This window comes from Thalia democratica, chromosome 4 (assembly GCF_965202585.1).
Source record: "Thalia democratica chromosome 4, ktThaDemo2.hap1.1, whole genome shotgun sequence".
In the NCBI taxonomy this organism is placed as follows: domain Eukaryota; kingdom Metazoa; phylum Chordata; class Thaliacea; order Salpida; family Salpidae; genus Thalia; species Thalia democratica.
Window position 1 is genome coordinate 47,222,078 of NC_139168.1, and position 72,089 is coordinate 47,294,166.

Consider the following 72,089-nt stretch of genomic DNA (forward strand, 5'->3'; position numbering starts at 1 on the left):
CTAAATCAAATGAATACTGTAGAATAATTTCCAAATATAAAAACCTTATATTTTTCAAAAACAGTTAGTTTATTGTATTATTAACTTGGTTCTTTATATTCGAGAAAGCACAATTTATATGTACCGTAAAAAATTAAACTAATTACAAGCGATAAACAGAATAAAAATGTTTTAACTTTAATTTGTAAATGTAGGTTAAATTGATTGATTAAATTGCTTTCTTAGAAAAAGTTAAATTAGATGTTTTACTTTTTCTCTAAGTAATTAAATATCAATTTGGACCTGGTTATAATTTTAATTTCAGAAAAATTTGCTCATTTTTCTTCAAATAAATCGAAAAATTTTTAAAGTTGCAATTGTCTGCACATTGATTTTTCTGCAATTTAGTAAATTTTTAGAAACATAAGTCTTAGGTAAGTTAAAGCTTAGAATAAGGTGTACAAAACTTGATACCAGTTATAACTTGCTGGAGTTTCATTGTGGATTCAAAATAACTTTTATCGAAAAAACCACTAATATTTAAAGTAATCTTCTCTTCTAAAACATAACATTTAAACTTATTTTCAGATAGTACCAAAAGTTAAGCATAAAATTAAGTACATAGATACAAATTGAAATTATTTAAATTTAGTAAAATAAATCTGATATATAAAGTGCTATACTGAGTAAATTTAGAACTGTTTGAGTCTGTAATTTGTGTTTCATCTGGATGATGCTTAATTTTGTTTGGTTGATATTTTTCAGGTGTTTATAGTAGGTTTATATCTTTTATTTCCTACTAATATATGTTTAGATAGTTTTGGTTTGTTGATAAAAAAATCTAACATATGTGGATATATTTGTTTCTGTACGTTTATATTTTCTGGTTATCTAATTAGTTGAACTTTATTTATTCCTTTTTTTGGAATAATTAACTAAAAAAGGTTTTTAAATACTTTTGACTTTTTAGATTATATCCTAATTTAACTAAAAAAGATTTAGAAGTTTCAATTTTTGTAAGTATTTTTTGCATTTTTTTAGTGTTTCACAGTAAAGTAGTTGTATAAATATTTTTCGTTAAGATATTATTTAAAAGTGAAAGTATTTATCATGGTGATAGTTTAATGTGCTTTGTTAACAACTGGTTGTGGATTTATCTTGGTGGCACTGATCACAAGCTTGGATTTTTGTTGGGTTTTTTTCTGTGTGGGTATTTGAGCTGCATGATTTACCACAATTTGTGGTTTTTATTGTTTTAGACTTGATTTCCAAATGGTGTGTCACTAAGATTTTTTTAAAGACAGTTTTTATTTTTATGTTTTTGGTTATTTAAAAATTAAATATTAATGGGGCAGAAAATTTACACATGGTGTAACACACTTGCTTTTCCCGAAATCATTTATCCTTGTAAGGAGTAGAGTTTGAGACTGATGTTTTTTTATCATGAAAAATAGTATAAAATGATTTCTATAAAATCAACTTATGTAAAACCGACAATTTTTAAGGTTGATGTCTTTTTATGCAGGAAAAGTTTAGGAGATTTTGTTACAAGTAACAAGAAAAGTGATATAGACCTCTGCTGTTTTATCTGCTGCTAAAGTTAATGTTGAATCCTATTGGCCTGGTCTTTTGCCAAGGCTGTCAATGGCATTTATGTAATAGCCATTATTGAAACATTGTTGTTGGCTACAGAAGTGCCCTAAAAGCAGGTGAAGCAGATAGTTGTTTTTTCTTATACAACATTAGACTAGACAAAATCAGACAAAGTACTCAAATATAAACAATTATTTACAAAAACAGTTCATATTTTTCTAGGTCATGTTGATAAAATTTACAGTCATGAACCCATTGGTTTTTCTAATGAATTTATTAAGCATTTCAGTACCGTTTGAACTTAACATTAAAAAACACCTGTATTTGTCCAGTTTGATTTTGTCTATTAAAAAAAAACTACTGGTGGAGAAGCAGCTGAAAAAGCTAAATAAGAATCAGATGACAACATTGGATTTGGTTTTTTCAGTTAGTTTTTCTCAAACTTCTCAAGGTTTTAGCAAGACCAATGTCCATTTCAACTTATAATTTTTATTGTGTACTAATAAAGTATTTGTTTTTTTTTTAAGTTTGAAATAAATAATAAGGGAAATAGAGCTAGCTTAAAAGGGGATTCTAATAAATTTTTTTTTACAAATTTTGATTTGAATTGCTTTACATAGATCACTTACAGTTGTTTTGTAAGTCAAGTCTGAATATATACATTTTTTTGCAACCTTTTTATAGTTTTGTACGTATTAATGCTTTGTTTTTAGTTACTTAAAAGACTAAAATATCTAAGCAAAATAGTTAAACAAGCTATTGAAACTGTATTAAATGTAATTTTTTATGATTATTTGTTTGTAAACTAGCAGTTTTTTAAACTGTTTACAGTTCAAGGCAATATTTTAGTCTGTCTTATCAGGATTTCCCAAACTTCTTTTTCATTAATGACCATTTCATAGAATTAAAAATAAAATTTCTCCTCTTTCTAAATATTTCTTCTTTACTACTATTTCAATTATGACACCTATAACCCATTTTGTTTTTTGGGCCATGTTTTATTTCTCCCAGGAACAGTATTACCTACTTTGAGAAACCCTAGTGTAGATATAATGAAAATACATTATATAAAACCAAAACATATTATATAATGAAAATACTATGAAAATAGAAATGCATAAATTGCTTATAAAAAGTGTAATCTTTGAGTTTTCAGCTCAAAACTGTTTTAAATGTGACAGTCTTAAAACACCCTGGGCAAAATTTAAGGTATTTAAGAAAAAAATGCTAGCACTTTTTGGTTTTGTGGAACAACCTCAATGCAAACTGTATGAAACTCAAAAAGTTTGACCTTTAAGTTTTTAACTGGAAATTTTTTTACATGTGGCAGTTATCACAAAAACACATTTTGCATTAAAAAATAAAAAGAATATGTTTTTTTGGTCACATACTGTTTGCATTGTGGTTGTTTTCATTAAATCAAAAAGTACAAGCATAAAAGTTTTTTAAAATCAGCTTAAATTTTGTACAAGGTGTTTTTGTAATAGTTTACAGGGTCTGCCTCACACTCAGGACACTCACAAGACATATTTTGTTTTCGTGTTTTTATTAGATATAGTTGATTTAATTTCAATATTTTGTTATTTTTAACCAATTTTCTAGAAGAACTTGATTTTTGTTAATTTTGAATAGTTGAATTTTTTTTATAGATTAAAATAAACTCAAAATGACTCAGTACAGTTTTTTTGACAACAACAACAGAACAACAAAAGAGTGGCAACCCTGAGTGTAAAAAATAAGCTTAAAACTTAAAGGTTGCTTTTTCATAAGCACCCTAGTGCATAATGTAGAAAAATATATACTAAAAACAAGTGAAACTTTGCTCCCTTAGAATACTGTGAATGAGAGAGAATATTTTATCTCTTTTGGAAATTGAGACTAGTTTTTTTTGATAAAAATAACTATAACTTAAACAAATTCTAAACTAAGATTTTTAAAGGCTAGTGTTCAAAGTTTTGGATAAACTATGAGTTTATTAGAATTATATTATGAATTATAGATTCAGTGTAAAGCAGTTATTTTCAACTCAATAGTTAAAAAATGTTTATAGTTTTGATATGCAGCTAGTACTACCAACTTGTTTTGAGTTTGATGTTTGCAATTTTTTAGTGGTGCTAAGCGTTGCCATGCAACAGAGTATTTGAAGTTTGTGGGATTATTTATAGTGTTTTAATTTATTGGAATGCTCAGGATACATTTAAAAAATTTTTTCTCTGGCTAGTTTTTGTAAAAAACCTAGCAGGGTTGCCACAAGGTCAGGAAATCAGGAAAAGTCAGGAAAAACTAAAAAAAAAATGACAAAAGTCAGGAGAAAATGGGGGGTTTTTGAAAAAAAAGTCGGGAAAAGTCAGGAAATTTGACAAAGTTTAAAAAAAGTCAGATTTTGTCAGTTTAAATTTACAAAGTTCCTTAAATTCCAAAGCTTTCAAATGGTATAAATTTAATTAATAATCCTTTAAAGTCAGACTAAAATTGCAAAATTTTCCTAAAAAATTACAAAATTATTTAATTTCCAATGCCTTCATCTGGTATAAATTAATAAAATATACTTTTTTAAACTGCAAAACTTTTCTATTAACATATTGAACAACTGCCCTACTTGAACAAGCAGTTTTTATAAGTTTTTTAGTATTGATGATCTGTTGCAAGGACACTTCCATAGTGAAACTGTGATATATACACAAAAGTTTATCTAGCATAATTTTGGAATCAAAGTGTTTTTGTTTAAGTAAATAATTAAGTTCTTTATAATTAAGTAGTTAGTTTAGTGTTTTATGTCACAAGTTGATGTGTATACTTTACCTTAATATAGTTTTCTCTAAGTTGTTTAAATTTTTGAAATAAGTTAAATGAGAGAGGGGTCCAGATGAAGGAAACTATATGTTCATTAGATAAATAGCTTGAATTGCTAATTAACAAACAGAGAAAATTAATTTTAGTATATATGATAAAAAACAGTCTTTGAATAAGTTCTTTATTGTTTTAAGGTTTTAATTGTAAAAGTTTGTTATTCTTTTAAGATTTTAGTTGTAAAAGTTCGTTAAAATTTAAGGTTTTTACTGTAAAAGTTCTTTGTTGTTTTGTTTATTTAGTTACATTTATGTTAGGAAATGCTAAAAAAATTGTATCTTTTTTCAGACAAGCTGTGTTTATAAGACAATAATACAAGTATTTTGCTGATAGAGCTTTTTATTGCAAGTACATCAATTCTACACAGATGGTTTAAGTGATGTAATGGAAGTTTGATAATTGAATTCAGCAAAAAAAACTGTTGTTTTAGCCTGTATTTAGATTGTATTGGGAGCTTTCTATAGTTTCAAGTATGAGATTATGTATTTTAGAATAGGTTAAAATTAAGAGTTAGATTTAGAAAAGTCAAAAAAATTTTAGTAAAAAGTCAGAAAAAGTCAGGAAATTTTTCTCAGCTTTATCTTTGGCAACCATTACGTAGTCAATCTTCTCAAAACTTAAAAAAAATTGTGATCATATAGAATAGGGGTAGACAGCACTTAGGTGATTTTTGCTGTACACATGAACTGGTATGAATTTAATCTATTTCGGCTTAAAAATTAAAATTTTTCCAGAAAAAACTGCTGCCCAAAAAACTGATTTAATTTTTTTAATTAAACAGTAATAAAGTCACTTACATGTCTTTGACTTTTAGTTATTATCTTAAATAAATGCTTGTAATTTGAGGCCTACATTTAATGACATTTCAACTGCTTTTGATTTATTATAACTCCATAATCACACAAATCATGCACTTTTTGTCTGTAAAATGTCACTTTTAGAATAAAAGTGCATAGCTGGCTGTTTAATCTAGTTTATTTTTTTATAAAATGAAACTTTATAATTATATTTACATACCTTTAAAAATTAGGTGATGAGCTATGTAAATTAGTGGGATTATTGATGTGATAATTAATTTAGCTATAGATATAATCTTAAACAATCGTTCAATTTGCATTATAACAAAATAACAAAGTTTTAAAAAGTAATAATTTTTCTTGGCAAGTTTATACTGATTTGTATCAATTATTAAGTTAATGATTGCAAATTTAAAATAAATCTCAGCTATTAATACTAAGATTTTTAGTTTGTTTGACAATATATAGTGTTGGTCAGAATTACATGCTTGACTATTTTTACTTGCATCCAAAGCCTTTTCAGCGGTCTGCACACCTATAGCGTGCTTAGTCACTAGTTTTTAAAGGTTAAAGGCTGACAAAGGTATGAATTTCTTGCTGCTAGTGCTCACAGTAAGTACCTGAGATGAGAAGAACTGAACGAGTTAAATTAAGTATTTGACACTTAAATCTACTTTATTAAAACCTTACTACAACCTAGCCTACTAAATAAGTAATAGATATATCACTTATTAGATTAAGGGCATAGGGGAGTAAATCACTTTTTTCACAATTTGATTTTATTTTATATAGTTATTACTAAGCTACAAGATGCTTTTTACAGATTTTTAAAATTCAAAATTTTATTTAATTTTATAAAGTTTGATTTAATTAAAGCTGCATGTTTCTGTTCACATTTACAAATCAAGTTATGTAAACTAAGTTATTTAAATTTTAAAGTCTCTTAATTTAGTTAAGTCAGTTTTGTTATTATTGAAGTTTTATTGTATTTTTTTTAATTGGTTTTTATGCTTAAGTTGAAATAAGTAGTTTTGATTGTAATAAAGCTATAACAGTTCAGAGTAATTCATGTGTCATTGAAACTATTTAGTAAAGAAAGTTTTTGAAAAATGCAAAAAATGTTTATTTTCTTTTAGTAGAAGTTAAAATTGTATATATTAGTTGCAATAAACTGAGTATTTGAAATTTTATTATGCTATTTTTGTAGATGAGCAAATAAAAAATTGGCAAATATCTACCTGGACTTACATACGCCCTGAGACAAGCTCAACTTAACATTGAGGTTTGATCATCAGACCTCAAGCCTTTGGTAGACTGAAGTCTGGGTTTTGTTTTTTTGATAAATTTTAATAAAAACAAAACCTTGGTCTCAGTCTTGTGGTCTGATGATTGAAGTTGTATGACAAAAACTTTATTCTAATTTATGTTTGTAAAAAGATAAGTAAATAATTTAGTTTAAATTATGTATATGAAAAAGTAAGTTACTGTAATAACTTGAACTAGTTTGATGCTTCTTTTGTATTTGGTTAGATTACTATTTTAACATTATTCAAAGCAGCTTATGTTTAAATGTATTTTTATAATAGAATTAAACTGTTAATAAGCTTACCATTTTTGAGGTTAAAAATCTATAAGTTTTAGTAAATTTTAAAGCATCAATGTAGAAGAAAACTAATTGAGTATCTTAGCTTATTTAGAAGGGCATTGAGAATAAAACCTTGTATGCAGAATTCAGTTGCACTTTACTAATAAAATTATAAACTTATCCTGAGTCAATTTAACGCAAATCAACTTTTCTCTAAAATTTTTGACTGCTGTTGTTTAAAATCGATTAAATTTTTTTCACTCTTTTATTTGCAGCATTTTGTTCAAGCTTTCATGCACATTTTTTGAAATTTGATTTTACATTGGCAGTAAGTTAAAACTTTTAAAAATATATTTTTCCACGATTTAATACTTTAATAAGTATGTAAAAATTTTTTAACTTTACTTAATTTTAAATTGCCTTTGTGGTTTGTTTTTAATATTTATTTTTAGATAACTGCATATTTTGCTTATTAATAGTTTTATCAAATAACTGAAGTTTTATTACAGTGACAGCTTTTTACTAGCATTTGTTTTAAAACTTGATATCTAGTCTTTTGTTTTTGAAGTTGAGTTTTTTTAAACTTTATATTTTATGTCATAAGCATAAAAATATAGTTAGGTTTAAACTTAAAATTCTAACTTTTCACAGAAAGTTTATATAAAAAATAATTAATAATATTTGCCAATAAAAAGCGTGGTGAATTTTCTTATTGTTATTAGGGCCTGGTGAAAACAATGTTAACTGTTTATTATTTCTAAATAAGCAGCAGTGTAAGTCGATACTTACTTTAGTTATTGTTAAGCTTTCAATTATAATAATCTTTAACTTGTAAAGTAGTATTTGCTTGATTTTTATTTAAACTTATAGTTACTATTTTAGTCATAGTTTACTTAACTATATTTCAAAGTTTTATTTTAATCATGATCTGTTGTGAAATGTGTATATTACAGTAACATTAACAATTTAAATGGCGTAATTTAAGATTTATATATTATTAAAATTTAAAACTGCATGATCGTAGCACATTTTTTATAAAATAAAGTTTAGTTTTTTCAATTTGAAAGAGTTCTGTTATTTAGAAATCTGAATCATTTATGTTGTACAATATTATTTACGTCGTGGTCATTTGTAATTTAAAAAAGTTTTAATATTTAATTCAATTCCTCATACTTTACTTAATAATGATAATTAATTCATTTTAAATTGTATTAAATGATTATGGTAGTAAAATTGATTGGTCAAAGATAATGATTGGTGATGAATTTTATCTTATTATATATATAAAAATTAGTTTTATTTTAGGAATAAATACCAATCTAAACAAACTTAAGCAATCAAAAAATTAAAAACCCAACAAAGAACAAAGATTTTATTATTTATAAAAAAAAAGTTGAAGTGTATAATGATGTGTTAAGGTTAAAAATCTAGAGAAATTATTGGTTATTTTTAAACTTAGTACTTTTATTTTAAAAAAATAAAACATACTATCTTTTGAAAGCATTTAACGATCTTAATTTGATTTAATGATTATTTAAATGCATGTTATCTATATTCTTACAACTTTTAAACACTTTTGCATGTCAGATTAAATAATAATAAGGAAACTCTCAATAATTTTATAATTTACACACAACATATCTTTTTTATGTTAGTGTTGTTTCAAAATTTATTTAAAACTAAATAGTAGAATAAAAGTAGTATAAAAATGTTCGAAGCTGTTTTATATAAGACAATTAAAGTTAATTTTTGAAGTGCGTTTGTTTTAAGGAAATACTAGAATTGTTTTTGATATATGACATTAAGATCCTATTGATTGTGGTAAAAGTTTTGTAATCAACTTTATTTCCGATATGCATTGTATATCGGAAATAAACTGTATAAAAAAATTCCGGAGTGAAGTGAACCTAAGATATATTTTTTGATATTAACAATAACTTTTAGTGAGCATAAAACTACTGTAAACTAAAGAAAAATTCATAACACTATAATTTTAACTTTTTTTTCTTAACTTTTATTGGAATTAAACATTATTCAAATTTATTTTTTATATTAGGTCTAACTAGTTAAGCACAAAAAAAAAAAAAAAAAAAGTTATTTGTTATAACATAACTAAATAAAAAACTTTTGTTACGCTTCAGACTTAAATTTTTAAAGTTAATTTGAAAATCATAAAAGAGTATCGTATTTAGTTAAGTTAATTATTTTAGGTGCAGAAATATTAATAACTAAAAACTTTGAAATAGTTTAAGTCTGCTAAAAAGATTTATGGATACGATTTTTTTTATAAATGACAATAATATGAAACATTTTTTTTCTAATAAGATAAACTAAAAAAAAAACAATAGTTCTTGTAACAAAGTTATGTTCGATACAAATATTTAATTAAAAAAATATAACAAAACATATTTCTTTTTTTTGCTGAAATTGTTTGAGATATTTTGTAGTAAGTTTTATCAAAAATTGTACCTTACTAAATTAAACTTACTAAATTTGAACAAAGTTCTAAGCGTTAGGTTAGTTTTTACATTCTATTATTACGTCATTTAATGTTTTAAAACTTAAAACTTACAGTATAATCTTATTTCAATTCAGTTTATTTTAGTAAGATACAACTTTTGATAAGACTTACTACGAAAAATCTCAAATAAATTTGGAAAAAAAAATGAAATGTGTTTTGTTATATTTTAAAATAAGTTATGCACCGGAAAAAAGCTGTACAAAAATTTAAGAAATTTACAGGTATACGGCAAAATCAATGATGGATGATTTAAGCAGCTTTAGTGAAAACAACAAAACACATTTAAACAGTAAAACAAATGTTAGTTTTTTATAGCTCGTATACTTTTAAAAAATAAATTGAATTTTAATTTAAAGGTAGATGAGCACAACGAAGTTTTCAAACCAGTTTCAAGCATCAAAAAAATTGTGGAAATGGAAGGCAGTCTTAGCCGCAGAAGAAGCATTATAAAAGTAAATTTTACTTACTATATTTTTAGTATTAAACTATGCTTTGTTTTCTTATTTTATTAGTTTAGTGATTTTGTAGGTTATGAAATATTTTTATTAATTTAATTACAAGTTAAGTTAAACTACAATTAAGAACAATGTAAACATCTAGTTTATATAACAAAAAAACATGTTTTTATGAAGCTCCAATTTTAAATTATTCAAAGGAATTAATCACAAATTTATTTAAACTATTTTTTTAATAATGTGTTTTACATGATATTATTAGTGGTAGAATTACCTTTTTTGCTTGCTTTTAAGTTATTTTTGTTTACCTATATTTGAAAAAAGATTACAGTGATTATTAAGTTTTGAAATTGTTTTTGAGTTATAGTACCTTATAAATTTTAAATTTCAGTCACTGTTTGTTGCTAAACTTAGCCATTTTTGTTAAACCTTATTAAAATCATGTAATTAATTTCGCAGGACCTTTAAATTTATTAATTACATATGACTGTTCAAAATATAGTTTTAATTGTTTGCTAATAAAAGATCCTAGTAAAGTAACTTCACTGGAATATAAATAAAAACAAATTATACAGTAATCTTCCTCTATTCTACCAACATATGTTTCTGTGTTGATTCGTTGACACACAGAAACATATGTTGGTAGAATAGAGGAAGATTACTGTATAATTTGTTTTTATTAATTACATATGTTAAGATAGTTCAAGTGTTATGTGCATTCGGCCTTATATTTTGTTATTTGTGAATAATTTAAAAGTTTTTACATAATTTTTTTGTTGTTGTTTATTCACTGCTCAAAAGTTAAATTAGTTTCAATTTTTACAGTATACAAAAAAATATTACGTTGTTGCTATTTTAAAATTGTGTGTTTAAATTCAAAAACACCTTTTATACGTGTTTATAAAAAAAAGATTATAAACTAAAAGTTATATAAAAGCTAAAAGTTGTAACTTTCATATAATATAACTCGAATCGATGCAAAAAATTAAATCATACTAGACTGCAGAGGTTCAAATATAATGTTAAAAAATATAATTTTGCTGAGTTTGCACTGTCGATTGAGTTCGCACTTATAGGCTGAGTTAAAAGTGCCCAGCTATTAGACGTATATAAGTCTTGCTAGCTATAATGATTACAAATTTAGTTTTGAAAGGCAGGGCTGCTACAAAACGTGTAATCCTGGAAAAACCTGGAATTTTTGAACAAAAAAATTAAAAAACTTACAAATAACAATTTTTACATTTTAAGTAGTAAAATTTTGATATGACATGAAAAAATCTATAATATATATAAAAACTTTCATCATCATCAATTTTTTTTTTACTAAATGACACATTTAAAATAACTTTACAGTATCTTTTCTATGTTGTTATACTACTTAAGACATTTTTTAACTTTATACTTGACTTGAAATTAAAAATAGACCCAAAAATATGTAATTTCAAAAACCTGGAAAAAATTCAGAAAACCTAGAAGAAATTTCTCGAAATACAGTGGCAACCCTGTATATGCTACCCTGCAAAATTTGAAAAGATTTTTGAAAAATGTTCTTAGAGTGTGAACAAAAGCTTATAATTGTTGTCAGTAAGTTATAAACTTCTTTCCTTAAAAAGTTGTATTTATTCTCAATCAATATTGATAAAAAAAACTCTGCTATTTTCAAGCTAGATGCAATGCTTCTGTCTAAAAAAAGTTTTAAATAGTGTATTTGCAAACACGAATAAGCTATAAAGATATTTAAATATCCAGTTGTAGAAAGTTTTTGTCAATGATTTAGAATTAGTTTAAGCACTGTTTAAAACTAAGCCTTGAAAAATTATTCACAAGTTTTTAGTTTAAATTTAAGAGCTTTTAAACTTAGTAGCAACCCTTTATCAACGTTTTTTAGCAACGTAGTACATATCAATGGTATTTTTTTTGCTTAACATTGTTATAGTGTCTTGCCAGTTTATTTTTATTAGTTTTTTAGTGTGTACTATAAAGAAATTAAAACAACACAATTTTCAGTTTCAACCTCCTTGTTTTTAGTGATCTACCGGATCCGGATTTTTTTTAAATTTAATATCCGGTCGGAACCGGTTCTTATTTATAAACTGGGATCTAGCCAGATCTGGATCTATTTTTTCAAATTTAAATCTGACCGGATCCTGATCCTAAATATTTTAAGTTTTGTGTAGTTTCAATGGAGAACAAACTTATAAAACTTAGTTATTATAATACCATTAATTAGTAAAATTTGTTTAATACAAAAATTTTGTTAAAAAACACAATGTTATTGTCTAAATATTTTATTTGAACACCAGGAAAGAGAACGTTGTAAAAAAATCTACTTATTTGAAATCTCCGTTTAAATGTTATATTTCAAACTACTTATATGACTAAACTTAAACTTTGTACCTTGTATGAAGTAGAAGAAAATAAATTTAGTTTTACAATGCTTTAACAAATAACGAATTTTATTTTAAATTTTTTATGACAAGCTTTACATTATACTTTAATTTACAAAAGTTCGAACTATAAGATGAAGAATAATATCTTTAGCAACTGTTTACATATACAAAACTAAGTAATTTAGTAAATAAAATTTACTAATATCAACGCCATTAAGCTACAAAGAAACCATTTTTGTTTAAAGTTGTGATGAAGAAATAAAAGTTTTTCGCCGGCTTTTGGAAGCAATCTATTTTGCTTTGTTCGTACAAGTTACCAGTTTCTGAAAATAACCTTTCAGAATAAACAGAAGATGGTGGCGCCGAAAGGTACCTTTTTGCAAACCTGGCAAGATGTGTATTTTTTCTTGTTTGAGTTCCACCAAGACAAGACTTCAGCCTCTTTAACTTCTGTAGCAGATAAATTATTCAGCCAAAAAAACTTAATTTTTTTTCTAGATCTCTTGATCAATTGAATTTTGTTGCTCACTTTCGTGAGTGTTTGCTGTTTTTTTCCGATTTAAATGTAGAATAGAACAGCAAAATTTTTTTGGTAATATCACTTTTAGGTAGTTGAGCTTATGGTGTTTTAGGCGGTACTTTAGGAACTTGCCCACTTTGACCAGTCTCACGACAACTATGATTTTTTACTTCTGATTTCAGTAGCCTTACAACCTTCTTATTGAGATTAGCAAGGAAAAAGTCAAGCCGATACCGTGGATTAAGAGCTGTTTGAGTAAAAACAAGTCGTTATCATGAAAGTTTATTCGTGTGCTGTTATTAGTAGTTTAAAACGTTTTTTCGAATGACTTATCTATATTTTCTGCCAAGATTGTAGAACTACTTTAACGGTGGAATATTAGCTATTAGATTAAAAAACTTTTTTAGTACTGCTGCATGCAGGATTACACTTGTCTGTAATGCGTTGATTTTACTACACTGCTGCGTTACTATGTAAAAAGGTTCGAGCAGTTCATTAAGGAGGCTAAGAAGTTTCTATCATCAGCTGTAAGAATTTTTCGGGTAACTAAAAAAACTGATCGCGGAAAACTAAGTTTTTCCAAGCTAATTGGATCCAGATCTTAGATCTGGTAGGTCACAACTTGTTACTAAACAAATAATAGATAATTGAGTAACATTTTAAAGATCTTTTTAATAATAAAGTTAATTAAAAGTAAAAATAAGATTATTCTAAACATTCTAACCTTTTAAAAGTAAAAGTCTCATATACTTATGTTGTATTGGTTCATTTCAAAATAGCTGTGATATATTTATTTAGAATTTTTTAGGTAGTTTATATTTTAATATTTTTTCTATTAGTTTTTATACTTAATGAAGTTGAGTTTAAAAATAAAGTGATATATAAAAATAAATTGAAGTGTAAATTTTATTCGAAACTTATAAGTTTATAAAAGATGTACTATTTTTTATAAAATTAATATCTATATTTTTGCAAATTTTCAAATTAAAGTTTGGTTACGTCAGTTAAAGAATAAATTAATTTATTATTAACTATTTGTATATTATTTTCTTTGGTGGATCTTAAGAAAGTATATAAGTATAAGATATATCTTGCACATAAAATAAGAATAATTTAAAGTTTTTCAATATTTAACTGTAAATTTAATTGTACTGAAACTCATTTCATTACCAAAAAATCTTAGTTAGTAACTGTATGATCATTGTTTTATTGTCAAATGTATTGTAAAAGTTAAAAGAGTAAAAACAAAGGTTTTGAAATGCTCGTTAATGATGAATAAAAATAAAGTCTGTTAAACAACGGATTCAATAAACTATTTTAGAAATCAAATCCTGTTGCTGTATAAATAGCCTTACCTCAATTTTTATAATTAAGTTTAATGATAATTTTAAAATGAAATTTAATGCTCAAATTTTTTGCTATCGGAGTTTTTTTTATAGTATAGTTAGAGTTAAATTTTCATTCAATTTTATAGTTTTTATAAAGTATTATGATTTTTAATATTTTGTTCGAAAAAACTTAAATAAATTGTTAAAAAATTAATAACAAAGTTCTAAATGTACTTCCAGTTTGTTGACAATAAATTTTCTCATCTAAATTATATCAGTTTTAGTAATGGTATTAAAGTTTTTTTAATTTTACTATTACAAACAAAGTTGACTAATTTTTATAAAAACGTCGTTTGCTCATTGAAGTGCTTATCTAAAAATTTATCATCTAGCTAGTTTGTTTTGATTAAAAAAAACTATTTTCTGATTTCTGTATTAGCACAACCAGTGATATAGCTGTAAAAGTTTTCAAGTTCTGGTATATTTTTGGAAGTTCATGATTTTATTGTGTACTTTAAGTTTTAGGCATGTGTCTTAAAATGAATAATTATTACATTTTTCTCTGCGAAACGAAATTAAAACAAGTTTTATAAAAATGATAAGATGCTAAGTCTAGTTTATACTAAGGGTCGACAAGCATTTCGTGGTCACAGACCAAATTTAGAAAATGAAAGTAATAGATAATAATGAAAATGAAATGAATAAACAGTTAAACTTTAGTTTTTTTTTATATACAAAACTAAATTTTTTATCTATAAATTACTTTTGCTAAAAGTTTATAAAGGTCATTAATTAGGTACTACTAAACTATCTTGGAAGGATATTGGTAAAAAGTATGTTATATACTTTTTTGAATGTGAACTGGTTTTATTATTATTATTAAAGTTCTAAATTTTTTTGGAACATATTTTGAAATGTAAAATAGTTAGCACAAAATATGTGTATAAGTTATGCATATTTTATGAAATAACTGTTTAATAAATTTTTACCACATCTGTATTCCACTAACTTTTTTTAAGACTTTCTTCATCTATTACATAAATTAAACTTTTTATTTAATGTAAATGTTAAATTATAATTTCTTATTTAGTAGTTGTAAACCGACTAATATTAACTTAGACCCAATTTTATGGCTCTAAATTATAATAAACACAAACTTTATTACTACTTAATCTATGTAGATCTTTAAGTAATTTGAATGGTTATAATGTAATTCACCCACAAAAACAAAAATATACAATTTTTGACTTTTATTTTGGTTTTATAAGTATTTATGCTTAGATCTATTGTTCAAATATTTTCGAGTTCAAGAATTATAAACGTTTTTCTTGATGCGTAAGATCAATAAATTTAATGTAAATATAGATCATAATGATAGTCAAAGTTTAATAAGAACTAACTCTAAATTTGTAATTTTTATATCTTTTTTCTAGAAGTTTATAAATGTTATAAATTGTTTATATAAAAGCTATAAATATTTTTTTAAATATTATTAAACCTTAGATGGTTTTAGTATAAAAAATAAGGACAGTTTTTCTATTCAATTAAAGAAAAAATTATAATTAAGAGTTTTTTCTATTTACACTTTTAACTACTGCTGTATACAACTGTATTTATTTAAATATCGAAGTTAAGTTATATAACTCCACTCATGATTACTATTTAATATTGATTTAGTTAAAATGTATATATAATTTAAAACATGCATATCTTTTATTGTAAATTGCTGTAAAAATCATAAGTTTCTAGTTGTTTAGTTTTGGTTTTTAAAGTCTCGTTTACATTGTTTAATAAATTTCCTAACTATACTGTATTGATTCATAATTTATTTACTTATTTAAACTTGTTACTACGTATATCTATAAAATTTGTTAAATGTTACATAATTATAATTTAAGTTCTTTTGTATACAGTAGTGGTTGCTAAGCGTATACCGAAAAATTTCCTACTAAAATCAAATAAAAATGCAAATAAGACTCGTCGTTACTTTTTAACTTTAATTCTAAATGAAGTATTTTTGATTGGTTACTTTTTATCTTATTAATTGTTTTTTATCATTTTGTTTTATTATATGTTTCAAAACAATATATATATATATTCCAATTTGATAATACGAACTGCTATATACTTAATAGTTATAGCTTAAATCATTAGCTCAAAAGTCAAAACTATTTTGTTAAGAAATTTTAGAATAATGTTATCAAACGCAAACGGAAAACAATTACACTGTTTTACAAATGATTCAAATTATCAACAATTCTAGTTACACATTTATTACAACTGTAAGTTTATTAAGATTAGTTCTTTTAAAAACATGCAACTTTCTATCTGCTTTGCAAACATATTTATACTGTCAGTCTTGTACCAAGTAATTGTCGCTAATAAATTATTTATTAAAGACTTAATGCTTTACTAAGTAACGCCGATAGTGCAAATTTTTCTCGTTTTTTACAAACTCCGATTGCTTTTTTTGAGATTGGTTATTATATATTACTTACACAGTTGTTGCTAATAATGAACTATAAAACGGTTTTTAAGACTAATAAAGAATTTGTAAGAGTTGACTTTGTAATGTTTTAGAAACTTAAATTATATTTAATCAAACTTTTAATAGTTTAATTAGTTTTAAATAATTTTTAGTTACTATGCTTTGATCTCAGAAAAAATGACGCTAAAAATATGTAGAAATTGTTTTGATTTCAAATTTTTTTTAAAGTTACAAATCAAAAATTGAATATTAATGTATATCTGTATACCATATTTATAAGTATACTATTTGCTCTAAATTTTCTAAATGTTGACTGGTACTACTTTAAACAGTTCGTAATTTAAACATATGCACCAGAAATATAAACTAACTTAATTTTCATAGAATTTATAAAATACTTAGTTTTAGTAAAGTTACATGGTTTTTTAAACTTTAGTTATGTTTCAACGACCTTCATCGTTCGCATATCATGTTATAAAACATATAGATAACATTTTGAACAATCATAACTATTACATTAGTTTCATTTTTATTCACAATTTTGTAAAGATTATTAATGTTTGGTTTAAAGTGACTACTCTTTATCACTCTATAGCGTAGAAAAAAAAATCGAAATAATTAAACTCTTTGGTGTTTTTCAATCTGTTGTATTATAAGTAGTGATGTACCGGACTCACTATCCGGGTCCGGGTCCGGCCGGATATTGCCATTTTTGTCTGATATCCGGATCCGGCCGGATTCTAATATGAAAAAAAAGTCCGGATCCGGTTCCGGACGGATTCTAATTTGAAAAAAAAGTCCGGTTCCGGCCGGATTCTAATTTGAAAAAAAAGTCCGGATCCGGGTCCGGCCGGATCCTAACAGAGATCCGGCCGGACCTGGATCTAGTTAGTAAAAAAGAGCATACTGAAAAGTATTTTTTCAAAAACAAACCCTGTGTAAATTGTTAAGAGTCATTTGCGTCAGTTAAAATTAAACACCTACCGTGATTGGCTCATTTTGTACACGTTACTAATTTACATTTGTTTACATTTAAACTATGAAATAAACATTTCATGAAATGCAACTCTTTACGTATGTTGTAAAGTTGAAAACTTTGGAATGAATATTTGCATTATTTATTGTTTAAAGTTGAGCTCAGAGAATATTTAGAGTTAATACGGTTGAATGTACGAGCCAATGAGAATCATATGACGAAATAATTCAAACTAAATACTGATGCAACAAAACATCAGAACATGACAGGCAATTTATATGTAAGCAGTTAGTTAGTTTGGTGTGTAGCTTGAAGCAACAAAATATCTTGAACGTTTTTGTGATTGCTTATTGTAAGTAGTGTTTTGTTTTAAAAGTGAATATTTAAACTGGTTTTTAATTGTTTAAATATTTAAGCCAGGTTTTTAGTCTAATAGTTTATTAAAAACTTTACAGTTTCTTGTTTACTAAAAGTTTTATTTAATTTTTAGTTTTTTGTTTTAAGTCTTTTGATATAGATTTAAATAGCTTCCAGTTTTTAAAGTGTTACCAAAGTAATTAATAATTTTGTATATGCTAGTATTTCTTGTTGTGTTTTATATAAAAGGTTCATCACTCAAAACTGTCGTGTCTGATTATAGAAAGTACTCTCAGTTAGAATTGAGTATTTCTTAGATATTAATTAAATAAGGTAGGATTTAATTATGATGGGTAGTTCTAATAAGTTAAGTGCATCACAATCAGTCCACAACTTTACTACCAAATTGTTAACCTTTGCTAGCTGTTCTACTGATTATTAGATTAAAGTTTTTTTTTTCAGTTTTTAAAAACCTCATTCTGACTCAGGCTTGTTTATACTCACTCTAGCTAGTTTTATTGACTTAAACAGTGGCAACCCTGCTAGTTTGAAAATTTTTGGGAATTTTAGAAAATTTTGAACTGCCTCAGGCTAGTTTAGTTTTTTTTTAAAACTCATGCGAGTTTTCTTTTGGACTTTGAATGAGTTTGAGCTGATCCAATTTTTAATATTTTGTAATTTTCTAGTGTATTTTGCTCAAGAACTTGATTTCAGATTTTTAATTGTAAATAACACCTAAATTTGGAAACTTTGTGGCTAGCTGTTCTACTTATTATAAGATTAAAGTTTTTTTTTTTCAGATTTTAAAAACCTCATTCTGACTCAGGCTAGTTTATTCTAGTGATGTACCGGACTCACTATCCGGGTCCGGCCGGATATTGCCATTTTTGTCTAATATCCGGATCCGGCCGGATTCTAATTTGAAAAAAAAGTCCGAATCCGGTTCCGGCCGGACTCTAATTTGAAAAAAAAGTCCGGGTCCGGTTCCGGCCGGATTCTAATTTGAAAAAAAAGTCCGGATCCGGTTCCGGCCGGATTCTAATTTGAAAAATAAGTCCGGATCCGGGTCCGGCCGGACCCGAAATTGTGGGTCCGGTACATCACTAATTATAAGGAACTTAATGATATTGCTATAACCCGTTTAAAATATACAGCAATACATTGTATTTATTTTCTACAAGTTTAAAGTTGTATACACTTTATACTTATGTATCAAGATAACAAAAAAATTATAGTATTTTGAAGATTTTAAGTTTGCAATTATAAAAAAAGGGGTTTTATATTTTTTCACTTCCATTTAACACGTTTTATGGTAACATTTTATTGTATAGATTATTTGTAGAATAGGTTCTATAATACTTAATAAGTTAGCTTAATTGAAAATTCTAAACAGAACCGAGTTGATCTAGTTTTTCAGCGAATTATAGTGTTTTTTGTTCAAAACTATTAAGTTCATGTTATTTAGTTTCCATTTATCTATAGTCTTAAATTGATACTGTTTCTCAGTTAATGTTTTTAACTTACAAGAATAATTAAATTAAAACATATTTTCCTATTTTTACGTAATTAAAAAATCTTTGGTTCTTTTTTCTAACAATACGAAATATTTTTCTAAAGTAGTCGGTAAATATGCAAGTAAGACTATATAAGGGCATAGGGGTGATGAAACACTTTTTTTATTAGTCTTATCTAGACTGTGATAAAGTAAGTAATATTAGAACACTAATAATTAGTAGCTATAAAATGAAGAGCCTAATAGTAAGCTTATAACTCAAAAACTTCTCTTATTATTACTGTTTTTATAACGTGTATTTTGAGCTGAAAAGTACCTCGCGGGCTGCATATTTTTTTAGGGACGCAGTTTTGCGACCTCTGCTTTAAATGATAAGAATTTTTATTATCATATTTGAATTGTTTAAATTCTTTCCTGTTTAAGAGTACTATGCTGTATTGTTAAGTTTGTTATACGTTTCCTAGCCCTTTTGCAAACAATTTAATCTATTGAAAGTTAATTTCAACATTTTGTTTATTGTAAGAATTACATTGAAAACAGTCTGAGTTTAAACAATACAAAAAAATTATGAAAAAGTTAACAATATTTTGCTAATGGTAAAATTGTTGAAAAAGTCACTATTTTTATACGATCATTAATATTTTTTTCTATTATAATATAACATATTTGCGTCAAAATCTAAAGACTTAATTTATAAAAATTAACCGCTATCTATAATTCTACAAAAAAAAAAGTGCCATTAAACTCCTCAAAATACCTTAGGTTAGTTTTATATTTAAAAATACCGTTGATTTAGTTTCGCGTGAGCAACGTATATTAAACAGATATTTCTGGCCAGCGACGTGTTTTTAAAGGTTAAAAAATTCTTTTGCAAACATATTAAAATTGACATTTTTATAAACAAAATAAATTAAAGAGTGCTCCTAGTTTTATTGCTAGTTTAAGTAAAGTACTTTATAAATACTTAATCTATTGCAATTATAATTTAAAGAGTATTTTTCTAAAACTACCCTGCCCGCTAAAAGTTTTTAAGTAATTCTAGGCTGCAAAACACTTTTTAGATTAATTTTTCAGTCGTTGGGTCAAATTTATCAAAATCTATTTTAGTTTAACATTATGTTTTAATTACCTTCCTGAAAATGAATTATGTACTAGCATAATATTTTTATAACATTACACTAAACTTTTTTTATTATTTTTATGTAAATAAGCAAAAAGAACAAAGTTATATTACAGAAAAATTCTTAAATAATTTCGCTTAATACACTACTTTACTTTACTATAAGACATTTTTTGTATAACATTAGTTTAAGAGTTTTTTTTTTCAAATAATGAAAAGTTTAAATAGAAGTTTTTACACAAGAATACTAAATTAGTATTTTTTAGAGTTAATATTTGTTTAAAAACTAACCACTAGTTGGTGTAAAGTTATTTCTCTATTACTTTGAAAACTTAAAATAAACAGCATTTAAACTACAAATAGTTTATTTGTGTAGTAGTGTACAAGTAGAGTTAAAAGTTCTTTTTGGATTTGTTGATTAATTATAGATTAAAACTAATTAATTTTATTTTGATAAATTGTTTAACTACGATAAATGATAAACTTTAATATAATTCAAATAAGTTTGTGTGTTTGTTAGCAGTCTTAGTTGGATCACGATATACTCAAGTAGGAAATTATTATTTTTATTCAGGTCGAAAGTGTTTCTTATAGTTTTTAATCAATTATATTCAATAATTGTTTTTTTTTAAGTTATTCACACTAATTTCAAATAGTATATGCAAATATTGAAAAATTATTTAAAATATTAAAAAGTTACGGTAGAAAGAAAAATTCATATTTTCAAATTAATAAGTTCTACATATTTGACTAAATAAGTTTAAAATAATACAGATAGTTAATTAATAAAAAAACAGCAGTATCATTTAATTCGAAGTAGGTAACTAGCTTATATAGTAGAATAGTTATTAACCACCAAAACATTATCACAAACTTAGTATTTATATAAATGTATATGAAAACTAATTTTCATTGCAATATATTTATCCATAAATAAAACGACCACAAATTAAATAACATAAACTTTGCCTTTTTGCGACTTTTATTACCTTTTACACACGGTTAGCGTTATTTTCAATTAGTTTAATGCGCTACCGAATCAACAAAGCGTAACTGCCACGTGACTTTATATGTAATATTGGTTATTCTATCTTAAGTTTAACTCATAAAAAAAAAAAAAGAATTTGAATTGTCGGCTATTACTTTTGATTAATTTGCGAAGAGGACCTTTGTAGCTACAAACAATGTTATTGTTTACTTGGTAGTTACATCGTATTAAAAATAAGTTATTCTTTTGATGTACCTATGAAAAAAGCATACACTTTAAAGTGTTAAATGATATTAAAGTTTTTCTTATAATAAAATAAACCAACTGATAAAATATATCACACAGCTTATATTTTTGTTTATTAACTAACTTTAGTTAAATTAAGGTTTAACCTAGAAAAGTTTTTTATAATTTCAAGACGCTATTTCTAAATAACTTTTTAAAAGTACATTTTACTCTAAGAATGTTGAGCTTTTCGAGTAAAACATTGTTCTACAACAAATTAAGATAAAATATGCAGCCTTTTAATTACTAGCTATGATTTACAGCACGTAGTTGTTTTGTTTTATCAAACCAAAGAAACACTTGGAGTGTATGTTGCAAAAGAAATAAGTGTTTATTTTAAAATTGTATATAATTAGATAAAATTTTGAAGTTTTTGAATTAGTTGACTAAGCATTTTCGGTTATTTAACAGTTTATTTTTTCTTAACTCTAACTAAATTAGTTTTATTTAGTCTGTAGTTCAATCAAAGTTTAGCTACATACTCTCGAAATCGTTGTTACATACAAAAATCTCTGCTAGTGAAAGCCTAAAATTCTATTGATTTATTTTGTCTTGCATATCTTTGTACTTTAAGAAACCATGATGCGGATAAAAATACTAATACCAACGTTTTATTTCCATTTTATTCACTTTTTTTGATTTACCGGTAATTAAAACTAAAGCTCTTAAATCATAAAGTTGTGAATTTTGTCAATATTTATGGACCATAATTTTTATAATAATTTATTTTTAGCTAAACTTTGATTCTTTTGTGTTTTACTTTTAAACCAGTATAGAACATGCGACCGCCTTTTATTTTGCGTTGATTAGATATTAATTAAAAAATAGCAGTAAAAAGATAAAAATTGTTTATTAAATCAAGTATACTGACATATTAATACAATAATAGTCACCAGACGATATGACATAAAAAACTAGATTTAATTTTACTATAACTGGAGGAAAATACTTTAAATAAAGAGACTATAAAAATGGAAAATGATACAAATTTAGTTTTTGGTATAGTAAAAGTAAAGAAACAAGATAAAGATAGATATAAAACGAAAACAGACTGTGGTTTAGATTCTGCCAATGAAGGAACTAGAACTGATTATAGACTTATAGAAAGTAATGAACAGTTTAAAATGGATTTGAAACCTACAGTAGAACAAAATTATACTAACAAAAAAATAAATGAAAATAGTTCTGTTCAAGATGGCCAAGACAACCTGTCTAGTATCTCAACAAGTGCTAGGTCTAGCATAGATTGTGAAAGTAGTAAAACTGATATTGAAGCTCAAAACTATACTAAAACAGGAATTCATCTGTCGCCAAAACAAAAAAACAAACTAAATATTGATGTTATAACTGCAGTTGGAGAAAATCAATTGAATTACAAAACAAACACGTTGAGTTACAAACGTCGTTTGCCATCTGCTGGAACCCCTGCTATAATTAAAGCCACATCCAGGTTTAACTTTGAAGCTACAGAATCTGATGATTCAGATTGCGTTGAGAGCTACAGCAAAAAACGAGCTCACTCAGAGTTACTAGAAAAAAAAATCAAATCAAGTTGTACAGGTTTAGATGAAGAGAGCAAAGATGAAATTTCTGAGCTCCTTTCAAGAGTATCTAATAATCGGCGCGCTTCTGATGCCGCACTTAATACTAGATCTTGTAAACAATTGAATGAAGAAGATATTTGTTCTTACAAACCGGAAAAGAACAAATCAGTTTCATCTCAGCGTAAATCTATTCGTAGTTTCAGAAAAAGAATGTACAGCAGGAAAAACAGCTCCCAAAACGTTCAACAAGTTTGGGCATTGTCGGGCTGGGAATCTTTAGCAAGAGCCTTAGCTAGAGTTGGAGTTGAGGACTATTTAGGAAAAAGAGATTGTGACATGCAATGGAAATCAGATTTTTCTTCAATTTTGAAGCCACCTCCATCTCCCCAGGCCCTCATGCGCTTAGTTACTGAGGATGTTCAAGGCGTTCATACTCAAGAAGAAAAAGTTAGTAGGTTTCTTAGTAAACCTTTGTTTGATATTAACTTGAAAAATTTTTCACTTACAAGTATTATCAATTTTTTGATAGAATAAAATTATTACAGAGATTTGTAAATACAATTTTTTAATTTTTTTAACAAAAATATTTATCTGATGTATTTGTTAATATTTAAAAAACTTTCAGTCTTGATTTGTAACCCTGAAGTTTTTTATAATACATATGTCTTATTATTTTGTTTTATATTCACCAATAGTAACATGTTTTAGAAAGACTACAATTAAAAAACGTTTATTATCAGCTAAAACATTAATAGTTTTTAGTGGTAGTATTAAGAAAGATAGATTATCTACTTTGTTGTATTTAACTTCAAAAAAAGTTGTGTTGTAGTGTATGATTATTAGCTTATATTATATTTGAAATATTATAAGAGAAACAGGCAGTTAGATAAAGGATTTTACTTATTTGTAAAAAAGTTTACAAATTGATTTGAAGATTTTACTTTATTTTTAAATGATAAATATTTTTGTATATATATATTTTGTAATATTATTTTTTTCTTTTTATTCACATAATGCAACAGTAAAGTTTTGTTAACCATCTAACTAGAAAAATTTTAACTGTATATATTTCTGTTTTTATATTCAAAGATATGTTTTGTTAATAGTTGATTATAAAATAAAGCCGTTTAAAATTATTTTTATGGTTTTTTTTTAGTTAAGTTTGTTTCAAAAAATAGCGGGGCTCCCTCACACTCACGATAACTCGGGCCAGTTTGGTTTAAAAAAAAAAAACTCCGGATATTTTTAAGATTAAAAAAAATCAGTTAAGTTAGTTTTTTATTTAGATCTTGATTAGTTTTAGTTGTTCCAGTTTCAAGATTTTTTTTTAATAACTAATTTGTTCAAAAATTTGTTTTTATCGACTTTGATTTTTTAAAGTATTAAAAAAACTCATTATGAATCAGGATTGTTTTTGGTATGGGTGGGCAACGTACGGCCCGCAGGGTGAAAATAACCGGCCCCCGACCGTTTTTTTTAATTTAAATAGGATCCGGCCCGCGAGCAAATTTACAGGCCTGCAAAGGGTCAATATAACAATTTTTTTATAAAACTTTGTATCATATTTTTACAAAACAAAACTGTAAGAATTTGACTTTAAAAACATGCTATAAAATTACATCATAAATTAATGTGTACTAATAAATACACTATTTTGACCTAATATTTTGTTGTTGTTCTAACTTACATAAAATATTTATTTGTAAAATTACCCCAAGCAAAGTATTTTTTTAAGTACAATATTTTACCTACGTACTTTTGTCAATTACAATGTCAATTCTAATTATAAACATTATCTAAACATCTGACATGTCTTAATCTACATCTTAAGTTGTCAGACTTAAGAAAGTTTTTTGAATTTGAAGGGTTTAAAAAAGTGATCAACTATATGTAAATTAGGTTCCGGCAGGATCCGAAACTTTTATTTATATTAGAGTCCGTATCTTGACTGAAAATTAGTTTCCAGTCGGATTTGGATCTAAAAAGTCATTATTCGGCCGGATCCGGATACTAGATCCGGTAATTCACTAATTCGAAATGCTCCGGCCTGCAAAAGACTAATTTTTTCCGGATCCGGCCCGTTGATTGAAAAACGTTGCCCACCCCTAGTTTAAGGTCACTCAGAATAGTTTTTTTTTTGACTTAAAAACGGGCAACCCTGAAATTATCTTAAGTAAACAAAACGAACTTCTCAAATGCTTTTAGTCAAATTATTACTATAATTCACAACAGTTTAGCCGCTTATGTACACAATTATCCATTTTTAATCTGTTTGCAGTTTTCTAGTTTTGTTTTATTTGTTTAACGTTTTGAACACTAATTTAATAAAAATATGATAAGGCTTTTTTTATTTCATACAAAACACATTTTAAAATTTATAATTGTTATATTAATTATTTAACAGGAGCCACGCACATGTTCTGCGTCAAAGAAGTCCGTATCTTTTGGAGGACTACCTCAGGAATTGAGTGTTAAAAATTCTTCAGATTGCGTGCAGCTGATGCGCAGCGGACATTACTTGAACAAGATGAGAAGTAGCAGTCGTGTGTACAAACGTTACTACTGGTTCGACCAGCTTTCAAAGTTAGAATCTTCTGGTTAATTTATTTGGTTCTATAAAGCTTGATTAAAGTTTTGTATAGATACCAGTATTATCAAAAAACGTAAACCTAATTATTTTTTAACAATGGAGAAGTACAGGAATGAGAAACTTTTAAACTATATTAGTGTTATATTAGTGTATTCACATGAAAAAAAAAATATGTTGAAAATTCATTCGATTTGTAGATAGTTTTTATTTTCTTCAATGTATTTTTATTTTCAAATTAAAAAAGCTTCATTCTCAACTAAATCATATGTACAAATATTTTAATAATAACGCTTTTTGTATCTTTAACTATAAAAGTCTTTTTTTTCACATTGAAATAATTAAAGCTAACTGGTTTTTAAAATTTTCTACGTTTAACAAGTATTTAAATAATTCAAATATACAGTTTTATTCAAAGCATCATACTGCAATTATATCCGGTTATAAATTACGTCACTATACATTATGACATATGATAACATTGAAAATTGCACGAATTGATTTACTTTGCATAATATCTCAGTTAAAGAAAAACTAAGCTATAAATTTAAACATGCTTCACAAAAATTTTGGTAAAACTTTAAGTTTGAACATATAATGATGTCTTTATACTATTTTCAATACTATAAATTATTAAAATAACATTTAGAGCCAAATAATAAAGTATTAAAGTATAAAGATTTGTTATTTATTAAAAGGAAAATAAAGTAATTGTATAAAAATAACAAATAAAACTTGAATTTTAAAGATGATTAGTACTAAATTTTCTCGATCAATTTTAAAGCTGTGATTAAACCTAAAGTGTTTTATAATTGTCTGAGTTTAAAAACATAAAAATACTACTATGTGTTTTAAAGAAAGTTATTGGGTTTATGTGATATGGTAAGGTTGTTGCTTTAACGTAAAGTTAATTAAGTAGTACGTTTTTACTTCAGTCTATTTTTTTCTCGAACATTTACAAAACAATTTATAGATAGCTACAAAATTTTCTATAATGTATAGCATTCAAAAAACTTATAACTTAAATACATTAAGCTTAATTCAAAAGTTTTCAAAAAAAAGTCAAGTATTATCTGTATAATAAAAGCAGTTAAAAGTTTTTGATTAAGAAGTAAAATAATATATTTACTTTGCGTTTAAATATATTAGTTTACTAAAATAACTCTTTTCCAAACCTGTAGTTCCAATACTGTAAATCATATCTTAAAATTAATTTTATTGTAAGTTGAGTCAACAGATTAATCTTTTTTTAAATTGTTCAAGTTAGAGTTTAAAGTTAATTATTTAACAATATTTATTGATTGAAGAATTACTAGTTAATCATTTTAGATTACTATAACCAATTCTTTAGTCATAGATCTGATCAAATGCTCTGAAAATAGTTGAAACTATACCAAAAAAAAATTATCAAATGATTTCAAAGTATTGAATAAATTTTAAAAGCATATTAAAAAATATTAAATTAAATTCAGAATTAAAGAAGCGAATATATCTTTAATGATTTTTCTAAAACTTTGAAATCTCGAAATTCATACTAATGTTTAAGATTTTTTCTACAAAAAATTAACATCAATATTTTTATATATATTTTTTTGTTTATGACCTGTTTTGATTTGTGATACTGGCAAAGCTACTATAAATTCTATACTTATGATATTATTTTTAACACAGCTGCATTAGATGGCAACCATCGAAAAAGGACAACAACAAAGCAACTATTTCCATCACCAGTATCAGAGAAGTGCGATCGGGAAAGAATACCCGCATGTTTCATTCGAGCGAAATATCATCCATGTTCATTGATGATTGTTCGTTCAGCATAATACATTGCGGTGGATGTGATGAAGTAGAAGAGAGCCTTGACCTTATTGCTGGATCCCCTGATGAAGCTAATGTCTGGATTACAGGTTAACATTAAAGGAAATGAAATAATTTGTCCGTTTATCTAAGGCATTTTAATATATATGTTTTATCATTTTTGCAAGTATTCAGTTTTACTTAATTAAAAGTTTTCTTGAATCACTATTACAAAAACTTAAAGAAGATAGAAAATTTATTTAAGCACCATTTATGCAAGCTTAAAATTTAAAGTTTTCACATGCAGTCGTTTTTGACTTATACCTGCTTTAAGAAAATTAGATCTCAACATCTTACAGACATTTAAAAAAACATAAGTTGCTGCAAGCTTAAGCTAAAATAAATTCAAGTTAACTTTGTATTCTAGTTTATTATTATTTTCAATGTCTATAAGTATTTTATTTTTGTTTATATTCGCCTTTAATGATGTAGTAAGGGTTGCAGTTCGGATTAAAATTACATAAATTTTAAAACTTACATGAAAAGAAAAATTGACACAAGATAGTTATGTAAAATGTTAGGTGACTCAGTCTAATTTTTTTAGCATCAGAAAACCAAAGCTGTACATTTTATGAAGTTGAATGTTGAAAGAACTTTAAGTTTGTATCTGAAATAATAAGCTTGTTTTAAACACAGTTGTTTAGAAAAATACAAGATTGCAAGCTTTTCTTTTATTATAAACTTTTAAATTTCAATTTAATTTGATATAGAAACTTATTAAAATTAATAAATTTTCTATAAAAATTGAAGAAAAAGTTATAATCCAAATTATTGAAATGGTTGATCATGCCAATTCGATCATCAGACCACAAGTTTCGGTAGACTGTAACCGGTTTCGTCCTAATTAGGATTCATCAGTCAGTCACAACCGAAAAACTTGCAGTATAAACTAAATTATCGAGTATAAACTAATTATAACTAAGGTTTTAATTATTGTTTTTATAGCTTCAATAAATCGAATATTGAGTGTAAGTACTACAAAGAAAGGTTAGCCGGATTGAAGTAGATAAGTTTTAAAACAAATAGTAGTTTTGTTATAATAGTCAATATTTGAAGTTTTTTATAGGAATATTATAGTTTTAAGTATCTTAAATCTTCCCTTGGTTGTGTGTTGTTCTTAATGATTTTTTTGTTTTTATCAATATCGTTTTAAACAAAAAGTCTTTTTTATTTTACAAAAAAAAGATTATTTATTTTTTATTTCATTTAGTTTTTGCGAGTTTAAACTGGAGATACTGATAGGATTTACTATTTGAAAAACTTTTCAAATTTTCATAGCTAGGCATTTTTAAACAAAGTTTACTTTAAAACTTGATTTATAATTACGTCCTTATATACTTTTTTTAACTTTTTATATGCAAGAAAATTTTGAATTAATTCAGTTCTAATATAATTGCCTACTGAAGACGATACTTTAGGCAATGTAACGAGTACTTATAACTTTGTAGGTTTTTTTGTAAAATAAAAAAGACTTTTTATTTAAAACGAAGTTTTTTATAAGAATTAAATTATTTAATATATCGTTTTATTTCCAGAAATACTGTATACATGAAGTATAATGATAAGTTGGTAGATGTACGTACAGTTGGTAACAAAAATAATTGTATACTGTTTTTCAAGATAAAAATATTATAAAAAAATACCAATTTTGTTCACAACCCTACAGTTACTAACTTGCTAATACCAAACATTGAGGTTTAATAGTGTTAGGATAGATGAGCTAAACTTTTAAACTTTGTTAAATGTATTCTCAACTAAAACTTTATTTAAACTTTAGTTACTATCAGGGGCGTCGTGTGGGGTGGTACGCTGAAGTTGTTGCTCCACCTAGAAAAAAAAAACTAGAAAAATAAAGTGTACAAAAAGTTTCAGTTTTAGAGTTTAATCTTTTTAAAACGCAGCTTTAAATTGAGCCATGATTCAGTTATTCCACCCAAAACTAAGTTGAAAAACTTTATTTTAAAGCTAAGGAATTGAACTTAAAAAAAAAAAGTAATGTTAGTTTAAAAGTATGAAATCTATTTAGTTTATGAAGTTGTACAAAAGTACAGCCAAATGTATACGGACCGTTGTTAATTTTCTGTTAAATCAACAATTTCTTAATAATTATAACCACTTTTTATCAAATTTTTATATTTAATGTTCAAATTTTCGCAATATTCGAGTTGCAAGCTCAATCCATATCAGCTGCATCTTAAATGTATGCAATTTTTCAATAAAATATTCGTTGAATGGCTTAATTTTGGAGCTACATGAACTTTCAGCACAATGGGAATTTAAATTCAAGATCGTCGTAAGTTCACTAAAACGTGTGACCAAAAAGACAGGTAGTGATAAGTTGAGCTCGAAAAGGGGTATCTCGAGCAGAGGCAGCTCGAGAAAGACCAGTAAAGTTTTTATTTGATAAAAAGTAGTTATAATTATTAAGAAATTGTAATTTTTTGCCTTAAATAATTTTATAACAAAATTGATTTTTTTAACAAAAAAATATTTTGTTACATCAAAGAATTAATGTAGTTGCAATATATAAAAGTTTTGGGTTAGTTTAAAACATAAGTTTTAAGTTTAGAGATTTGTTTCTTCCCACCCCCTAACGAAAATTCCATGCGACTCCATTGATAGCTATTAACTTACATATAAATTTTATTAACACGATATGGTTCGAGAGTAGATTTTAAATACACATTTTTAGGGTATTTTCAAGTTATCTAAAAAAAAGCATTTATAAAACATCAAATTAGTAGTTCTCTATGTATTTAGATAATTTTTGATTTATAAAAATGTAATCTATTGGTTATACTTTTTTAGAAGTAATGTAATCTATATTATATTAAAAAATAATTGTCCTAAAAATAACAATAAAATGGTTATAAAAGTTACTAAATAAATAGTTTGTTTTTATAAATATAAATTACTCCAATCAGTTAAAAAAGTCAAAATTATTAAGAGTTAGTTATATTACGTCTCAGTCAATTTTGTTTGTAAATATACCAAGTTTTTATAAATATATCGTTGTTTAAAAGTTATGTCTTTATAGTGTTGTGGTGTTAGTATGATATTTGTTGTTATGATATATTATCTACATATATTAACTACACATGCTAACTGTCGAATTCAAAAATAAGAGCAAAAAAGTTTACATAAACTTAAAATAGTTAGTTAAATTAAATTTAAACTAGTTTTTAGAAAAAAAAGTATGTACAATTTTGTTTAAAATACCTATTGAAAAATCTTTTTAGTTTATATATTTAAAATTTAACAATTTGAAACATTTGAATGCGTCAAAGTTGTACTTTTCTCTATGTGTTAAAAGAAAAAAAGCATTAGCTTCGTAAATAATTTAAATATATTATTAGTAAAACTACTAGCGTTGAAAGGAAATATCTTTTATGTTTTTTTTTTTTAGTTTTATAAACCATAAAAAAATTCTACATTCTTTTCGGATGGTGAAAGACGTATATAGATGTTTGTTGAAAACAAAAGTTATTTTTGTTTTAATTATTGCTAATTTTGCAAAAACTGGTTGATACGTTAATCACAATAGTTTTCTACTAATGTTTCACTGTATTTAACCGACCATCAGGGTATATTTAAAAATTCGTCTGTTGAATGATGTTTGTGAATAATTATTTGCTCCCTTTTTTATAAGCACGATCACTTTAATTTTTGAGATAATTCTAACAGTATTTGACATGTTTAGTAGTGCAAAAATCAACAGTTGCTTAATTGATGACTATAAAACTAGTGTTTTAAATGTACTAAAATATTCAAGGAATAAGATTTTTGCTGACGCCTGGTTTGCAACTACCTCCCCATGACGTAGATGATGACCAGTTTCAGCCCACAAGTGACCCTCGAGACCAGTGGTTAGCACAGCTATTTGACCGGGCTGACCACAATCATGATGGTTATTTAGATGCTCAAGAATCTTTAGACCTAATTACTGTAAGTTGAATAATGTCTAATTATTGCAATAAAACTACATAAAAATGTGTACTGGCTACTTTGAATTAATACTTCTACTTACAAATATATAGTCTTTAAAAATGTTGTGTTAACATGAAGTTGTATATTTTTTATTATGATGTTAACACTCCCTTTTTAAATAAATTTTATTTAATTTATCTTATATTTAAGTCTGAAATAAGTTCCTTTATACAAATAAAAACATATATTTTACTTCAATTATGTTTATAGATAGCATAATAATACTATAATAGGTTAATTATTGCAAAATTATTTATAAAATTTTACAACTAATTAATTATTTACAGTACTTGTTTCTTTGTTTTTAAAGCATATTTTTATTTATGTTAAAGCTTGAATTTATATGATAAATTCTAAATACTTTTTAAATTTTTTTCTCCACAATCGTCAGAATTTTTTTTTATTTATTTTATTATAAAAGTTTATTATAAGAAAATATTTTTTTTCTTGTGAGGAATTTTTTTTTAAGTAATTTTTTTTTTGAATACAATTTTTTATGTTATTGTTAAAAATAAACCTTTTAGTAAAAATTTAGGAGTAGTTATATGTTTTGAAATGATATAAATTATGATTAACAGTATATTATCACAGTTAAATGTTTTTTGAATGATTAACTGTTTAGGTTTAAGAATAAGTGCACAAAGTTTTAAAAATCAAAAGAAAACAATATATAAAATCATAGTTTAAAAAAAAACTTATTTTGATTCATAATATATTGCCACCTTTAAGATGAAAATATGAGATTTAGGTCAGAATGCAGTAACCTCCTGCAATGGCAAATATCGACTACAATTAAATTACTGTCTTTGTGAGTTCCTTAATTCCTGATATAGAATTTATCTGTCGTACAAATCTCGCAGTGAACAAACAAAAAAATACTAAACAATTAAGCTACCTGAATTAATATAAAAGAAAAAATAGTTAGGTTTTTATTCGAAAAAAATTGTAGTAATCATCACACTTAATCACATTAATTTGCATATCCGTCTGTGGGGTCGCAATTTGATGCTTTAGAAAAAAAAAACAGGGCCACTAGTAATAAAACTACATGAGTAAAGAGACGGGGAGAAAGATTAAAAAATATTTAAAATTAGTGGAGGAAAATATTCTTAGTTACAAAGCAGAAAGAAAAAGTGTGATCAAAATATTCTGATAAGACTTTTTGATTTTTTTAATGTTTAAATTATGCAGTGTTTCCCAAAGTTTTAACAGTAGTAAATTGTTGTGCACTGTGAATAGTAAGTTTTGAGAATCACTGGGATTAGGCTTTATACACGAAAAGCTAATTCAAGTTTTGCCAATATTGGAATTTAAGAATTTCTAATAGAAATTTGAAAATCAGTTTTGTTTTGAGTAGATAATTAATTTGTCAGTTTATATCTAAATAAAAAAATGGTTTTTATAGTAAAAGTAAGTTTATTAAAATTAAGGCAATGTTTGCAAAATGTTAGAGTTATCAATACAAATGGTTGAAATATTCTGAGATTCTAAAAGAATCAAGTTTTTGAACCAAAAGAAAAAAAAAGTTATTGGACAAAAACATTGTTAAACTTAAAGAAATAGCTTTCTTATATGTTTTTGCTTTTTTATACTTAAACATAGGTCTTCTTTAAACTTTAAAACTTGCTTTAGTTAAATATATTTTAAAATAATTGAGATTGAGTGAGCTAGTTCTCTTAAAAGCAAAATGTTAAAAATGTATGTAGTGGCTACATGACAGTTTAAGTTCGCTAACTCAAATTTTATGATATTTTCAAGGTACAATTAAGTAATTTGAAATTATAAATAGAAAAAAAAAATCTAAAAAGTCCTGTTATTTATATGCTACGCTGTTGAATTACAACTAAATTAAAAGCTTTGTATTTAAGTTTTGTCTGGTCATAAGCTCAACTATGCGCCTCCCAACAAGCTTGGGAATCAGTCAGTATAAACCGAGGCATGTCAGCTAAAATTGTAAAGTTTTTTGTACAAACCCTGTAGAAAGTTTACTTAAATCTTATCTAGGTGAAATATTTATTTTGGTCTTTTAAGATAAACAGCATTCATGTTATATATATATATATATATATATATACTTACAATAATACCTTAAGCTATAATTTAAAAAAAAACAAGTATTTAAATTATCTGTTTTTAAATAAGTATTTAAATAACTATTTCTTGAGAACTTTAATTACTTTAAATTACTGTTTTATAATATAGACTATTCCTACTTACATATATATAAGTGTTATATTTCAAACAGTTAAAAACTTCTTTTTAAGATTTAGGATTAAGATACTTATTTTGACACTGTTTAGCTTTTTTTTTAAATAAACAAGTTTTATTTTAAATATCATAAATGTTTTTCTAAAGAAATGTGTTTTTTTTTTGCCGACAATGAATTTTTTTGTTTTATTGTGCATTGTAAATCTAAATGCTCTAAAAATTTTTCAAAGTTTTGCCAATTTTTACGTTAAAGATTTTTTTCGAAACTTCAGCGGCAACTATAGAGTAAGTATTTTAAAAAAGTAATGATTTTTTTTTACTTTTTATGATTTTTATAGTAGCAAGTATCTTGATTGCATGACAGTTCAAATTCTGACAATTAAAACTTTAAAAAAGTGTTTAAGAGGCCATGTCTCAAAAAGTAGTATATATTTGAGAAAAAAAAAATTAAATATATACTAGATCAAACTAATAAGATTATGATACTAAAAAAATGCAAAAAAATATTTGTTAAAAGAGAATTAAAAAGTTATTAAAATTTACTGTATTTTAAAACTTATTTTATCCATATCTCAAAAAATATTAAATACGATGTAAAAACAAAAGTGTTTGTTGGTAATTAATAGGGTTATAACCCCTTTTTTCAAATATGTATTACTTTTAGAGTTATGGTCTCGAAATCATAGAACTTTAATACTCCGAATTTAAATAGTGATGCTTTCAAGTAGTATATAATTGTGACTTGTAGCTTTTTTCAAAAGAATGTTGGATACATATCTAACATTGTTATTCAGAGTTAAATATAACTATCTTTACTATCTAGCTAATAAGCTTATCAACATTTAAAATTGAGCTTTAAAGAAGTTTAACTAATACTATAAAATTATTAAAAATACAGAATATACATCTACAAGTATTAAATAAAAACTTAAAAAGGTTTACTTAAAACCTCAACCTTTATATTAATGTTATTTAAGCTTTGCGCTAAAGTTTTAAGTATTTAGTCCTTAAAATTGTTTATTTTTATTTTTAATCTAAGTTATTGAAAACATTTTTTTTTACTATTTGTCTTTCTATAAGTATATTAAATTTAGTGAGACTATGTATTAAGATAAAGTGTTAAACATTATTTAGGAAGTTTCGGATGGTGTAAAAGAAAAGAGAGTGAAGCAAAAACTTTCTGAATACATGCAAATGAATGGTAAATCAAATCTTTCCCGTTTGCAGTTTGTCCAGTTATTCAAAGTTTGTTTTTTTATTTAAAAAACTTCTTTTATACTTGCAATAATACCTTAAGCTATAATTAAAAAAACAAGTATTTAAATTAGCTGTTTTAAAATAAGTATTTAAATAACTATCTATTGAGAATTTTAATTACTTTAAATTACTGTTTTATAATATATACTATTCGTAAAATTTTGATTAACTGAAATCTTTTTTGTACAGTAGTTTTTTTTGTTTTGTTTTTACTCAAAAATTGTTTATATTAATTTTCTTAATAATCAAATAGTATTTAGTTACTACTTTTAAGTAGATTAGTTGTTTTCTGTAGTACTTTTCATTCAAGTCTGTCAAAATGCATACACATAGATATTATACAAAGTTGCAATATGCACAGAATATTAGATGAGTAATTAAAATATTATACACAATGTTGATCTTGATTCAGCTGTATATGTTAGGTCTTTAAACAAATTATTGTTTTAAAATGTATATAAGAAACTAAATTATAATAATATTAATGTTTCTATTAGCTTTGATGAATAATCATAAATTATCTATACATATCTCCCAGTTTAAAGTCTCCTAGCGTTTTTAATTTTTTAAGAATAACTTGTTTACAGAAACTTCTTTAATCAAACTCTATTAATCCCTTATAAACAACTTAAAGAAAAACGTTAAAGAAATATTTCCTAGTAAATACTATCAAGCTTATTAATTTCTATTTTATTAATATCTATTTTAAATTTTTTTCCTGAAAATTTTGTGAAAGTTATTATGTTTTTAATCATTTTCTTGATATTTTTATAAAAAAAATTGTATTACCTGGTTAAAACTATTAAAAAACTGATTACATTATATCTATATTTTTATGCTTTTAATACTTATCAGATATTCTATTAAATAATCTTATTTATAATTTTTTTTTTATCAAATAAAATATTACGTAACTTAACTGTAATAGTACGCAATATCCGTTTGTTGTTTTACAATTATTTTACTACCAGGTAAATTTATATTACATATTTTAAGTGGTAAAATAATTAAATAAATTTCAAACTATTAGTTTTAAGAATATATATTTTCAATTTTAACTGTTTATTTAAATGCATTTGTTTGTCATTTTAGAAATTTATCTTAATTATTTTATATTAAACTACTTATTAAAACTAAATTACCTTTTTCATTTCATTTTAAGTTGCAGAAAAAGTTTAAATAGTTTTTATAATAGCTTGTTAAGGTTTAATGAAACGACTGTACTTTACAGATATTATTATACTTACTTGAAGACTTGAAATAAAGTATTTTAAACTTTACTAGTTTTTTTTAGTTTGTTGAGTAAATCTTATGTATTTTCCTTCATAATTCAAGGTGGTCACGAAATTTTCAAGTAGGAACATTTTATAGATAATGCCTTAATTTTTTTTAAATAAAAAGTTTTTAGTATTTTTCTGTTTTAAAGGACAAAAATTAGGTATTTTTATTGTAAGAGACTATAAAACGTTTTTTATTTGTTTATTTTGCACTCTGATTACTGCTGTTAAAAATAAGGTAGCTTAAAGATTTTGTATACTTTTTTATGTACATATTTAGATTTCAGCAGTTTATAATAAAGCATAGACTAATTAGCCGTTTTTTAAAACTATTAAGCTGCAATAAATAATCAAAATGACATCTAAGGTCGTACAAAGCAATAAAAGTTAATTTTTAATTGAATAATCCGTTTATTCTTAAGCTAATAGTCATTTTATAGTTTTTATATATTAATTAAGGGCGTAGGGGAGACCAATAACTTTTTTTACAAAAAAATAAAATTGGCGCTTATACAAAAGCTTAAAGTACAAACTACAAGCCAGTTTTTAAAGAACTTAAAAATATTATTTAAATTTTGAGATATTGTAATTTCTATAAAAATTTTCCGTTACAAACGTATGGACCGCAAATTTTTCTGGGTCCATTTTCTCGAGGATTTAAAAAATCACTTAAGATCTATCTTCTTCTTTATTTTTTGAGCTAGAGACCTTAAACTTTCAGGAAATGTTCCATTTAAAGTTTGAAAGACTTTTAATGTTGCGATTTTTTAAATATTAAAAAGTAAAAATTTTAGATAATAAAAAAGAAGAAAAAAGCGTTTTTTTTAGTAAAATTCTAATTTTTCAAAATTGAAAAACTGCTGCATTAAATCTATTTAAAATTTAAAAATGGACTTTATGTGAAAATTTGATGAAGATTGGTTAAAATATGAATGAGAAGATATATTTTTAATGTAATAAATAGTCTTATTTTGCATTTTTGGCTTGCGCCTTCCATAAGGATTCTATTGAGGTCATCGACTTAAATCGCTTATATTTCAAACGTTGCTTTGAATTTTTTAAGTGGTTAAAAATTTCTAATGGCTCAGATAAAAATCCATAAAATAAGATCAACTTGTAAATATCAAGGTAGGTCCCCTATACCTTTAAATGAATCGAATTAGTTTATACTTTTTCACAAGTTTTTGCTGTACACAGGGTTCATACGCGCTTTTAAGAAGAACTCTGAATATGTATGTATTAGTATCACAATTCAAGACTTAATTCTAATGATATCTTCCAGGTCACCTATCCAGTAAAAAAAAAGTTAAAATAAAACAATAGAAATTGTGCTAAAATGTCCTATCACTGATAGGCTTTGTCATTTGACAACTATTAGATTACGTTTCATCTGGTTATAATTAGGCACCAACAAATATGTTAGTTATGAAATGTTAGTCTAAGTCGGGTCATGACAGCCTAAAAAATTTTGTTGACGAAACCTGTGTAGAAATAATTATTCACTATAATTCTGAAATTTTAAAATTTGCTTACGAGTAATCTAAAATGTATAAATTAGTTAGTAGTGTTTATTTTTATTGAATTTTTCAGGATGTAACTACCCGACCAGAAATATATTTTCTTCTTGCACGATACTCCTCTGTCAGTTCCGACCAGCTTTCAATCAATGATCTCAAACTCTTTCTTGAAGCTGAGCAAGGTACTAGTTAACCCACTTTTTTCTTAGTACAGTAAATGTAGTAGTAACTTTAAAAGAGCTGTTGTTGTTTATAAAAAAATCAAGTAAATAGTTGCTGTCCTCTCCAACTAAAAAATATTACAAGAGACAAATGATAACTATAACTTAGTAGGTTGTGTAAAGTTATTTCACATAGATTTATTTTGATTTGACATTATATAATTAGCAAAACCATTTCAATATTGAAATATCGACATACTTCTGTTGAACAACAATATCTCAAAAATTTTGGTAAAAACATTATTGTTAAAAAAATCAATTGAGTTTTTTATCAATCATTGCATTAGCTAGTTTAGTAAGACTAAAATCAACATAGATATATGCATTTTACACAGTTGTTTACTTTATAACATAAACATTTAGCTCTTCAACAAAAGCTGCACAGAGAACTCTGAAAATAGTCAATACAAATTACAAGATATATATGCACTTACACAAATATATTATTATGTAAATCAATATACATAAGTTGACTGATTAATAAGTTTTTTTTACGTACAGTGTACAGCTTTAAAAAGCTTTAATTATTAAAATTTTTGAATTAAAAATTTATTGTTTTATATAACATAAAAAACTTCGAAGTTTTTACAACTTTATCAAAAATACGTAATTAACAAAAAAATACTATACAAATAAATGTTGAAATTAAATTTTAATATAGGGTTTTCTAAAAACTATTTTAAGTGTTTTTGGAAAATTTTGATTATTGTAATTTTTTATGAAAATTTTTGCCTAAAATTTACAGTACTATTTTGTAAACTTTTTTTAGTTATCCATAGTTTATTTTTACAGATAATACATGATTTTTGTTAACTAGACAATAAACTTCCGCACTATAAATAGAAAAATCGACTTTTTCAATTCCTTCAAAAAATTGTCAAACAGCTTTAAATATCATTAAGAAAATGCTTAAAATGAATAAAAATAATATTTCTTTATAGAACTAAAAAACTCAGGCTTTTAGTAACAGCTATTCAACACGTTTTTTATACATGCTAATGTCTGCAAAAACAGCTTTTAAAAAAGTTTTATATTTTAAAACTAATATCTAAAATGGATTTAAATTGAATATGAAACGATTTTGTCTTGTAAATTATTATAAATGCATAGTTTGTATTAAAAACATGTTATATTAAAAATGTATGTTTTTACTAAAAATACAATAAGGAAAAAAATGTATAGGGTTGTTTCGAAATTTTATTTAAATGTAAATTCGCAATGTTTATTGCTATAACTAAAAGTATTATTATAATGCGATAATGAACCAACGTTGTATAATAAGTTAAATGTTATATTAATACTGTAATTAAGATGCACAGGGTTCGTGCGCGTCAGGCTAAATCAGGCTAAGTCAGGCTAAATCAGTTTTTTTGAAAAAAGTTGAAAAACGTCAGGCTAAATCAGTTTTTTATTTAATAATTTGAGAATATCAGTTTTTCTCAGTTCAAGTGCTTGAAAAATTTTGATTAAAAAAAATTGAGAAATCTTTTTAAGATCAAATGAGATGTGAATTTATTTCTAAATAAAGATTTAGTTATTAAAGACAAAACCAGTTAGTATTTGTAAAAACAAAAGCTTAAAACATTTGTTGAATCTCTAAAAAATGTTTAAGAGTCTTCATAATTTTGTTTTGAGAAGATTATATACATCATAATTATGAAAATTTATTAAACTAATACAGTTTAAGCATTACAGTTTAGTTCAACAACTTAGCTGTTTGTTTGAATTTTAATACTCCTGTAAGCGTTTCATTTTGAATTTAAATAAAGCACGACATTTCACGTTGTTTTAATGTAAATCTTCTGGTTATAATGTTTTTACTTAGTGATTAATTAAATTAAACAATTGTATTTAGTACTATATATTAAATTTTTACACTAGTAATAGATTATATAAAACACTTATTTTAAAACTTATTACTGAATTTGTTATGTTAAGAGCATAGGGAGGGGTCAATCACCCTTTTCACAATTTAGTCGTATTTTATTGAGTTATAACTAAGCTATGAGTTGCTTTTTGAAGATTTTTTAAGCTCAAAATATGTTTGAGATTAAGCTTACTGAAGTCGGAGACTATAATAGTACTAATCAAGACCCCCCAATACCTAAAATTACTTTTAAAGGGGATTTTTTTACTTTGAAAAAATGTCAGGCTAAATTGGTCTCAGTCAGGCTAAATGAAAAAGATTTCGCGCACGAACCCTGGATGCAGGGTTGCCACAAAGGCAGGAAAATTTGAAAAAAATGACAAAAGTCAGAAAATTTTATATATACATGCGCTTAATAAAAAAGTCGATCATCACTAAAAACTGCATTTTGCTAATGTTATTTTTTTAAAAACTTTCTTAAAGCAAAATAACTGTTGTTTAACCTGTATAAAAATAAAATTTAAAACTTTACATAGCTTAAAGTATTTAGTTATGTATTTTTCAATCGATTTTTGTAAAGAATTTGTTTTAGAAAAATCTGAAATTTTTTTCAGCTCGATCTGTGGCAACCCAGAAAACGGCTAGAAACTTTTTGTTTTAACTCATATTTTTGTTTTTTATATAAAAAAAGAATTTAGTTCAAAAAATACAATTTATAAAAGTATATTTTTCCAGACTTTAACATGTTGAACTGTTGTTACTTAAAGTCTGGTAATTTAAACTGTAGAAAGTTTTTTATATATTTAAATCGAAGTATTTCTTGATGATATATTTAAGTCAGTTAAGAAATTTAATTTTAAAGAACTAAAACTAGTTAATACTGGTTCTTATTTCAAGTTCAAAGCTTAAGGGCTTAGGGGGATCCATTTAAAATTTTATAAGTTGATCTTATTTTATACAGTTTTATCTGAGCAAGCAGAAATTTTTAAGCGCTTAAAAATGTTAAGAGTAACTTTTGAGATATAAGCAATCAAAGTCGGTTTGCACAATAGGTTCCTAATGGAAGGCGCAAACTAAAAATACGAAAAAAATACTATTTCATTAAAAATCCATCTTCGCTTTCATTTTGTAACCCATCTTCAAGTTTTTACATTAAGTGTAATAGTAAAATTCAAATAGATTAAATGCAGGATTTTTCATTTAAAAAATTAAAATTTTATTAAAAAAACCACCTACTTTTTTTTAATCTTAAACTTTGATTTTTTTAATATCTTTAAAATCGCAAGGTTCAAAGTCTTTTAAACTGTAAAAGGAACTTTTCCTGAAAGTTTGAGGTCTCTAAGTCAAAAATGAAGGAGAACATAGATTATTAGTGACTTTCTAAAATTTCGAGAAAATTGAAAGCAAAAAATTTGCTATCCATACGTTTATATCAGAAACGTTTTAGAATAGTTATAATATCTCTAAAGTTAAGTAAGATTTTTAAATTCTATATAAACTGGCTCGAGTTAGTATTTAAACCTTTCTTATATATATTAGTATAAGAGTTAATATTTTTTTATAAAAATAAAATAATTTTGACCCCCTATGCCCTTAACCTAGTCCACTAAGTACCGTAAGCAATTTTTTAAGTATTTGCTAGTTGTTATAAGGGTTACATGACAATGAGATTTTTAAAAAATATTTAAGTAAACCATATCTCAAAAATTAATATGTATTTGAAAAAAATATATGTTTTATAATAGATCTTATTAATTTCTACAAGCCATTTTTTACTTTTTTCAAATTTTTAGTAGTTTTTGAGATATTTAAAATTTACTAAAAATTATAATACTTTAAAACTTTCTTTATTATAACTAATTTTAACATTAAGACATATTTAAAGTTTAGCAAAAACGAAAAAATGGCTTGTAAATATTTATAAAACCTACATACAATTTTTTTTCTTTTTTTCGAATATGTATTACTTTTTTGAGAAATGGTTTCTTAATTTTTTTTTGAGAATTTAAATTGTCCGAATTTGAATTGTCGTGTAACCCTTTTAACAACTAGCAAGTACTTAAAAAAGTACGTATTTTTTGTTTGTTTTATATTTACATGCATAAATTTTTGAGTTTGTGGCCCTTTAAAATTATTAAAAAGAATTCGGATAGTCGAAATTTGAATTGTCCGAATTCAAATAGTCAAATACCCGTTATAAGTTATTTTTAGTTTATGATTAGAAAATGATTAAGAACATTTTTCCAAATATTAAAGTTTTTTTTACAAACCTACTTTAAAGGGTATTGATTTATAAACAGAAGTTAAGGTGTCTCTTACTTTAGCATGAATTATTAATCCAGTTCTCACACCACAAAAAAGAATACCTCTCAATAAGTTATGGCACCATGTATAATTTTAGCTTATTTGTTTCGTTTTATTCCCGTGTTATGATCTTCTTTTTTTTTGTATACCAATTGAGCATGTGTTATTGTATACAATTTGATTTATTAAATGTCTTAAAGTTTTTGAAATTTTTATATTGCTTTATGTTCCCATTAAACATCTTTTAAATGCTATAAAACGGGTTACTCAAACTTTTTTATACTTTTTCCTAAACAGATATCGTTTATGATTTAAATAGCTTTAATTAAAGTTTTTCTGATTTAATCTTATCTAAACGAAACTGTTTATTAAAAACAATTATTGTGGCTAATAAATGTAGGGTTTAAAAACTTTATCAAGATTGATACATATTAAAAAGTCATGATAGATAGTAAATTCTACTTAAGTTTTAAAACTGATCTAGACTACATTTCCTAATAACTTTTTTTTTTTCTTAATTATTGCATCTTAATTTAAACTTAATCCCTTTTTTAAATTTTAAAGAAATGTAAAGTTTAAATTTTTTTATACATTTAATTTAAACTTTTTTAATCAACAAGTTAGAGTCTTTACTTTCATTACTTTATTAAGACCACATGAGGTCCAACATTTTATTTTACAAAAATTAAAGTTAGCCTTTATTTGAAAGCTTATAATATACACATAACAAAATACAATTTTAAGTTCATATAAAGTTGTGTTTTTTTTTATAAATATTAAGCAAAAAATTAACCATAGAAACTTATGCAGAAGAAATTATATTAAAGGTTTTCTCTGAAATTTGAAAATTACATTAAAAGTTTGTCTTCTTGATATTTTAATAAAGTTTATCTCAAATCGTATAAAATGATCCTTGTATTATTAGAAAAAAATTTTACGATTAAGTATATTTTTACTCGGTTTTTTTTAACGATTGCTTGTTTTTTAAATTAAGATATGTTTTTAATGAGATCAACATGCAAAAATGTTTCTTATCTCCATATAGCGTTAAATTATAGTTTGTTTAAAGCTGATTTCTAATTGAAATTTACAGTCATTACTCATTTACGACTTACATATGATTTACTGCTTTTTACAAACTTGTAACAAACTCTCTTTATGAATTTTTATACGTAAAATTTTCCACGCTATGTAGCAAAACTAACCTATGTCGATCTAATTTTCTGTGTAAGTGTTAAGATTTTTTGTTATTTAGTTAAATATATTTATTTTTACTTTACACCTCTACCAAGCTTTCAAAACGGTTTGTGATTGCTAAAAGTAGTACTGGCAGTATGTGTCTAAATTTCCTAATCATTTAAAATTTTAACCTAATAAAGTGCAACTCTAACTCTTTAGTTTTTCTAAGAATCAAATTACAAACTTTGAGCAAAATTGGTTTTTATCCTTGCATCTAAAATCTTAAAATAAGGATTACTTATCTTAGAAGATTGCACTTCGTGTAATTTCATATATACTTATTCATTAATATCACATGCACTATTTCATCAAAAATAATTTAAAAACTTCACAGGACACAGAGACATTACAGATAAGAAATGTATTGAAATAGTTGAAAAATTTGAACCTAGTAGCGAGGCTAGAGAAATTCCAGCATTAGGAATCGACGGATTTACCAAGTACCTTATGTCAGAGGAATGTGCTCTTACTGACCCAAAACACAAACAGGTAAGGTTTTTAGTTATAAATTTTTAACTGCGTTTAACCGTATTATAAAATTAAACATAAAAATAATAATTGCTTACAGAAAACCTGACTGTTATATACAAGAATTATTAGTTCTGCTTATAAATTTACCAAGAATGCCTCAAATACTTTAGTCTGTTAATTTGTATAGTTAACAAGTGTTAATATTTTCAAACTGGAAATATCTTGAAAAGTCATTTAACAGTCTAAAATTATTATTACACAAAACAGGACAGGTCGTTTTTTTTTTAAGTAAGGTTTTAGTTTATTAATAATTGAAGATTGATACTTTTTTTTAGTGTTGTTGGTTCATTGATTAAAAAACATTTTGTTTTTTTTAAACACTTTTATATGAAACTAAAAGTATTTATTGAATATGATTTATCATAAAAACAGCTGTTTAATTAATATATTTAAAACCAAGGTTACCAAGTATTAAATAATATATTCCAGAGTAAGTAGTGAGACTTGGTGAAAATCAAGCAAAATAAAGTTTAAAAACTTTTATTTTAAGCTCTGCAGTAAAACAGTAAAGTGCTTGTTATATTCAGTATTTTTTTTGAGAATTTCTGTTACCAATATTCAAGTTTATGTGAACGCGTTTTAAAATAACTTCAATAATCATTATTGACATTAACACATAAAGCTCGTGCAATTCCTATTTCAAAAAAATATATTAAGTAAAGATTAAACAGGTCGTTTTTAAAACAATTTAAAAGCTTAATCTATTGTCTAATAAGCTATAAAAATTATTATAACAAGAAGCAAAATAGATTTTATTACGTTTACTTTCAACCTATTTCTGGCATTTGAATTTTTAGATGTTTATTTTATGAATTTTAAAGCAGTTGTTTTAGTGTACGTCTATGTAAATTAACGACACATTTTATATAAGTTATTTATCTTGTTGAAATATGTTTTCAATTTTCGAATTAGATATTTCAAATAATTTACAACATTGTAGTGTTTGTTTCTGCAACTTTCTAAAATTTGCCTATATCATTATAACTTTGGTAAGACTTACTGTTTGCAATTAGGCACACAAATATTTTACGCTTAAAGCTGATTTCTAATTGCGTTATTTATATATAACATGAATTACTTTTAAATTGTTTACTAAAGTTTTTTTTTAATATATGTACTTATTGGTTATTGCTTTATATTTAGTTTGTATACTTCCTTTCAGAGCTGCCATAAAACCTGGAAAAACTTTGAATTGAAAAATTTAATAAAAAACCAGGAAAAACCTAGAGTTTTGTACGAAAATTATAGAAAAGCCTGGAATTTTTTTTTATATTATAAAAGTTTTGATACAAAAACGGCAAATTTTAGCAGTTTAAGACTTTAAAAAGAAGTATTTAGAGATATTTTTGTTTTTATAGCGTCAATAATATTTTAGCATTAACTTTTTGTTGATTATACGTGTGCGTAGAAAAGTACTGGAGGAAAACAAGAGAGTGATATTTTTTTACATTTTTGGTTTTGTAGTGTTCAGGGTTGCCAAAAAACCTGGAAATCGAGAAAAACCTGGAATTTGACAATTTATACTTAAAAACCTGGAAAAACCTAGAATTTTTAACAAATTTAACATGATCAGTCGTAAAATTTCGATTTAACACAAAAAATCTATCATAAAGATAAAAGAAAATTATTATCATCAAAATTTTTTTTTATTGAAAAACACATTCAAAGTAGCTATACAGTATCTTTTCAATGTTTTTATACTGTGTAACACAGTTTTTTACCTTAAACTTAACTTTAAACTAAAAGTAGACCCAAAAATGTGTACTTTTAAAAACCTGGAGAAAATTTGTCAAAATCATTTGGCAACTGAGTATTTTACCACTTTTTAAATAAAAAAATGAGAATATTTCAGATCACGCTTGGATAAATAACTACTTTTTTTTGTAATATTTAGTTTAAATAACTTATTACAAATTTAAAAATATTATTTACATAAATAGCTTGATAGTAATAATAAAAAAATCAAAAAATTAATCTAACAATAAATTTTAACTGCACTTATTTTTCATTTATGTTATATAAATATAAAGGCTTTTGAACAATCATTTGAGAAAAACCTAAAAGAATTTGATTTAAAATGTTATTACAGGTTGCAATACATAAAAAGAGAGATACCGAATTTTTTAGTTAATTTAAATATGTCGAAAAACACCTTTTTTAAGATAAAATTAAATTACTAATAGTAGTGGTCAAGAAAGATATACTTTTAAAAACTTGGAAGAAACTCAGAAAACCTAAAAAAAAATTATTAAACCTATGGCAGCTCTGTTTCTTTATATAAAAAAGCTAAAAGTTAACTGCAAAATAGTCTACATTTTAGAATTTTTTGTATAACATAAATTTTAACGTGAACTTCATACAAAATTAAATGAAGTATTAAACTCTAAAAGCTAAAATTAGTTTTTCAGAGTTCTTGCTTAGATTTCATTACCGATTAACATTTCTTCCTTCTTAAAGTCGGATATAGAAAGCTGCTTAAAAGCTGAATTTTCAGAAATTTTTGTTTTCTGTTTGCATTTTGTAGCTTACATAAATTTAGAACTAGATTAATATATTTGAAACGAAAAATGTTGCATTCTATCATTTTATAATTAGTACCAGACTTTGATTGTATAATGTATATATGTTTAATTTAGATAATTTACTAAAATTATTTTTTAGATTGTTTTTAATATTAAGCATAAGCTATTAATCCAGCATAGTGTTTATAAACTATTAAGAGAACAAAAACATTTTGTAGATGTAAACCATTTTATGCATATAAAACTTTACCGAAGGTATTAGTTTTTCTATAACTTTTATTTTCAAATGATATTATTAGAATGATAATAATTTTTATGCATTTACATATTTTAAAAATGTGTACTTAAAAATGAGTCATGATATACTTACATATTTATTGTACATGTATACTTACAATTCCATATCACAACATATGTTTGTAAGGTTTTTATAATATTTTTAAAGGCTTTAATATTATTTTTAAAGGCTTTTTTAATATTTTTAGAAGTATAGTTTTATCATGATACCTATTTTTAATATTAAAAAAATATTTAGCATTTAAGTTTAGTTTTTCCTTTTTCTTTATTATTGTAGTATTTTTCTACATAAAAATAATAACTAATGTTTGTTTATCTACTACTGAAACTGACAGGTTACAACAAATAACGAGTGAGCTAGTTAGTATTGTGTACATTTGTAATCGGATTTGTTCATTGTAGCATATTCTGTTGTCCCAAATGGTTTCAGTTCTTAACTGTGCATTTTTTTGTAGAAACCCTTTTTAGTAAATACTCTTTTTTGTATTTATTTAACTATTCAAACCAAAAGTGTTACATTTAAAATGAATAAACTATAGCATGGTCTTGCATTCATCTACATGAAATCTATAAAATAGTACTTATTTAAATTTTATGGTGACGTTCTCTACGTTTAATTGCCTGAGAAGTAATTTCTGTAATATATTTCACCGTATGTTACATTAGTTGTAAATTGCTATTGATTACCTTGAAAAATTATTAGTATTGAACACTTACACAGTTTTAAAAATACTTACTGGTATTTCTTGTTATGTTAGATTATTTTATTAAGTATATAAAGCTTCCTTATCTTTGCTTGGATATTTTTATATGAAATTTAAAATTGATTAGATTTTTGTTTATATGATTATTTTAGAATTATTTTTGAATCGTAGTTCTTTCCTAAACACAAAATGTTTGTTTAACAAAATTTTAAGTCTCTACAAACACGGTTAAAGTTTAATTTTATGAAATAATAATAAAAATTAAAAATTATCAGAAATTTAAACCTTTCATATTAATTGATATTCTTTATAGAGTGCTCAATTCAGAATTGAAGAGCAATAATATTATTTGTTTTATTAAAACCAAAACATATAATTTTATTGCTTTTCAATCCTGATTTGACCTTTCATATTAATTTAGACAGTTAATTCTGATGTCGTAAGCGTAACTTTGAAAAGTTCAACCTAAATTATTTTGTATTTATTTCTTCACAGTTATACTTTTATTAAGTTTTTTGAATCATTTAAAACCTGAAAAATGATTGTAAGCTTAATCACTAAGATTAAAACATTTTTTTTAAAACAACCATGGTTAAAAAATTTCTTGGTATTTTTTTTTGTTGTGTATAAAAATTAAAAAAAAACGACGAAGTAAATATTGATATACATGGTACAATTCACTACTTAAGGATAGCTAAATTTTTGTTTAATTGCTATAATTGTTAAAATAAATATACATTGTTTTGTGATTAACATGTGTTTGAAAATTTACAAATACAAACAAGTTTTATCCACGCTTCTATGTTATTGTACACAGCTTAAACTTATAACTACTTCTATTAAACATATGTTGTTTAATCTTAAAGAAGTATATAACATGTATTTTAGGATGTTTCTGCAAAATTTAAAACACTTAAACAGTTAAAAAAAATTTTTCAAAATTAAATTTTAAAATGTTTTTGAGAATTGTTAGAAACCGAAGAATTAAGATTATTTACAGAATATTAGATAAAGTGTGCACACTGACTGACCTTAATTGAAAATAATGCACATCAAAGTTCTTATTTAAAAGTACGTTAAAACTTTAAAATTATGTTTAATAAGTGTTATGAATTTAACATTAGTAAGCATTGTGCAAGTATTACTTTATTGTTTATAGTATTTATGAAGAAAGTATTACAATTAACTTGAGCTATACTTCCATGTTAGTTTAAAACTTATTGCATCTAAAACATCGTAAAAAATACCAACTTAATCTACCGCGTAACTTCGTACCAATACAACTTTGTACTTTTTAATAAATCTAGGTTTTAAAACTTAGTTTTATTTTAAAAATTCCTATTTTTTTCTTTATTTCAGTTACTAAAAAGATGTTTTTGGTCTAATAAGCTTTTTTATTTTTGTAACTTTATATGCTATTTTTGTTAAATGAGATGATTTTGTTTATTTACCAAAGCTTTTAATTTTATATCATAATTTTCTTAGATAAGGCTTTACATACAACAAATTATAAATAAGCTTACTAAACATAAATTTGAAGCACAAGCTTGAATTTACCACGTTATTTTGCATCTGTCATGTATTTTCGCATTTTTGACCTAGATATAATGAAAAGTTACGTGAGTTGCATAAAGGTTGTATTATCTTCACTTTGATAAAAACTTGTTTAGAGAAATAACCAGAGAAATAATGTTTAGAGTTCCAAAAAAAAGTATTGTTACCAAAAAAAAAATTTAGGTTTGTCAAGATATGTCGCAACCACTGTCTAGTTACTTCATATCCGCTTCTCATAATACATACTTAATGGAAGATCAAATGCGTGGTCCTTGTAGTCACAACGCTTATGTCAGAGCTTTACTCAGGTTTTTTTCAAACAAGTTTTTTTAACACTTAGAAAACTTACAAATGTAACAATTTTAAAACCTCTAAACGAGTTTATTCACTTAACATTTAGTTTGTATTTTCATTTATTATTTTAATTTGAATTAGTCTCAAAAATTGTATAAATTTTGTTAACATCGAAGATAATATTATAAAGAAATTGTTGATACTTTTTTAATTGTTTAGTTTACTTTTTTAACTACTAGACAAATATTTTAGTACTTTTATAGTTTAGTATTTCTATTTTTATGATTTTAACGAACCTAACTGGAATGCTGTTTGTTTTTACTTTTTTAACTAGTTAGCTTTACAAATTTTTGGAGCCTTGCAATGTGTGGTATATTGGCTAGACTTATTTTTTAAAAAGTTTAGTTATAGATAAATAGCAGATAAAAAATTTATAAGATTTCTGTTTTTTTTCAATTTGTGACTGTTAATTATTTTGTTCTTCGACTTATAAACTAATCGCATTTCTAGTATTTTATATATTAAAAGTTTAGAAAGTATATAAATATTTTAAACTGATTTTTTTTAATTGTAAATTACTGTATTTGTATGTCTATAAAGTTTTCTTTTAGCTGCAAATAGTATAGATATATGTTTTCAGTTTTTAAATTGATCACTATTGTTACAACACAGATGCTGTAGGTGCATAGAAGTAGATGTATGGGATGGATCGAACGGAGAACCTCAAGTTACTCACGGACACACTCAAACTAATTCGTCAGTTTATGTTTAAAACTGGTTATAATCGTTGTTTTTTATAAGAAATACCTGTTAACTGTATGCTATTTTTTATTTACTGCTTTAAATTTAATAATGAGCTATTTCTTTTTTGAGAAATAGTTTCACAACTTTAAATTTGTACAATTTAATACAGGACCTCATTATTTCAAGTTTTAGAAGCAATAGAAGCTGTTGCTTTTAGAAATTCAAAGTATCCTGTTATACTAAAAATTGAAAACCATTGTAGTGTAGAACAACAATTAAAAATGTGTGAGTACATCACGTCAGTTTTCAAAGACAAACTATTTTTAGTTGATGTAAGTTTATTTTTTTTAAACAGATTTTATTTTTCTGAACTTTAAAGTTATTGAAAAAGCTAGATTTTTAAACAGCTACAGTTATGCCATCATTTTAAAAAACCTACTTAATTATTACATAGCTAACTAAAGTTAGTTTTAAGTTTTTACTTAATCTTCTTTGTATACGTAAACTTGTTTTGTTGGTTGATTTCTATAACTAATTTTGCTTCATCAAAACTCAATTAACATTAAAAATTTTTCTTTTTATATCTCAACCTTGAAAATTTACTTAGCTTTATTTTACTAAAAAAGTGACAAGCTCTTTAAAATAAATAAAACTTAAGGCACGTGATACTCCTAAAATTTTTAATTTAAATTTTCACTACTTTTTAATTCATACAGGATATTGGTTCTGCATCAGATCTTCCTTCTCCTCAAGATCTCATACATAAAATTATAATCAGTTCTAAAAAGCTACCATTTACTACTTCAGAACCAGTAGAAGCTGATTACGTCATCGATGATGATGAAGGCGCAAACGTAAAGGTTTTTTTTTTAATTTGATTTTATAATTTTGTTTATGCAAATATTGCAGCATTAACTTTTATAATTACAGTTAATTGCAATGCAGCAAAAATCTGATGTTGTAATGCCATCACACATTGAAGACGCAAGTTCAGTTTCGTCTTTACTTAGCACGAGACGTCGTCATTTATTAACTAATGCTGCGTCAAAATTGGTGGTCGTTTGTAGGGATCAGCATTTGTACGAAGACAACAAAGTTACTGATTTCAGATTTCAGTCAAAACAGTGTGAAAGGTCAGTTTATTACTTATTATATAGATAAGTTTGAGATTAATACAACTAAGACGTTTCTAGTTTAAATAAAACATTTATTTTATATTTTAAGCTTTGTTTTTTAAATTTAAAGATCATATGCCTGGTGAATAATTAAATGACAAGAAAAAATATATAGTCAGAAGGTTAATGCAATTTGGATTCAAAAATATTTAAAGTTAATTGATTACAACATAATATTTTTTTTATGTTTATAAAAACTATTGCAACATAAATAATTTTTATTTTGATTTTAGTTCATATCAAAAAAAGAAGTTAACATGTACTAAACTTTACAACCGCATAGTTTTTTGCAGGTTTTTAAATTCACACAGCTATAGTGAACGTAAAGCAATTGTCCATTAAATTTTTTAACAATATTTGAAATAAAAGTATTAAAAGTTGTAAATTATTATAGTTATATCTTTTTGATAATTAATTTATAATTTTTTTTCGAAAACAAAATATTTTGTTTAAATTTATATATTTATAAGTTTTTGTTAGTATATGTAATAATAATTGTTTTAGTTTTTACTTTTGATCTGCTTAAAAGTATTTTTTAATTTATGTATATACACTTAAAAACTATTGCACACAATTTAAAAAAGTTTTGTATAATTTAGTTTATTAGAAAGTGTATTTTACACTTTAACAAAACTTTTTTTCTTTATGTTGAAAAGTAAAAAAAAATTGGCTAACAAAATATAAGTTCGATTATATATACCAGGATTGCCACAAGGTCAGGGAAAGTGAGAAAAAAATAATGAGGGTTTAAAAAAAAAGTCAGGAAATTTGACAAAATTTGAAAAAATGTCAGGTTCTGTCTATTTAAATTTACAAATTTCCTTATTTTCCAAAGCCTTCGAATGGTAAAAATTGATTAAAAATCCTCTAAAGTCGAACTGAAATTGCAAAATTTCCCTAGAAATTTACTTATTTTCTAATGCCTTCATCTGGTAAAAATTAGTAAAATATCCCTAATAAAACTGTCAAGTTTTTCTATTAATGTATTGAACACATACCCTACTTGAACAAACAGTTTTTGTTTGCTTTTTAGTACTGATTATCTGTGTCAGAGACACTCAGTATTCAGTAGTGAAATTTTGATGTATACACAAAAGTTTATCTTGCAGAATTTCGGAATCAAAGTGTTTTTTGATTAAGTAGATAATTAAGTTATTTATAATTAGGTACTGAGTATAGTATTTTATGTAACAAGTTTATGTGTATTATTACCTCTTTATAACTTTTTCAAAGTTGTTTAAATTTAATAAATAAGTTATAAAATAGTATATGCCATGGGTAATTTACTTATTTGTATTTTTTTGTAGAATAGATAAGTTTTTAAAATAAGTAATTTTTAAAATAGGGTTGGTGTGCATTTATCATGACCAAATCAGTTTAAAAAAAAAAATTGCGAAGCATCTGTTTTTTTTTTCAGTTTATTTGCTTAAAAGCTTTAGCATTTCAGTTTATGTCATTTCAAATGTTGAAACTTCTGAATTAAAAAAAATAGAGAATTTTTTTTTTCTTGAGTAAATCTTATTAAGGTGTGAATTTATTTCTAAATATAAATTTAATTTTAAAGGCAAAATCAGTCAGTATTTGTACAAACAAATGCTTAAAACCTTTTGTTGAATTTCTAAAAGAACTTTAAGAAAAAATTGTTTTGAGTCGATTATATACGTCGTAATTATGAAAACTCATAAAAAATACAGTTTATATCAACAACTTAGCTGTTTTTTTGAATTTGTTTACATCAGCTATGTTTTTCATAGATTAGTTGGTTTAACTGTTTTAATTTAGAGGCTTTATACCAAATACTTTTTAGATTAAAACTCATTTTTGTTTATTCTGTTTATTCATATATTTTACTGTGTGTTTATTTGAAGTTATTAAAGATTTTCACAAGGCTAAAACTTAGCTTTATGAAGGATATAAATTTCTATCGTATATGCGTGATGAATGGTAGATGCAACCAAGCCCCAAAATTTGATAAAGATAACAATTCATTGAAGTAGAAATTACAATTACCAGTTAAAAATATTCAATTTGTTGGGTAAGCGATTGATAGATGTTGAAAATAACTTTGTTAAGCTTTTTTTTTAGTAATTTTTGTTAATATTTTATTTTGTTAATTTACTAATTAAAACCCCATTGTTCCCTAAATGACTTCTATAGAGAATTTTCCTTACTTTGAAAAAATATCAGGCTAAACTAAAAGTATTTCGCGCACGAATTCTGTTGAAAGCCTTATATAAAAAGTTTGACTATGTATTTTATAATGAGTTTAAATTAAGAATTTGATTAAGAAAAGTCAGAAAAGTGTTAATAGAAATGTCAGGAAATTTTTTCTCAGCTTGATATGTGGCAACCCTGATGTACAATTTTTCAAAAATATTTTATTCTTTTTTTTCTTTTTGCTTTTATAAAAATTTTATGTATAATGTTTGTATAAAAATATTAATCTTATATCATGATTTTTATATTGTTTTTTTAACAGCTCTACTGACATATATTCTATCCAAGAAGACTCTGCCTTCAACTTGATAGAAAAGTGTCCAATGCAGTTATGTGATTTCACACGGAAGTTTGTTTTTGTTCTTTGTAACTTACATTTGTAATTAATTAAAAAGTCGGAATATGCACGTTTATGCAATGCTCAAAAAAGTGATTCATATTAATCTTAAATCATATGAAATTAAATGGGAATAGATGTGTTTCAAGTTTCGCGTAATTATACTAAAACTCGATTATGAAATTTTTACCACATAATTTTTCTAAACTTTTTTGTATGTGTGACATTAGCTTCACATCAGTTTCATTACATAAAAATTTAAACTATAGTTTATTGCTTTTACCTTTTAGCATCATTTTAAAGTTTTATTTCTGTTAATAAATACATGCTTCTTAGTAGTTGGTTGTCAAAGTTTCTACGCGAATTTGTTTATAAAATTGAATAATGTGTCATAACATTTTTATTATAGTTTCGGTTTTTTCTTAACGGGTTATATTCTAAATTTACATTAATTCTACAATAAAAAATTTATAATGTAAAAAACACAGGAGGTATGCTTATGGGGTTTATAGGGGAATACTATTCCTTAAACAAAATGATCTTAAACTGACTTACATGCCTTACTTAAGAGTAGCTTACAATACTTAATCTACAAATAATGTGTGTGTTGTTTATTAGTAATTTATAATCTTAAGTTATAAATAATAAACTTTTAGTTTCATTGTCATACACTTTATTAACATAACTGCAATTATTAACAACTATTAATAAGTAGTTATAATAAATTCAAACTCAAAGAAACTACTATAAATCACTACACAACTAAAGCCTTTAAAAGGTGATAACAACAATAAAGATAAACGGCTAACATTTTTGACGAGCTAATTATTACGATGAAACTCAAGGCTATAGCTTTACTTAGAGTCGCTTTATAAACGGAAATTGAGTGGTCGCTTAACAACGTTGATATATTCTTGACTTGAAATCAACTTGAGTAATGTTGGGTCATAACGAGATTAAAAACTGACGAACAGAACAGCGGACTTTGTCAACTAACGCTTATTTGAATGACAAATATATACGCATTCATAGAATGTTAATTCTTTACAATAAAGCTAAATTTATTCTTCAACTCGTCTACGAAAACTTTAAAGAGTGTTTATTTTTATAGATATTTTTATTTCTAAATGGATTCTTTTTAAAAACTACAACATTAATTATGCCAAATCGGCACACTTAAAATTGTAATTTTTAGTTTAACTTGAGATTTAATTACTTGAAATTGTTATCAAAGTTATTTTATTAGAAATTTAACACGAGTCTACCCTAATCCGGAAAGAATTGATTCTACAAATTTCAACGCACAAGATGCATGGAATTGTGGAGTGCAAATTACTTCGCTCAACTACCAAACTCCTGGTAAGTAGGTTTTTCAATTTGTTATAAAAATATTGAAAGCGCAGTTAAGTTTTAGTTTTGTATGTAATTTTAATATATTAGGTGTAGAATATCTTTATTGTTGATATTAAGAAAATAACTTTAACGTAAATAATACTAATGACATTTGATTTATAGTTTTTTATCTCTAGTACATAACATATGTAGTATGCACAGATTTTTATACAGTCGGAAATAGAGTGTATGTTTGTGTAAACAACCTGTATAAAGTAAAGGTTGTTTTTAATAAGCTAAGTAACTTAATAAAAGTTGTTATTTGGTAACTATGAATTTTATTATAGTCAAATATTATATAAAATTATTTTATATTATAGTTTTAATATGTAAAATATATTAATTGTACTCTTATTTTTTATATGGTTACTAAAAGTAAATTAAAAGTCCTACTTTTGTCAGAGTTTTTTTTTTGCAGTCTTATTAGTTATTTCATATTGATTTAGTTATTATTTGTTTTCCATACTAGCTTATTTTTTGTTTAATAATATTTCAAAGTAGTGTATGTATCACGAAATTATTTGACCACCCTGGTGTATGCATTGATCAATAGAAATGAGATAAACTGTGTACGACAGCATTGCACACAGTGTATGTGTTATTACTCATTAAAATAATGTCAAACAAGTGAAGTTTTTTTAATGTGAAGTATGCCTGTTATGTATACTTCTAGCATCAAACTTAATGGAGACATTAGAGCTCATAGTCCTCGGACTATTTCGTAAACGAGTTATTTGCAGTCAAATATAAAACGTAAATTAAACATCATTAAAGCTGTTACACATGCTAAAAATAGATTACCTTTAGTCAAATTATTTTGAAGTAAAACGCGTGAAAATAAAAAGTAGTACGTAAATTTATCTTATTAGTTGATATTGTTTTATTATGACTAATAGTTTATGTACAAATTATGTTTTTTCGTTGTAATGTAAACGAACAACAAGCAACTTAGAGGGAATTGAAACTAAAAGTCTCTAATTTTCTGCTTCCAAACTTTAAAATAAAACTTTCCTGTTTTTGCTTAACCAAATGTTAATTTAAGGTCTCGTAATGGATATAAACGACGGAAGATTTTCAATGAATGGAGGATGTGGTTACGTGTTAAAGCCTAATTTTATAAGAGACGATGTTGGTTTAACATATTTTATAACAGTTTAATAGAATCCGGATATTAAAAAAACTTAAGTTATCTGATTCAGCTATGAAACTGGTTTTTATGGCCATTAATAATGAAGAAGCTTTTTTTTACTTGAATTTAAAAACGAAACTAAGTGTTTAGGCGGGATTTAAATCTTACAAGTTAGTGCTAGTGTGTAAATATTCAACTAAGCATTCAGGCTCTTATAATAGATTAACTAATATCAAAGTATTTCTTATGGAGCAAAGTTAAAAATTTTGTTATTTAATTTAAGGAAGTAAAAAAAAAACTATATTTCCTCTCATAATTTCGTCTAAGATCTTTTGAACATTAAATAATAAATATTCTGTTGATAAATAGAAAATAAAATAAAGTTTAAAATGTACAAAAAGATAGATAATAGATATTGTAATAATAGTCAAAGTTTTTAAGCATTAAAAAAATCTGATACATTCGAATTATAACTTAATGGTTTTTGTGATAGAATCTTTTTATAAGTATATTTTTTACTAAATTTGAATCCTTTATTTGCTCTGTTTTTTTTTACAAAACTTCAAAAAGGTTTTTAAAAGCTGTATAGAAATATATACTTTGATAAATTATTTTTATTACGTTTTTTTTTATAAGTATCATTTTAAACTTTTGTATCAGAAAATATATAAAGCTTAGGTATAGTTTCAACTTAAATTTTAACATTTATTTTTTTGTTTTTATTATTTTATTTTTAGATTTCTTACTACAGTCCAGCTGGTCCTCAACCTGCGTCTTTGAGTAAAATGCTTCATCTAAGAATAATTAGCGGGCAGAATTTTCCAAAGCCCAGAAACGGAGGTTTTTTTAATTTTTAATTCAAGAAAGAATACGCTTTTTTAGTTTGTAATTTATTTGGCCTTTTTATTGTATTTAACTTTTTTTTTTAAATAAATAGTAGAATATAGTATACTTAATTTTAGATGTTATAAGTAAATTAAATTAGTATTTACAATTTAAAACCAACACAACTACTTGTTTATAACTTGATCTCTTTTTAAACCATTTCATATTTTTTGTTCCAGCCTATATAAAAAATAAATTTAATAATATTTAGAAGTTTAATATGCAAGTTAAAACGTTTAATATAAAGCTACTCTAATTAAAGCTTTTCTAAGGAGCGAAAGGTCACGTGATCGACCCTTACGTGCTGGTTGAGTTGTTTGGAGTTGAAGGTGATTGTGGAGAGGAACGAACTCGAACCTGCACCAACGACAACGGTGTTTCCCCCCAATTCGACTCTAAACTGTTTACCTTCAACCTAACCGTTCCAAGTCTTGTTCTAGTTCGATTTGTTGTTTTGGATGATGACTTCATTGGCGATGAGTTCATTGGTTAGTTTTTCTTCTTTTTCTTAAAATATAATTTAAAAATTAATTTGTAAATGACAGGACAGTACACAGTTCCGCTTGAATGCCTTCAGCTAGGATATCGTCATTTGTCGTTGAGATCAATTTACGACGAGCCACTGGAAGGTGCTACACTATTCGTACACGTTGCCTTCTCCCAAGTTCGTCTACATACTTTTATTTTAGTTTTCACTTCTAATTAGTTATGAAAAAAATTTCAGGTTGATTCCCCTCTTTTATCTCCTAATCTATGCACTAGGCAATCATCAATCAAACGAAACGGTGGTCAGTCGTCAGCACAACAACAACCGTCTAGAAAAAAGTCGCGTTCTTTAAGCCAGAGCAACAGTCTTGCGGGAGGCAAAGAGCCGGTTGCCATACACCTTCAAAAAACTCATTTGCGCAAGTTTGACGACGTTTTTGAGAGTGTCTCCTCACAGCTTGGAAGAGTGGCAGCAATAAGAGATGTGGTTAGAGATTGCATGCAATTTTTCCGCGACAGTTGTGGCTTGCCAAATCCGACCCATGTGAAGAAGTGTATGAGGAACTTGCACGAAAGATCGCGTGGGATTATTTTAAAAGTATTAAAACAAAATAACGGCAGCATGAAGTTAGAGTTTGAGGGTGGTGGTGAAACTTGGAAGCGAGTTCAAGAGTCGTTTCGTTGCCTAGTAACAGAAATGAATGCTGTTGTTTCTATGTCTACTCAGCTAAAAGAAGAGTTGCGATCGAAAATTGCAGAAATAGAAAAATTGTATGAGGTTTGTTTTATCTATAGAGTTTAGTATAAGATTGTTTTTGTTGACTTAATAAATAATGCCTATTTCAGAGTTTAGTCCGAATATTTATTATGGCTAAATAACGAACTGATAATATTAAAATAAATTATAAAATAAGTTTGAAAACAATTTTTGTTTTACTTTGTCATATTTTTTAGTTTAACTTAGTTAACTTTTAACAACAAAACCAATATTAGTTACAGTATCATAAAAAAAGTTATGTAAACCATTTATTTTTAGAGATTTAGCGAAATATATGCTGCAGAATTTCTATCCCCACCGCTGCTTCAAAGCTCTTTAGCTCGTGGCTCAAGTTCATCAGTTAGTTGTGGCAGTGAATCGAGCAAAAAGCAGTCTTCAAAAAAGAAAAAGAACGACGATAAGGCACAAAAATCGACAGATCACATCGAGGAAGTGAGGAACACAATCAGATGGAACTACAGCTTGATTTCGGCTTCAATGCGTCTCACCGCCATACTGCTCACAAACTGCACGGAAACTCTTGAAGACTTGTGGCAGGGTGCGCTCACTTGCGGCATTGGGCAATTTGAAAACACTGAAGTAGTGTGACGTAACAAAACATAATAGTTTGTTATTGTTGGTACTGTGAGAAAAGTAATCGCAAGAGGTGGCAGTGTAAAGAATCAGTCTAGTAAACATTAGGTACTTTATTAAAAAAACTAGCTCTTGATTAAAAAATGTTTTAAACATTAGCACTAGCTTTTTATCTTTTTTATAATTAAAAAACCTAGCTCTGCCGTTCAGATGACTTTATAACTTGTAGTAAGTTTTATATCAGCAAATAAGTTTAGTTTAATACAAATAAGTTATACTTAAATATTTTATTTTAAACAATCAAGATCTCAAGTAAACTTCCATTCCATTTATTAACGACATGACTCGTATTCATTTGTTTTAGATTTAGTTGCTGATTTAGTTTTACTGTAATAGTTAATACTGTATTGTTTTTTAAAAGTTTAAAATGAAGATAAACCACGTTAAAAAGTTTTTGACTGAATAAAAAACTTTTTAATATAAATCAGTCTGTTTTAATTATTACTATATTTTCCACTTTTTATGTAGTTTGTTTCATATTTTTGATAAAAACTTGCTCTAATATATCCAAATGTTTTCGTACTTCATTTTTACTTTTTCTTATTTGAGTTACTGTAAAATTTCTGTTTTTTTAACTTTTTGAAATATTATTATATTATTTTTACACTCACGATATTGAATGTAGGACTTACTTAGTTTTTAGTTTCTTATTGTAATTCACAAGTTTTATTTACTTAATACTCGAAAAGATACTTAGTTATATTTGAAACAAGCTAATAAAAATAAAATGATGAGAATTTTATCAGTAGTATAACTACGATTTTAAACTCTTAACAAGATTTTATATTAAATTAATAAACAGCCACATTTTATTCTTATGAAATTTTATCTACACAAGTAAAACTGCTTTAGTTTGAACTTAAATTTTTATAATTAAATTGAAGTCATTTATAAATTTTTACTTTCGGTTATGTTACTGTTAGTTGTGTAGTGTATATTACAGTGTTGAAAAAATAAATTAAAAAGTTGTGCGGTATGTAGTTAGTCTAAAAAACTGATACTTTTCAAAATTTAATAAATAGATTTTTTTTTTTCTTTTAAGTTTAGATAATTAATTATTTCGGTTAACTTTTTAAGACTTTGTAGTTTTTATGAAGGTAGTTATTTTAACTATTACAAAGATGGGCTTATAAAATGAGATATGCTTCTTTTTTAACATTTTATTTTAGGGTACTACTAGTATACATAACACAAACACTTCACAGTTTGAAATTGAAAATTGTTACTGCAATTAGTTTTGTGCTTAAACATTAAAATTAACATAATGTGTACTTTAGGTTTCTATGATTTCTTCTCCGGGATGGTAGCACTTATGTAACAAAAGTTAAACAAATAGTACTCTTTTAGCTTAAATTAAACATAGTATAGGCCCGATGAACGAGTTATCCTCGCCAGGACTTTTAAAGCAACTCTAACATACTGCTCGTCGTTTGAAAATTTAAGTTTGAGTTTTTCTATCGCTGTACTTCTCAGCAACCAGTGTTGAAAGTCCTGTAGCATTTGGTACATAGGTTAATGTGCGATCATATCCATCTTATATCCATTTGTAAGCACATAGTTATTTCTACTTTCCAGTATAGCTCTGCCGTAGAGCAGGGTTTCCAAAACTATTTCATTAAGCCCCCTTTAAAGAAATGAAAGAGCCTTGCCGAAATTTTACTCATTTAACCAATAAATGGTTAAAGGTTTAGTTCAAAAACCCCATGATTTCATATATTTTAATTTAACGTATCGCTAATAACCGATCGGTTACGCATTTTACTTTATAGAACTTGAAAATATGTTCTTACGTTTAAAATTCAATGTTTTATCGCTATTAAATAAAAGTAAGTAAAATTACCTGTATGATGAAACTGTTTTAAAACTATACACTAATAAGGCATTTAATGTTATATAACTAAAATTAAGGTTGTTTTATTATTTGGCATTAGCAAACATGTTAAACTTTTGTTTGAAATTTTGTATTCTAAATAACTCCAATATTTTTTCAACCAATTTTTACCATTAAAACAATTTTTTGTAAACCTGCATGACTGTTTTTTTATTATTTTGTAAGCATATCATTCTGAAGAGAGTTATTAAAAACGCGAAAAACGGTATAAAAATCACCACGAGAGAGGTCAAGCGTTGTAGTTTGGTAGTTGTTCTTGTAGCGTGGTAGTGTTAATGTTAGTTGGCATTAATGTGTTTTCTCATAGGGGTATGTGTTTAGTTTTCGAGCTTTACTTTTGATTATGTTTAAGACATACTTTTGAGTCGTTTACTAAGCACTATTTGTTATTGGGCATTGATTCATATTCTTGCTAATCTCATTAATTTTCATTTAGCAAGTCACTTAAATTCTTTTCTAAGATCGTAGATTTTTACATTGTACAATAAACATTAAGTATAAACTCGTATTTGTTTACTAACTAGAATTTAACCTAGTTAAACTTAACTTATACATCTAGCATTTATTTATAGGCTAAATTATATTAGACCTTTTGTAGAATACGTTTAATTATAACCAAACACTCACTAACACAATTAGTAGCACTGACCACTTATATTTGAGTATGAGAGCTAGCAGCAAGAAATCTATACCTGTGTCAGTATACGACCACTCGAGGTTAGTTACTGACGCTGAAGAGGGTATGGACGCTAGTTACCACATACTAACTATAAACCCTGAGCCGACTAACATACCAGAACAACACAAATTGATATTAGACGAAAGGAAAGTGTCAGTATCAAGAGCTGAGAGTTATAATTTTAAAAAGTAAAACTTTTATAAGATTTGATCAAAGTTTGTTTTAAAACTATTTTTTTTAGTAATTGCTGTTTTTAGTAATTATATAATTTTTTTATCACATAGACCTATCTTAAATTCATCTATACTTTTTAAAATAAGCAGCGAATAAATTGTTTTATTACGACAACTTTAAATTGCAACGTATAATTATATAAATTATTTCCGTTTTGATCCCTAAAAATATTTAATTGTAGTAGTCTTATAAAAACTAAACCAACAAAATACAACTAATTAGGAAAAATATTTTTTTAAACATGGTATAAACTGAACCTATCAAAATGAAATCAATCATAACATTATGCTAGTGCTAAATCCCTGTCTAATTGCCAGTTAATAAAAATTTCAATACTTAATAACTCGTTTGTTTTAACTTAAAATTTCATGCTCGGATAATTTTTAGATGTACGGCACAATGGCGCTTTTGCCCTGCATTTTGATCTATTTTCGTGTTTCTATCAGCAAAAATGTCTGCGGAGCTTCTCGAAAGCTAAATGGTGATAAAACAAAACAAAGAATGTTTATTAAACAGTTTTAAATTACCACAAACATCCTCGAAAGCATAATCACGTGCCAGATTAGCCCCGAATTATGCGAGTGTGTCAGCTAAATTTAAAAGTTATCAATGATAAAATTATAGACACTTGTTCAACTAAATTTCTGTACAATTTCTAACTTTATCAAACAATAGCACAGTATTAGAGACTAACTTTAAAACTACCAGTTAGCAGCCAGTGTTTACCGAGAAACTAAAATAAAGTTCAAAAACATAATAACTAATACTAAAGGTTTTTTCAGATGCTTACTAAAATTGTCCTTTTTAAAACCTTGCATTTTAAAATACTTCAATTTTACTCCTTACACTAGTTACTAGTAGAAGTTCAAACTAAGTTTAGAACCTTCAGTGTGCATGAACCGCTATAACCCAAAGGGGTTTGGTTGCCTTCAAGTTCGATATTATATAAACCAGCTCTTTGCTGATGGTTTTGTAATATGTTTGCCTTAGATGCTACCAGATAAGTTGATAGCCGACAAATTTTTTGGTTGCTTTTTATTCGGCACACTCTAGTTTTCCAACCTTGCCTAAGTCGTGCTAGAGTCTTATTTTGTTATTCTAATTAGGTCGCATTCTTATTTACCTAGTGGACTAACGTATCTCTTAAGCTACTAACTAGGAAAAAAAATCGTAAAAGCTCGCCTAAGTTTGTTTCAATTGAAACGTTACAAAGTTAATAAGTATTAGTAAGTGTTTAATTATTAATTAGTTGGAATAAATTTGAATTTTAATCTGTAATGTTCTTGTTAAAAAATGTATTGTGGCAGAAGGCATTGTATTAAATTATTTGGATCAAAAGCATAGGATTAAAATTAACTTATTTTTTACAACTCTATTACAATTTGAATATTTTAATAAAGGATTCTGATATTTTTTAATACTAGAGTCATCATAATTTTTACAAAAATCTCAGTTTCACCGCAAAACGTATTTTCAAACTGTGATTCTGCAATAGAAAATTGTTAAAATGACAGATTATGCAAATATCGATGAAACATAAGTAAAAATTTCATTAAATTTTAGAAAAACATGTTGCATAGATTTTAATGATATATAATGGCTACTAGGTTATTGAACAAAACTATAAAAAAATTAATGAAGTTGAGTTAAATTTTATAAAAATTATATAAATAAAACGAAATTTATCATGTATTGTCTACAAATTAAGTTGTCATGGTTTAGAATTTTATAATTTTGAACTATGAAGAATAAAATAATTCAACTTTTTGTATTAATAAATTTTATTACCTTAATTTCAACTAAAGTCACATACTTATGTTTGAAATACCACCTTGACTTTTTAAATAAGCCGTTTGTTAATATATTGATTTATTAGGAATTACAAAATGATATATTACAAAACAAATAAAATCTGGTCTGTGCCGCGATTAGATAGGTAAAAGGCATAAAGTTTGAAACTAGTATACTTGTTTTAAACATGTATTATATAAATAAATATATAGATAGGTGATTTAGTTTATCTTAAGATATTTTTTTCTATATATATATATGACGCGTATTAAACGCAGAAATAGCTGTCCCAAGCAAAAGTTTATTTTGTTTATTTTAGTTATATATATATAAACTAATCGTCAGTAAGTTACAGTTTATTATAATAGTGAACAGAAAATTTAGAATTTTTTATAATAATCATGACGTAGTAATGGTACAGTTTATTGTACGATTAGTTGAATTTAAAATACGCTGTGAATGTTATTCTATGCTTTTTAGGAAAGTTTAAAAAGGTTATTTTGGAAAAATGTTTTAAGCTATTAGAAAAAATTTCTAGGCTGTTGGGAAAAATGTTATAAAATGCTATAAAGTACTCGTGTTTGCCGCTTCGATTACATTCACAGCGTATTTTAAATTCAACTAATCGTACAATAAACTGTACCATTACTACGTCATAATTATTATAAAAAATTCTAAAATCGAAATTTCTGTTCACTATTATAATAAACTGTAACTTACTGACGATCACATGAAATTTTACATTTCAATGTGTGAAACAGCTGTTTAAATTATAGTTTTTATATAATTAAATAAATATTAAGCTCCAATTTGATTTGTCGAGCACTATCGATCAGAACTTTGTATAAAACCTTTAATATATATATATAATTAAGTTATTTAACTTGATAAATCAAATCTTTCACACTGAGCCCACCTTAAGGGCTTTATTAATAAAAAGGTTTATTTCAAGATGTGAAACTCAAAGGACTCGAGTTTCGTTCTTATGCTCTCATCAGCTTCAAAACAAGTTTAAAATAAAGCACAAAACAAAACACACAAATAAAAATTAAAAAGTTTAGCATAATTAGATTATGACGTAATTTTGAAACTATCAAATATCATGCAAAAGGGCTTGTGCAAAAATTAATTTACCAATCGACAATAAACTGGCAAAAATTCATAAAACTTCAGTGAGGACATATATATGTCCTTATATATACACTATATATTAGGACAGATAATTGAAAGAGATAAAGATAAAATTAAGACAAAAATTGAAATTTCGATTAGTTTACGATGAAATTAAAACTTGTTAAACTTTAAAAACGATTTTTTTATATGTCTACAAGACGATACAAACTCGCTTCTTTTATTTAGGCACTTCTTGTCTTTCAGTGCATATACAACGGCTGTTGCCTCTTTGAGACACAGCCTACATATTGGGCTATTGCCGTCAGCTATAGGCTGTGCTCTTTTCATAACTTCCCAGGATATTTCAAAGCCAATGCCACTGCGCTTTAAGCCACAAACATACTTCGAAACTTCAGTGTTATTTTCATACATGCCGCCTTTAAAAGATTTTTTATGATTGGCATACCTGAATCTAAACTGAGTCGAGCACAAGCCGACATAGAACTTCGTCTCAACGCCAGAGTTAACTGTGGCCTTGTAAACGATGTTCTCTGAACGACAATTGCCCCCTTTCAAATTTTTTTACAGCTACCAGCGCAGCCACATTGACTTCGAATTCCTGAGTTTTGATTTAAAATTTTTTGGTTGTGTACCTTAATGATATTCTCTAAATTTACCGTACATGAATAACCTATTCGCATTTTATGTTTGTTGAAAATTTTTGTTAGCGGATTTTGGTTATTGAAGTGTTTTTTGACTAGATTTATAAATTTTCTTCCAATATTAGTTTTTACTGAATTGCTAAAAGGAGGGTTGTACCAGATTACATTTCTTTTTCTTTTATGTTTTTGATCATTTTTAGGTTGTTGCTCAGGTTTTCCAAACTTAAGTTTATTATCGTATACGCATTTTTTCATAATTTTTTTATATTCATCTTTTGTCTTAAGAAAGTTTTCTTCTGTACTAGGTCGTTTGTTTAGGCGTTGATTTATTATTTTAGGAATTTGTTTTATGATATTTTTACGGTGGCTTGATTGTTTGTTAACATACATAATTTTTGCGTTTTATTATAAGGCATAAAAGAGATATCATTCAAGTTGAGCTTCTATCTAGGGAGTCAGTTATCTTTAGTGACAATTCCACAGTGACTCTTAATCCCATAGATCTAAAGAAGGTATGAGTTTGTTTTTTTAGCTTCTCAACTTTAAAGCCAGAAGAGTTGGGCACTACAGCTAGACCATCGTCTCTGTATAACCCAAACTATTTAAACCAAAGATATCTTTTAACCCGTCTAACAAGAAAAGTCCAACAAGTTCGCATAGTTCTATAATTCATATGTCGACAAGACGATATGAATTCACTCCTCTTAAAATACAACAAATTTTGAAGTATTTAATACTCAATTAACTGTTGTTTTCGTTAATTTTTAGTTGTTTAATTAGTTAGATGGTAGATCGATTTTTGTACTGAATATTTGTAATGTACAATATTCAATTCTTACGTCATATTGTTTTTGTTTTTTTGTAAACTTTTGCATCTTTGTTTACCAAAGTGCTTTTTATTTCAAATTTGAACTGGCTGAAGATTAAAGACAGTCTTTTTTGTCTTTATGAAACATATGTTCCAGTATTTTTAAAATCGTCATTTCAATAAATTATTTAAAAGCCCTTCAAGTGGGCTCAGTAGAAGGTGTTTAAGTTTGAATATTAACCTTATTATATATGTATATATATATATATATAAAATAAGGTTAATGTTTAAACTTAAACACTTTCAACTGAGCCCACTTGAAGGGCTTTTAAATAATTTATTGAAATGGCGATTTTAAAAAAGGTAGATCGATTTTTGTACTGAATATTTGTAATGTACAATATTACGTCATACTGTTTTTTGTTTTTTTGCATAACTTTTGTATCTTTGTTTAGTACAGTGCTTTTTATTTTGAATTTAACTGGCTGATGATCAAAGCTTTATGAAAAATTAAAGCTTTGTGAAACATATGTTCCAGAATTTTTAAAATCGCCATTTCAATAAATTATATATATATATATATAAAACAATATTTCTTAATATCTTCATCTATATGAATAAAAGTTTAATATTTAAAAGCTCACCATAAATCACACTGGTCGAATTTTAATTTTAAAGATTTTAGATATTTTATTTTATCACCTCATAGTTTTACGAAAAGGCTTATCTTTAAAAAAAAAATCTACTTAAGTGTTTTTAATTTTCTATGATAAAAAATAACATTTTCAAAATAATCCATACATTCCAATATGATTATAAGGTACATAAAACCAAAAAAAAATAAACAATTGTTATAAACATTTTTCTTGTATTTATCACGCATATAATAAGTTATTAACTTTTTGGCAGCTAAACTCGTTTAAAAAAATGTAATTTTGAATTCCAAATTAATTTAATATTTAAAACTTATTTTTATTCCTTTTAAGCTATGTTTATTACTAAATATTTAAGTTATGTAAAATACAGTAAACATTTATTTAATTTTTAAGTTTGCTTTTATGTTTTAAACTACATAGTAAAAATTTATAGAAATCAAAAGTGTTTTGTTTAGGCCATGAATAATTTAATAACTCTTTCAAGTTTAAAAAACTAAGCAAAATTTAAAAGAAAAAGCTGCAAATGTTTTTTGTTCAAACAAAGCTTTTGAAAAATTAAACATTTGCAATTATTTTCAAAAATTCTTGCACATAACTTTTAAAATAAAATCTTTTTTGACAAGTAATTACACAATTTTTTGTAGCAGTTTTTATTCAAATCTTTCAAAATCAAATTTTTTTTTGAATTTTTCAACTAAAGCAATATAGAAGTTTTTTTAAGTATGTTAGTATATTCAGCTATTTATTCATTTACATTCAAGTAACTTTTACTACTTAAGTTGTGTTCGTAAAGTTTTGTAGTGTATCTTTAAACTTAAATCTGAAAGTTTGAAAATGTATTTAGTAATAAACATGTTGATTAACCATAACAATATATTTCCTTTGAAACTTCATTGTTTTAGCTAACAAAGAACAATTAAACGTTTCCAAATTTATTTCACGTTTCTTTAATTTAAAAAATATCCCTATATGTTCGAACTGAGTCTTTAAATTAACATAAACCCTACTTTTTCAATTTAGTTTGTCAAAGATTTTTGACCCTACAACTTGGAAAACTTATTTTTAGCTAAATGCTTTGTCAACACTGTTTTTGTCTGTTTTATTTAAAAGTTCGGAAAAAGTTACATGATCTTAGTATAGTAATAAGAAAATGTTGTTGTAAAAAGATCTAAATGGGTTACTTACGTTTGATATATTTAAATCGTACACTAAAAATCTTATAAGTTTCAAACTAGCTGATTTAAAGTTTATATGATTTAGTATCCAAAGTTATTTTTAATGAACTTATTTTTAGTATCTTACCTAAAAATGGAAAATATTTAAAATAAAAATTTAAAATTATAGCAGCTCAAATTTTTATAGTTAAGTACAAATTTATTAACGGAATTTTATAAAAAAATTGTTTTAACTAAGACCTTCAGAGTTTCTTTTTCCGAAGCTATTATACTAGTCTAAATAAATACAAGAGCAGGTTTGTACATTTTCTTAATTTACAAAAGATCTAAATTATTCGTGGGCATTGTACGGCCCGCTAAATATTTACAAAAGTTAAATTTACTCCAGAAAGGTTAAACGGCGGCCCGAGAGCATGTAAATTTTGCCAAACAAATAAAATATTAAAATATACACTAGATGTTATGAAATTTGAAATGTACAGCAAAAAAATGTCTTAGGTACAATTTACGGGAGATTTAAAACTTACATTAGATATACTAAAAAAGTCATTCAGAATAAGTATTTTTCGAAATGAACTGCATAGTCGAGTAACTTTCGTGAGTAAAATGAAACTGAAATGCTCCGACCCGCCAAGAGTTTGAATACTAGCCCGCTGACTAAAAAGATTGCCAACCCCTTTTCTTAATTAATCACTAGTCATATATTTTTATTATGTAATTCGACAGCGCATTACAACAACTTTTTGCTTTTAGTAATATAACCTTTAGTTAAACCCAAGTTTTATTCGCCTTACACCACTTACATACAATTGTAATACAATCTACTTAAACTCAAATATGTTTAATATCGTTTACAGTAACTACATTTATACTAACGTTCACTTGTTTCTTTTCTATAAAAGATATCTTAAGCTTTCAAAGTTAAGAGAATAGATTTGTTTTCTGTTCAAATAAGCTTGAAGTAAAAGTTATATCGATTAATGTAAATATAACATTATTAGATGTAAGTCGCAAAGTATTTTTACAAAGTTTAGAGTCTCTGGAACAGAATCATTATTTCAGACTTGTTGTAATAGTTATTTATTAATTCTTATTTACTAAAGATACCTTCTTTAAAAGTAGACTAATGAACATACTTGTGAAGTAAGTTTTATGTTATGTTCTTAACATCGTCATTATTTTTAGCTTCTATAGTGCTGAGATTAAATAACAAGTTATACATTTATTACCGTGATGAAAGAATAAAAATAGCTTATTATGCTTATCATGAGAAAAAAACTTGAATACTTTTCTGTATTTAGTTTAGCACCTGAGTGCACGGCACGACCATCAACAACAGCCCATGTGACATTTTTCGATCTGGTTTCGTTCTCACTAGAACTCATCATACAGACATACTCACTGTGAGTCGCTGTAATATTCAAACCAAAATTTGTTGAAAAAAATCATACCTTTGATATCATAAATAACTTCTAGTTGTATTTAGTTAGGAATCAGTATTTTTGTTCTTAGCGGAAGTTTTTCTGAATAGTGTCATAGTTTAAAACTTAAAAAGACCAATTACTTAAACAACAACTTCTCTTGTAAAACTAAATACTATAATCTTTTTTTTAATAGATACAAAAATAAAAAGTGATAAAGGTAATAAAAAACACTATTTACTACTCTTTAAGTTTTAAGACTAAAACCAGAGGTCAAAAACTGTTGCAACAATATAAATTATATTTTAATTAAGAATTAAAATTTATTGAAATAGGCTTTTAAGTATATAACAAACCTTTATTTTGTACATTTACGGGTAATATTTATAAAAAATATCTTCACTATCCAAACACTTAAGAAAAACAAATGTTTGTTTCAACCTCTTTATTTTTTTTTACCAAAAGAACAGTTGCAAACTATTCCAAAAATCAAAAATCAGAAAAAGTTCTGTTTTTCCTAAAAGTTATTATTTAAAACTATCGTTTTGAGGAAACGTTTTAATTTTAACAAACAATTTTTAGCAACGGTAACCAAGTTTAAGAGCATAAAGAACCAATTGGATGTTGATTTCTCAAAAGTTTTAATTTGGTCTTAGGCCTGATTGTCTTAAAAACTTTTTTGTTTTCTTCTGCTGAAGAAGAACTGACTATCTTGGGATTACCTGTATAAGGTCTGCAGAAGAAAAACTTATTATTTTCATGATTTAAACTACTCAATATTTAATCCTTTATTTATAATAATTAAAATACACATAATTATTATGTATTAAAAACTATAAAATGAATATAAAAAATGTTAAATAATGCTTTATTAAAGAGTACTCAAAACTTAACAAATAAATCCAGCCTGAGTGAAAAGTATTTCTAGAAGTTTATAAACTAAAATGAGAAGTACATGCACTTTACATTAAGTTAAAAAAATCGTTTAAAACAAAGTTCTGAAATGAAAAGAATTAAGTACTTTTAATTTTATATTTCTATAGTGTTCTTATTACTTCTGTGAATTTCAGAATAGTTAGTTTAATCTGCAAAATTTATGCATTAGACTTGATTGTAATTGGTGATTAGTAGTATTTGGCTCGATTTTTGATTTATTGCATCAGTGGATTACTTCAACTCCTTTTGTAACGCTATGTATTAATACAACAAAATAAACTTATAAAGGGTTGAATTTTCTCACAATATACATATTGAGAAAATATACAGATGTAAACCTGAAGCTTCAAATTTTGTGACGTTTGTTTAAGTTTTAGTGCAGGGGTTAAAATTTTTTTATCAGTAATGGGCTAAATTTAACAAACCAAGTCCATAAGTAGACCTTAGTGTGCCGACTACTTTTTTAGTGTATCTTAAATTGTCAAAAATAAAAACTTAATACGGAGAAAACTTTAATCTACACAAATCATTTTACTAAAAGTGTCGTTTTTGATGTGTTTTTACTTTGTATATTCATTAACTTGCGTTTACTGTTTATTTTGTATTTATAATCATAAACCAAATTTAGTTTTTTTATCATGACTGAACTTATGATTTCTTGATCAGTAAGTTTAAAAGATAGTAAGTAGAATAGACTATGTTCTACTACTCTATAAACTTAATTATACGTGATTACAATTTACAACATATGCTAAGCTTTTATTTTTATAAACAAAAACACTCAATAAAAGCGAGTATATCTTATTGAAAAAAGACTATTAAAACAACATTTTGTATACACTTTGTTGCTTTTCCTTTTTTAATTATTGTGTAAATTTTTAACAGTAACTCAAGTTTTAATTAATTTATAACACTAAAAATCACTAAAAAATGTATTGAATTATTTATTATTATAAATATCATAATCCTCAGAAAAATCGCTTCGTGTTATATACACACTACACAAACATCACACAAGCCGTAGTAGCTGATAATAGGTGCCCATTATAAAGTCACGTGACTTACTGTACAAATACGCTGTATAAACATAATTTGAGCTTATTTTTCTTTGCTTACTTGAAGACAATACTTTTTCCATGTGTTTCACTTTTAAATGAATTTTAGTTTTTTTAATATGTTTATAACCTGCGATTATTTAATTGCAGTATAATTTATATTATAGTTTGTTATTTTGTTTGTCTTATAACAAGTTTTCAGTATTGAACTACACAAATTACTCAGGTTTATGTTTTTTTGTTTAATTTTAAAACTAGAGTACATATTTAGAATTTTTTAAGACTAAGGAGATATAGAAGTAAACGCAAAGATTCATATTTTATCAGTTTAGAATGTTTTTCTTATTTTATTTATGCCAAATAAGACTTATTTATATAAA

At 25.3% G+C, this 72,089-nt stretch overlaps 1 protein-coding gene across 5 annotated transcripts; it reads left to right on the plus strand.

Moving 5' to 3' along the window:
- The first annotated feature begins 361 nt into the window (after positions 1 to 361).
- On the plus strand, positions 362 to 59,989 carry LOC145834868 (inactive phospholipase C-like protein 1). Of its 5 annotated transcripts, none has more exons than XM_082942390.1 (22): positions 362 to 413; positions 9,547 to 9,625; positions 9,682 to 9,777; positions 25,694 to 25,872; positions 27,548 to 27,783; positions 31,506 to 31,678; positions 35,063 to 35,173; positions 38,053 to 38,161; positions 43,945 to 44,099; positions 49,402 to 49,526; positions 50,185 to 50,268; positions 50,426 to 50,588; positions 50,973 to 51,116; positions 51,187 to 51,389; positions 53,911 to 53,997; positions 55,232 to 55,344; positions 56,420 to 56,505; positions 57,244 to 57,346; positions 57,664 to 57,879; positions 57,937 to 58,055; positions 58,116 to 58,655; positions 58,914 to 59,986. In XM_082942390.1, the coding sequence occupies exons 2-22, from the start codon at positions 9,563 to 9,565 to the stop codon at positions 59,241 to 59,243; spliced, it is 3,435 nt and encodes a 1,144-aa protein (XP_082798516.1). In that variant the 5' UTR covers positions 362 to 413; positions 9,547 to 9,562; the 3' UTR covers positions 59,244 to 59,986. The 5 variants fall into 5 exon arrangements, with proteins under 5 accessions (XP_082798516.1, XP_082798515.1, XP_082798513.1 ...); XM_082942389.1 differs by lacking the exon at positions 362 to 413 and adding an exon at positions 7,454 to 7,577; XM_082942387.1 differs by lacking the exons at positions 362 to 413; positions 9,547 to 9,625; positions 9,682 to 9,777 and adding an exon at positions 22,682 to 23,736 and having other exon boundaries at positions 51,202 to 51,389; positions 58,914 to 59,989.
- The last annotated feature ends 12,100 nt before the right edge of the window (positions 59,990 to 72,089 follow it).

Coding starts and splice junctions, on each gene's coding strand:
- LOC145834868 (XM_082942386.1), top strand. CDS start 22,717: ATGGAAAATGATACAAATTTAGTTTTTGGTATAGTAAAAGTAAAGAAA. Junction 50,589..50,972: donor ACAAACTATTTTTAGTTGAT/GTAAGTTTATTT, acceptor TAATTCATACAG/GATATTGGTTCTGCATCAGA. Junction 51,390..53,910: donor CAGTCAAAACAGTGTGAAAG/GTCAGTTTATTA, acceptor TTTTTTTAACAG/CTCTACTGACATATATTCTA.